The 72,089-nt window shown below is 41.8% G+C and overlaps 1 protein-coding gene across 1 annotated transcript; it reads left to right on the top strand.

Annotated features, from left to right (window-relative positions):
• The first annotated feature begins 24,735 nt into the window (after nt 1-24,735).
• On the top strand, nt 24,736-61,382 carry DPT (dermatopontin). The gene is made up of 4 exons (XM_052653757.1): nt 24,736-25,050; nt 44,045-44,170; nt 55,665-55,772; nt 60,251-61,382. Exons 1-4 carry the CDS (start codon nt 24,746-24,748, stop codon nt 60,315-60,317), a joined length of 606 nt encoding a protein of 201 aa, XP_052509717.1. The 5' UTR covers nt 24,736-24,745; the 3' UTR covers nt 60,318-61,382.
• The last annotated feature ends 10,707 nt before the right edge of the window (nt 61,383-72,089 follow it).

Genomic DNA, 72,089 nt, shown 5'->3' with positions numbered 1-72,089 from the left:
ATAAAGCTGTTTGTACCTTTATGAAAATACTCATATTACTTAACAATTATCCCCAAGTTTCTCCCTTAGGTCTTGTTATATTTTATATGTACACATGTAAAACAACTGTCATATCATAGTTGCTCAATAAATGTTAATGAATCCCTGAATGAACCCAAAATAATTTGGTAAGTTTTTTATTTTATTATTAGATCAACAAGAGGTTATTTGGATTGGCTCTTAAAACAGCCAGAAAAGCTGGTCTATATGTGACCTGATTCATTTTTGGGTAACTAACAGCATCCCAGACTCATCATGTGTTTAATAAGAAGCAGGAAGTGCATTGCTCTCCTGGAACAGCTTAATAAAGTCCTCAGTGTGTGATGCTAAAAGGGAAGATGAGAAAATGAATAAATTAATGCTTGCCAACAGCAGTAAGCTCTGGAGAAAAAAGAAAGTTATGTAATAATATAATGGCTTTGGGTAATTGCCTGCATGGACAGAATTTTTCTCCTTTAGTCACTGAGGGAACTCAGTCTTTTATAATAATCAGGTACACTATCTTCTACAGCTTTTGTGAGAATGAATTAGGCAGGGGACTCAGATTATTCCCATTCTACAGATGTGGATACTGAGGCATGGCATAGGCATAGACTTTCCCTATACCACATACTGATGAAGTGGTGGAAATAATAAAAACAGTTAGTGTCTATCAAGAATCTACTATATCCCCTCACTGTTAGGGCTATTATAAACATTACTGCTAATTTTCACGCCTATCTTGCCAGGTAAATATTAGCAAACTGAGGTTCAGAGGGGTTAAGCGACTTGCCTCAGGTCACATAGTGATTGACAGAATCTGGAGCCAGTCTGATTCCAGAGTCCCTGCACAACATCAAGCCCAAGCATTCTGATCTCTGGCCTAGAAGATTGCATTGTAGGGTAGGGAAATGGTGCCGGCTTTTGAAAGACCTGTGATTAAGTTTCAAGATTTTAGTGAGCAGTGCACAGGACATGGTTAAAGGTGAATTTAGCTTCAGGTGAATGCTGCTGCAAAACCAGGTGTTCCTCGTTTAACGAACATGATTAAATTGCAGTGGAAAGTGGGCTAGAGAGGAAGAGTTTTGGGGACCTGCTCCGGCTCAGGGGAATAAATAGTGCAGGGATCCAACCCTCAGCTAAAGAATGGCCTCTAGCAGGGAATGAACTGTTATCTCTCCCTTGAGCACCCTGCAGAGAGGAGCAGGAGAGAGAAGCTGTAAGTTAGTGTGGTCTCAGTCTCGAGTAGAGTGTGGACTTCACAGCCACAAGGTTTACGTTTAAATCTCGGTTCTGTCATTCTCTAGGGCAGGGGCCCCCAACCTCCAGGATCTAATGCCTGATGGTCTGAGGTGGAGCTGATGTGAAAATAATAGAAATTAAGTGCACAATAATTGTAGTGTGCTTTAATCACCCCAAACCATCCCCGCCCCCACTCCATCCCGGTCAATGGAAAAATTGTCTTCTATGAGACCAGGCTCTGGTGAAAAAGAGACTGGGGACCACTGCTCCAGGGTATGCCTCGGGTCTGTTCCTTCATCTAGCTGAGCCTCTGCTTCCCAATTAGGAGATCAGAGACATTCTGATCATTTCATAGCAATGTGAGGAAGATTATGAGAACTTATGATTAACATGCCAATTGCAGAGGAGGTAGTCTGAGCTTCCAGCCCTGGGATGGCTGTGACTCAGAAAGCCAAGCTGCTTCACTGGGGCATGAAGTAACCCAGGGCAGCCCAGGCCAGCTTGTGGTTACTGGCATCAGCCAGACCTTGCCTTTATTGTTCTGCAGGAAGAAATAGGGTCATGGTTCTGGTTCACTAGCTGGTACGAGGCGGTTTCCACCAGGCTAGTGTAGAAGAATGAGGCAGTGAGTATAGGAACCGCTCAAGGTGAGATTACCTCCCCAGGGAACCAGCACCAGGCAGCCCTGCTCTGCCCAGAAAGCAGCAACCTGCAGGTTTGGATTTAGAGTCTAACAGGTATGAGAAGGGGTGGGAGAGAAATTGCTTCCTTCTCAAGGTCTCTTGCAGGCCTCTGACTTTTCCCTCCATCACACACACCTTTGAGCAGAGTGTGAAAACAACACCCAGCCCTGCCAAATCCCATCCTTGTATTTTGCCTGATGAGCACCAGGCTCTTGGGGGCACACCTTTAGAAGAGTGAGGGCGTTCCAAGTCCGGACTCCATGGAGCCCACAAGGCACCAGGGCCTTGGCATTTATTATTCCTTGGGAGCCTTGAGGTCTCCTGTAATTTGCAGTTAATGTGGTGAACTGTTTCTCACTTGTCGGCAACCTTGACTGAGTGCCTGCTTGCTCCAGAGCACAGCTCACAGACCAGGGCTTAAAGTCCTGGCTTGGAAGCCCATAGCATGTAATGGGAACCTGCACAACGGCTTACTCACAAGAAGGCTTGAAGGTCAATTGGTCCGTCTATAAAATGGGGATAATGTTAATGTAAGCTGTTGCAAATGGATGAATGCTTTGTCAGACACTTTCCCTAATGCCTGGCACTTGTTAGATGCTCCTTAAAAGCAACTGAGACAGTGAATAGTAGAAGAGTTGTATTCTCAGTGTGGTCACACTCAAACAAAAGAGATAACAATAGAATGAAATGTACAGATTCCATGACTAGAAAGAAACATGGGTTGTAGAATACTGGAGAATGACCTTAAAGGCATGTATTTTAGATAGTTGGTCACACTGTCAATGATGAAAGACAGTCAGAGCTAAGAGGGGCTCAGCTTTAGAACTGCATTTTAATGAGAAGGATTTTTAAGTTATCATATGGCTCAGGGGTGTTGGTGATAATTTCATTCATTCCACAAATATTTTTACTGCCTACCATGTGCAAAATTTTTAAAATAAAACAACTGCCATATCCAACCTAGAGTGGCACACATAATTTCTTGTGAACTGATTGGAATTATTTGGGTTGAAACTAAAAAAAGGCAGTTTTCCCTGTGCATTTTCCACTGATTGTTTCACCTTTCCCCTTGCTCCGGTGTCCTCTCCTTGAACACATCTAAGCATAGGAGTCCTTAGTCATCTCTTGGGGTCTCCCTCTTTTCCTGATGTCAATCAGAATTTACCTGTCCTTGCTCATTGTTTTTGGTTTTTCTATGTCCAGTCTCAGCTAATTAATTGAACTGGGAGACCACGTTTCACATCATATTAAAGATACAATCCCATTAAAGTCTTTACCATTCCAGAAATTTTTATAGCATAAACAGCGATGTACTGGGTACTCAACACATTGGCTCAAGAAATCAAATCTAATAGGATTTCAGACACTGCAACAGAAAGATGAGGTACATACAGATATTTTTGCTTCCTATTATGACACTCTTTTTGCCAAATGATGTAAAGAAGAAAGAAATGGAAAACAATGGACTGGATCCTGACTTGGATGTTGGAAATATGTTAATAAATAACACAGCCTGAACAAGTTTTAAGTAAGAGAAAGGATGTGATTTGGAAAGTGCAAACATACCTAATACATTTTTCTCTACCTGGAGATTTTAACCATGTTATGATATTTTCCCTCCATTTTTCACTCTTTTGAAATCTCCTATGCTTGTCACCTCTCACCATTCACCTGATTCATCTCCCATTTGATCTGTTGGATCACTCCTTAAAATGCTGGAGTTCACAAAGCAGATATTTATGATGGAATCTGGGATTGTATTGACACAGTGCTTTTGCAGTCAACCCTTAAGTTTGTTTTCCTAGCATTTTAAAACAAAGGTCACATCAGGGTGGTGCCTTCAGTTAGGCCAATGAGGCCTCACAAGTGAATATTCGGTTCAGTTCAATTCAGTTCAGTCGCCCAGTTGTGTCCAACTCCTTGCAACCCCATGGACTGCAGCACGCTAGACTTCCCTGTCCATCACCAACTCCCGGAGCTTGTTCAAACTCATATCCATCGCATCAGTGATGCCACCCAAACATCTCATCCTCTGTCGTCCCCTTCTCCCACCTTCAATCTTTCCCAGCACCAAGGTCTTTTCAAATGAGTCGGTTCTTCCCATCAGGCGGTCAAAGTATTGGAGTTTCAGCTTCACCATCAGTCCTTCCAATGACTATTCAGGACTGATTTCCTTTAGGAGTGACTGGTTGGATCTCCTTGCAGTCTTATTGAAATGTGATTATTTATTTGTCTTTACAGTCTGGGGTCAATTTTTTTTCCCCTGTGGAAATACCTTTGAAATCATAATTCAAGTAGAAAGTTTGGTTCATTAGGAAAGTTTGATTTCATTTACAAATATACAGAAAGGAAACTAAGGCTTATAATTTGAAGTTGTTCAGTTAAAGTTTGATAATACTATATGGGTTAAACGTCAGGAAATATCATATTTTTACGATTATAATCCGATACTTTCTGGAATGTTGAATTTAAAATTAGTGTCTTTGAAGGCAGAAGCAGTGCCCCTGTGGTTTATCTTCTCTTGGTAGGAATTCATGTTGTTGTTTATTTGCTAAGTCATGTCTGACTCTTTGCAACCCCATGGACTATAGCCTGCCAGGTTCCTCTGCCCATGGGATTTCCTAGGCAAGAATTCTGGAGTGAGTTGCAATTTCATTCTCCAGGAGATCTTCCTGACCTGGGATTGAAGCAGTCTCCTGCATTGGAGACTTTACCACTGAGCCACCTAGGAAGCCTGGTACAAATTCATAGTCATAAAATATTATGAAAGAATCCTTTAGAGCAGGGACTGATGGTCTGTGGTTGGATTCAAGGTGTCCATAATACCCCTGAAAATGTACATTAAAAATCTAATGTATGGATTTTCTTCTAGAAAGAAGGGCTAGTGTTTTCATCAGATTCTCACAGTCTCTGATCTTAAGAATGCTAAGAATCACTGTCTTGAAGATAAACTACCTCAACCCCTTCATTTTACTAGTTGAGAAACTGCTTACTCCCTCCCAAACTTACTCGGTTAAGCAACTTCCTTGATATTCTTTGTAAGAGCAAGACATGCATGCCTTTTACCCAGGCATGGATAAAAGTCTGTGGACTTCCAGGACCATAAGAATTAGAATCATCCCCAGTAACATCCCTGGAGAAGGAAACAGCAACCACTCCAGTATTCATGCCTGGAGAATTCATTCCATGGATAGAGGAGACTGGCGGGCTACAGTCCAGGGGGTCACAAAAGAGTCGGATTAGCGACCTAACACACACTAACACCAGGATCCTCTGGACCTTTCAGGCAAACAATAAATACTAAATTTAGTTTTTTAAAAATATCATCTTCCACCATAATTGCAAATGGCTCATTAACACTAATGAGGAGCTGGAACGTATCAGTGAAACTTTGCATCATGTACTGTTTACTCGCACCCAGTTTGGGTCTCATTTAGCACAGGGGCTGCATATGTGCTGGAATAAACACCCTCTCCCTCCCTTTCACCTGCGCTACATCCTTCTCACGTTTGGTAGCAAGTGTTCCGTCTCCTCTGAAGGAGCCCTGGAGGTGGGGGATGCTATCTGCTTTTGCTTCATGGAAAATTACTGCCGTATCTGGCCCTGATATCTGAAACCTCATACCACAGTTCTCATCCAACAGGTCTGTCAGGAGTGTGGTGTTTGCACAACAGTCTTTAGATAATAACAGAGAAGATAAAATTTCCCAGATAAGGAGGAAGTGTGAGTTGAAACCTGCAGAGGTTTAATTTCCAGCTCTCCTCTCCCCACCTCATCCCTGCCCCTCTCAGAGTTAGTGAGTGCAATGACAAGCACTCTGCATATGCACTGCGAGCTGTCCAGAGCCCATAAATAGTAGCTGTCAGTGATCCACCAATTAATATTTATTCTACTTACCCAATGTGGAAAATACTTTGCCTTTAGCTGAGTGAGCATAAATAAAGTTGAATTGGAAAGGTTAAACTGTCAGTTGAGTGACCTTGATTCCTTTCCCTGGCAAACCTGAGAAAAATCACCCCATTCATAGATCTCGACGCTCTCCACATAACTTGTTTAATAACATTAACTCTAGGAGTTAAGTCCTTTGATTCTAACATATAATTTTGTTTCTCAATGATTTTTCTTGTAAAACAGAATTTTCACTGTGTGTTTGAATCGCTTCTCACTCTTAGCCAATTTCCTGAGCACCCATGTCAGGGTGACGGTTCAATCTGACTTGTTTCTTGCTGTTTTGATTGTTGTCAGGGAGACACAGCACCTCTTTTCCCAGTGATCATGTTTGGCAGAAGGGGTTTTCTAGTTCATCATTTCAGTTCCATCCAATAATGACTTTTGAGCCTTTACTGTGCACCTCCACTGATTGTGAGGAAATCATGGCTGAATTAAGCCATGTGCTTTGTCCTCAAGAAGCACACAACTTTGTGCAGAAGTCTCGTGTAAGCTGCTGGTTTTAATGCATGGCAGCATGACAATTTCATGCTGAAAAGAAATATAGGCAATGTGTTATGGCAACTCAGAGCAATGACAGTCTTAGCTGTGTGATTAGAAAACTCTTCAGGGAAGAGGATGCATGTGAGTTGAGTTTTTTTTTTTTTTTTTTTTTTTGCCTAGTACAGTAATGGGTATCTTTTATTGAGTGCATACTATGAAGTATTTTTTCATTTCATACTCATAACAATTCTATTAAGTGGATACTATCAATATTACCCCTCCATTGCAACTGGACAAACACAAGCATAGAGCTCAAGTAACCAACTGCCAAAGGGAGTTCTTCTTGCTAACTCTAGAATCCCTTCTCTCACCACCCCACCGTACACCAGCTTATTTGAGAAACTTCTCTAACCAGCAGAAGATAGAAGCATTCCAGGCTGTACCTCCACACTTACTGGGTGAACAGCAGAAATGGAGTCTCAGAGGGCAGAACTACAGAGCCTAGAAAAGAGTATGGGAATCGTCCTCAGCTCCTTAATGGTTACTCTAAGCCAGGCTCTGCCTGAGCACCTCACAGACACAATTAGCCTCTCATCCTTATAACGCTCTTGAGAACTAGGTATTATTATCACAATTTTTAAAATTGAGGAGACTCAAAGAGTTAAGTTTGCTTACTTGAGGCATCAAGGATTATTGAAAGGCAGGGATTTGATCTCAAGTCCTGACAACTCCTTTCCAATCTCTTTAATCTATTATGGGAAAAGGAGGCTTCACAAACCTGATCAAAGACTCCTGTGCTTTTAACGATAAGCATACTTTCACCTCCTTCCTCTCTTTCAGAACCTGAACGCAAATAAAAAAAAACAAATATCCTAGTTCCTTTCCCCAAATTGCCTTCCTATTATCATTTGGATTATAAATTGGCAATGAGGAAGAAAGAGAGTAGATTAATTCTCACCATAGACTCCCAAGATATATACTGCTTACTTTATTTTGCAAATGAAAGAACTTGCACCCAGAGAATGAAGAAACTTAGTCATGTGGATGAAAATTCAATTAACTACCAAGAAGAAAGAGAAAGAATTTTATCTGAGCCAAACTGAGGATTAAAACTCAGGAAACAAATTCTCAGAAAGTTCAGAGAACTGTTCTGCTTGCTACAAGTCAAAGGCACAGTCACATACATTTTTGAGACACGGGACCATACATCACAATGACATAGTTATAGTTTACATAAAGTTGATCATGGATATATAGTCCAGATAAATGGGTATGAAGTGAGCAGCAAGTCACCATGACTCCGTTCAGAGTTAGGAAAGACCTCTACTTTTTAAGAAGTTACAGTGCTATGGTCACAAGAAAGAAAAAAAAAAAAGGTCTTTCTGGTTGAGCAGGCACTCCCCTCTTTGAGGAGCTCTGGTTAATGTGTAGATGTACAATACACATTAGAGAGGAAGGAGGAAGCCCAAGCACACAGAGACTTTTAGGTTTAATTTTTTCTTGCCCTGCCTTAAACTATAAATTTATTTCATCAGTTAAAATCAGATAGCAATTATGAAAGGCAGAAGGGATGAATGTATCATTGGTTGATATTTATGGAGATTATCAAGAGGTAAAATGCTTTGTATTCAGATATTTGGGCTTCCCCGGTGGCTCAGTAGTAAAGAATCTGCCTCTCAGTGCAAGAGATGCAAGTTTGATCCCTGGGTTGGGAAGATTCCCTGGAGAAGGAAATGGCAACCTACCCCAGTATTCTTGCCTGGGAAATTCCATGGACAGAGGAGCCTGGCAGGGCTACAGTCCACGGGGTCACACAGAGTCAGACCGAGTGACTGAGAACGCATGTAACAGACTATGAGAGGACAGCTTCTAATCTTTCTCAATAATTTATTCTTTTCCAGAACCAAGAATGTAATAGTGGCTTTGAGGTTTCAGAAACAGAAGCTTTGACAACAAAGAGTATCTTTTCTCAAGAATAAATTTCAGATTTAGAATTACTACATGGTAGAGATGGAAAGGGCTCCTTATTTATTGTAATCCCTTTGGTTCACAAATGAGGAAACTGAGGCTCAGAGAGGTGTGATGACTTATCCAAGGTCCCAGCGAGCATTAATACATGCTTTTGCTTTAATAAATGCACAAGTAAATTATATTCCTGGATGGGATGAAAGTATTGTCAAAACGAATACTTTTTTTAAAATTTTTTCCCAAATTGGGTATAGCATTCATAACTCCACTTCAAGGGTCAAAAGGATTATTTATAAACAATCCAACAAAATCACTCTAGAAATCAGTGAACTTAAGCGCTCAAGTCGTTCAGGGGAATTGTCTATTCCACAGTACAGCCTGCACAGAAAGGTAGAATGGAAGATAGGAGCACATTCCTCCGAACACACAAGGTAGGTTCATGCATTATATCCCACTTTTAGGGCTTCCTGGTGGCTCAGGCCATAAAGAATCTGCCTGTGATGCAAAAGACCCAGCTTGATCCCTGGGTAGGGAAGATCCCCTGGAGGAGGAAATGGCACACACATCCCACTTTTAATGAGTCTGAGTACATTTTAAGAACACACTTTCCTAGGGAAGTGTTCTGGTTCTTACTACTGTCCTGCAACCTGACAGCCAGCCAACAAGCTTATGTTCAGGTAAGCCTATGATGACGCCTTCACTGAAAGGAGCAGTAAAGCCATCCTAATCGTCCCTGACTCAAAGCCTTCCATTTCATCCCTTAAAAACACTTACTGTTTTAGCCGTTCTTCCAACTGCAATAATAATTAACACTTATATAATGTCTCTTATCCCAGGAGCTCTAAGGGATTGGCTAACATTACAGTGCTTAGTTCCTTTCTGATTAGGCATGGGAAAATGTCAGTTCTTGTTGCTCAAGAAAATGACTACTCTTCCCTGTACCCCCCACACAGCCTAATTCATCATTCTCAGGTCAGGAGGGCAGAGTGCCTGCACTGGAAGGGCAGACTGAGACAGAGAGAAAGGGGGGACTTGTGTCAGGAGTGGGATGCTGTTGTAGAGGGGTGTTGCTGTTTACACTGGGCTCTGACTCCATCATGTGAGCAGTGCTGTGGGAGTTCTATTGTTTAGGGAGCCTCACCCTCCAGGCTGCTGTCCTTGGCTCACTGCAGTGTGCGTTAGTACCGTGGTTTCAAACCGTGCACTTCCTGTAAGCCACCTTTCTGATGCCTCGTGAGTGAGTCTGTTTCAGATGCTTAAAACTCATGTGTGTGTGTGGTTCCTAATTAATAGGGCAAGGGTTGCAGAGCATGGTGCTCAGTTCTCAATCACTCAGTCTTGTCCGACTCTTTATGACCCCATGGACTGTAGCCTGCCAGGCTCCTCTGTCTATGGGATTTTCCAGGCAATAATACTGGAGTGGGTTGCCATTTCCTTCCCCAAGGGATCTTCCTGACCCAGGGACCAAACCCGAGTCTTCTGCTTCTCCTGCATTGGTAGGCAGACTCTTTATCACAGCACCACTTGGGAATGGACCACCTCCTTTTTATGCAATCTCACTTGTAGGGTATCCAAGTAGTTTGAGAACACAGATTACTCCTGTGGGGAAACTAGTACTTTATACTCCTTAAGTACTTTTCCATCCTTGTAATAACTGTCTGGTTTTAGAGATAAACACAGGCTGCTTAACACAATAGGGAAAGATGAGATGATGAACTTTGAAGTCAGAATTCTGAATTCAAATCCCAGGTACTTTGCTTTCTGGTTTTGTGACCTTGGGCAATTACTTGTCTTCTTTCTATGAAACTGCTTTCTATAATCCCATGGCAAAGGTTGTTGTGAGGATTAAAGATGATGATAAGAATAAAGAGCTTAGCTTGATGCCCAGCACATCACCATGAGAATGGCAGCTTTTGTTACATCTGTGAAGTGGTTGCTATTGATAAAATTGCTCATAGACTTAAGCCAAGTACCCTTTGTCTTTGTAGAAAAGAATAGGGAATTTTTTTCCTCTGTTATTGTGATCAGGTTTTTGTATTTTTTTTTATTTTAAAGAAGGATTTATGAACTGACAAAAACAATGTTTGCTTTTGGACTCTTTTTTCCTAGTGATTCTTCCCCCGACATGCTGTTTCTTTTTTTTTCCCTTTCTTCTTTCTGATCACTCTAAAGTAAGATATTTACATAGTTATCAGTTTGTTACTGAAGAATTAGGTCTTACTAGAGAATTCTTATTAGCATTTGGTGTTAAAACCAAAATCTCCCTATCCTCTGTAACAGTTAACATCATTTACCTCTTATTACATACCTGTACGTCTTTCAAGTGTTCTATATGTTGACTTATTTAATTCTCACCATACTTGTATGAGGTAGAAACTGTCAATCTCCGCATTTTACAGAGGAAGAAACTGAGGCACAGAAATGTTAATTAATTTGCTCAAGTTAACCATCATGTCTTCCAGGATCTGAAATCAGAGCCTGAAGCCAGGACTAAACTGTCAAGTCTCAACTTGGGAGACGCAGATTTGGGTGAAAGTGTGATGAGGAAAGAGGTGAAACCTGGGCAGGCATGTTCCCTGATGGGCCTGGATTTCTCTGGAATCAAGGAGACAGTATCCCTTGGAGCAATCAAATGGAAGGGACATTTATCCACCCCTTTTTCGCCATGTTCTCATCCCTTTTGATTGAGGTGCCCTTCCCCTCCTCCCTGACAGCTCACTGCCTCTCAACTCTAGGGTTTGTTGTGTGGTCCCTCAGCTCAGCAGCTGCTCAGGAAACTAACGCTGTGACATGGAGTGGCCACACAGAGCAGGTGGGATGCTGTCAGAGTCAGAGAAAGAGGAGAGTGTTTGAAGGAAACTGAAAAGGCTGGCAAGGATTATGTTTCCTTCATGTGCAACTAGAAGGATGAATGTATCACTCCAGTGGTAGGTAGAATCCTCAGCACCCAGATGTAATTTCCTAAAATATAACCTCAAATCTGGTGGCTTAGAACAGAAACTTACTCTCTCACAGTTCTGGAGGCTAGATGTCTGAAATCAAGTCATCAGGAGGACCATGCTCCCTCTGAAGCCTCTAGGTGAGCATCCTTCCTTGCCTCTTCCCAGCTTCTGCAGCTTCTTACAACACTTGGGATTTCTTTGCTGGTAGATGTATCACTTTAATCTCCCCATTCTTCACATCACCCCCTTATCTGTGTCTCTCTGCATTCCCTCCTCTTCATATAAGGACACCAGTCATTGACCCATTGCTGTTTAGTCATTCAGCCTTGTTCAACTCTTTGCAACCCCATGGATTGTAGCCTGCCAGGGCCCTCTGTCCTTGGGATTTCCCAGGCGAGAATGCTGGAGTAGGTTGCCGTTGCCTTCTCCAGGGGATCTTCCTGACACAAGGATCAAACTCAGGTCTCCTGCATTGGCAGGTGGATTTTTTTTTTTTTTTTTTTGCCACTGAGCCATGAGGGAAGCCCATAGGCCCACACAAAATCCAACATGATTTCATTTTGAGATTCTTAACGAATTACACCTACGAAGACTTTTATTCCAAATAAAGTCACATTTTGAGGTTCTGGGTGGACATAGATTTGGGGAAATAATTTAACCCACTACAACAGACCTTAGGAAACCATCAATATTGGTTGTAGTGAAATAAATAGAATAATTATGCCCCTGCCTGAGAGTACAAGAACCACTGAGTGCTCTGTAAAGCTTGGAGTTGAATAATAAAAATCAAAATACCTCAGAATGTACTGATAATTTGGTACACTGAACTTAAAGAGTAAAGTTACTAGGCAGTTATTAAGGATTTTGAACTAAAGTGCATTTTGGGGGGGATGTCCAACTAAAATGAGCTGATATAGCCATGTTGTTACAGAAATGGACACTTCGATATAAAAGCCATTTAGCAAGTGATAGATACATCTGTACACACATACACACATATACAAACAGAGAGAGAATGGGAGAGAGAGCATAGGGTTTACATGCCACTAATTATGGTATTTTGTGGTTTAGAAGGTAAAGAGTCTGCCTGCAATGCAGGAGACCTGGGTTTGATCCCTGGAGAGATCTCCTGGAGGAGGGCATGGCAACTCACTCCAGTATGCTTGCATGGAGAATCTCCATGGACAGAGGAGCCTGGTGGTCTACAGTCAACAGGGCTGCGAAGAGTCAGACACAACTGAGCGGCTAAGTACACCACCTGAAAATGAAGGCCAGGACTTCCTTGCATTTTTGTACAATTGTCTCGTAGTCAATGTCACTGGTGACTTTGGTTTACAAAGGATGGCGCTTTTTGCAAATTCACCTCTTCTCCCCACAAATTTGCCTCATCTTTCCATGAATTAGATTTTTTTCCTGAAGTCATCTCATTTTGGATATTGCCACATGGTATGCTCTTTATTGTTGATTGTTTTCTCTGTCATGTCACTAGCTAGAAGGACATGTTAGTTTAAGTCCTGCTTCAAGGACCCCTGGAAGCATTTCTGAGGGATGGAAAAATGAACTGAGAAAGGAGGAGCAGAGAGTGCCTTTACTTCATTGATGTTGGCCTATTTGAACTCATTTGCAGAAGAAAACATTGATTGAGCATCTAGGATCAGTTCGGCAGTCCCTGGGATGGGTTCTAAGGATGCAGTGGTGAGCACCCAGGCATCTCCCGTACTTTCAGATGGCTCATTTCAGTTGACGGTCACTGGACAGCAGCTGCTTGGATATACTGTGATCATGTCAAGTGATGATAAGTCAGAAAAACCATGCTTTCTCAGCTACTTCTTATTCTAAATTTGATGTCTTACGAGGAAGCAAGCAAGTATTTATAGAGTCAAATGGTTGACAGGTAGCCCATGGACCATTTGGTCCAGTATCCTGTTTTCAGTCAACAAGCATCTGATAAATACTTATTGAATGTTAGGGATGTACCAGGCACAGAAAAAGCAACAGTGGCTAAAATCAGGCACAGAACTTGCCCTGACAGGATGTATAGTCTAGTGGTGGAAGTCAGATGTTATCAAATAATTACACAAATAAATATAAAATTGTGATTGTGGTAACAGCTATGAAAAATGTTTAGGCAGCATTGTGAAGCTGTGAGATTGGGAATTTGAGTCAAGGAGGTCCAGAAAGCTTCCCCAGGAATTAGATTTAATGTGAGATCTAAAAGGGAAATTTGCAGGGGGCAGGGAGGAGGGACCCAGCAAGTTCACTGTGGACTCCCTTTCCAGATCCTTCTGTGGACCTGCAGCAGACTCTGAAGATGGGACAGGAATCTCTCAGGAATCTCCAATTCTTTTGCAAGCTCTCTAGGTGATTTGGATGTGATCCTGAGAGATCCTTCATTTTGGGAGCTTTGAGTTCCACCAAGTTTGAAAGTGGATTATCTGCACTAGCTGAGTGACCTTGGGCAAGTTTCTCTCTCAGCATCAGTCATCTCCTTTGAAAAACTAGGAAGAGTTATCCTTCGAAGTGTACAAAGATGACATTCAATATCATGAGTATAAAAGTGTATGCCACAAGTAGACATACTGATGTAAGTGTACAGGTCTGTGAGATGTCATTTTTCTCTGCTCAGGAAGATCTCTACAAACAAAGACTGCGTGGCCTGGTAGAGGAAGGCTGACCCACACACATCATCAGGACAACTCGAACGACTCCCAGTCTGTTTTCTGGATAAGATTTAACATTGGCTTCCCAAAGGGCACAGGTTGCAAAGGTGGGCCTTTGGATGGAGTGGCGTGAACATCGAGGGTAGAAGACTGGGGGTAGAGTTGGGGCTGGCTTCCCACTGAAGAAGGAACCGTACTGATGCTTCTCAACATCACACAACTGAAGAGAACAATTTTCTTGCACTGAGTAACTAAGAGCCGCAAGTTGCTGGAGACATTTCCAGTGCTGGGGGCAGTTACTGTGGTTCAGAGTTGCCCTTGTATTGAATTCAGCCAGTTATTACTTACATCAGTCAGGTCCTGGTAAGAAAAAGGTACATATTCAAAAGGGATGACTGGAAAGAATAAATGAAAGAATCATGTGCAAATGTGTGAGCAGGATTAAGGGTGAACACCCAGGCAGGCTCCACTAAAAACAACTGAAAAACCGCTCCCCCACCCTACCCCCAGGTCTGAAGGGGCAGGGAAAGAGTGATGTCTAGAACTCTGTCCTGGAAGAGGCAACAGCTGACAGAGGCTGAGGCCTCATGTAAAGAAATCCAGCCGCTGCTTACCAGGACTTAGCAGGGAAATTAACATTTTGACCCTTTTTCTCTCCCTTTCATATTCCCCTGGTGCCTCCCACTGGCCAAGCCTGATCAGGACCCAAGGGCAGGACGGCACATTCATTCAGTGAATTAACCTTCCCAGGGTGCAGTGCTGGAAAGAGAAGTTATCCAAAAGTGAAATGAGAATATCCAGTACGTTACTTACAAAACCATGACTTTTTTTTTTAATACCAGCCTCTCCTCAAGCACTTTCCACATACTGTTTTATTTAATTTCGTATAGATTAAAAGGAAAGTACAGGGCTATGAGTGCATGAATGTGCACACATGTGTGCGTGCACACAGACACTTGCACACAACCCTGCAAAGAGGGCTGAGTGATTTGGGTAGATATTAAAACTGCAGCATTTTATAAAGCTGGGCTAGGAAATAGGAGTCATTAGTGTGCAGTGTGCTTGGCTCCAGGCTGCCTATGGGGAGCGGGAGGGCCGAGTGGGCTCCATGAACACAGGATTACAGGACCAAGCCCTGACCACAGCCCACAAGCCCAGGGGCCAGGGCCACACCAGGTACAGGGCAGAGGAAACTTGTCTTATTCTGCTGCACTCAGTTAGGGAAGAATATGAATCAGACTTGTTCCCAGGGAATGGATATGCCCCTTGGCCTGTGGTTCTAGATTTGGTTATGTATGAACATCACGGTGGTGGGAATGGGGGTGCAGGAGCTCATTAAAAAGACAAATTCCAGAACCCCCTCTCCAGAAACTGCACTCCAGTAGGGCAGATAGGACCCCAGGAATCTGCTTTTGGCACGTTTGGATCCAGGTAGTCTGGGGGGAACTGAAGTTGAGAAATGCCTATGAGTAGTGGGCTTGTGTTTTTAGACTTGGGAGAGACAATAGGCTTCCTAGGTGACCAAGTCCAGTATCAGAAGCCTGGAGAGGTGAAGTGATTGTAGAAAGCCAAAGGAAGTCCAAATGCACGGCTGCAGGAAAGAGAGTAAGAGTGTAAATCTTAGTGAAGGGAGCCAGGAGTGATCAGAAGCAGCAGGCAGATAGTGCTGGAGAACCAACTGGCCGAGATGATGAGAATACTGTCTCGCTGGAGATGAAAGTCACTTTCAGGGCTTGCTAACTGTGCATGAGCTGGATCTTTTGAGATTCCCCAGGATCGGTCACCTTGCTTCCCTACGGGATGCAGACTTCAAGTCTTACCTGAGAAACCTGGCCCAAGCCTGGCCAGGCATGTACACACATGGCAACCTGGCATGTACACACATGGCAACCTGGCATGTACAGGACCCTCAGATTGGAACTGGGAAACATGGGTTGATATTCAGATCCTATCACCCATATGTCTGCAACTTCCAAATCTCCTGAATTCTCATCCCTCACTCTCATTCTTCATTGCCCAACCCTGTCCTCCTGACATCTCTTCCCACAGACTCACTCTCAGTGACCTCTGCCATCCACACTCATCATATGGACTAATGCAGCCCCTAAGGGTGGGGAAACAACAGGCTCCAAGCTTTGTTCATTCCCAAAAGAATTGCACCAGTCATGTGTCTATGCAAGGACACTCGGCTGCCTGCTGAGCCCTCTGCTGCTCATCACACTGATTTGCATAATGATGCCTCCGATCCAGTGTCTTGTGTTTCTCTGGGGTGATAATGACAACCTCCATTTGTGTCAAGCATTAGAATTTACAAAGGCTTTGGCAGACCACAATTTGATGAGATTCTCACAACAATCTCATGGTGGTTATTATCTCTCGTTTAACAGACAATGGAACAGGTTTGTCTAACTCAGTGGTTCTTGGCCAGGGATGAGTTTATCTCCCAGGGAACAGGTAGCGATGTGGAGGCGTTTTTGGTTGTCACATGTTGCAGAGGCAAGATCTACTGACATCTACTCAATAGAGGCCAGGGATGCTGCACAGCACCCCACAACATACAGGGCAGTATCCTCAACAAGAAATCATTTGGCTCAAAGTATCAATAGTTCTAAGGTCGTGAAACTCTGGTCTAGTTTCATTTACTTGCAAAACCAGGATTCTAACCCACTTGTTTAGAGTCCTTGGGCCTCTGCTCTTTTAGGGTCTGGTCTAGTTTCATTTACTTGCAAAACCAGGATTCTAACCCACTTGTTTAGAGTCCTTGAGCCTCTGCTCTTTTAGGGATCTTGTGCCACCGCTTTCAGGTTTTATCACTACCTTGGTTAATATCATCTCCTGATTACGAGAAAAGGATTGATGATTTCATTGAAGTCCCCTTTGTGCCTTGAGCTAGCTATGAAAAATTAGGGCAAATGACTAATGTTTTCTGAACCTAATTTTCCTCAACCATAAAATGGTTATCCTAGATTAACCACTGGAAGATTAACTGGCCTGTCCAATGCGAAGCACATGGTAGAGAATCCAACACACAGTAGATGCACTTTATTCTACTCATCCCAATCTTCTCTCCTTAACTTCGGCTCTTACTCTTTCTCTGCTGCCTCCAATATGAGCATTTTTTTTTAAACATTTTAACTCTCACAGTTAATTTCAAATGGCAAAAAGGTGGGTTCCATCACAGGAAAGCAAAGGATCACACAAAGAGAGACAAGCTTAAGGAAGAGGAGGACAGCCTGGGTGTGCCGGGGCTATTTGGACCTTCCTCAGATAAACTGGGAAGCTGATAACATTCTTTTTGGAGGGAAAATATGAATGGTTCAGCAGACACTCACCAGCTTTCCTGAGAGTAGGTATATAAGGACCCTGTGTGCATAGCCAGGTGCTGCTAGTAGTAAAGAACCTGTCTGCCAGTGCGGGAGACATAAGAGATATGGGTTTGATCTCTGGGTCAGGAAGATCCCCTGGATGAGGGCATGGCAACCCACTCCAGTATTCTTGCCTGGAGAATCTTTTGGACTGAGAAACCTGGCAAGCTACAGTCCGTAGGGTGGCAAAAAGTCAGACATGACTGAAGTGACTTAGCATGCATTTAGCCACAAAGAACTGCATACGTATGAAGTCACTCCAGTCCGTAGAACTCTAGCCAAATCCTCATAATACACAGAAGTTAAAAGGGAATAAAGTAAGCATGCAAAATTGGAATTCTCCAATAATTTTCAGTCCATATTTCAGGTTAAGTATCTGTTCATCTGGGGCTATCACCTTCCTCTATGCACTAGGAAGAGCCATGTCCTCTGCCTTTAATACCTTGTCCATGGAGCCAACAGGTTTTCTCTATTAATAGCAGATTTAGATCAACTCTAGAGTGACACTGTAAATATATGCTGTTCTAACTGACAATGTCCCCTCAAAGCTCAGTTGGTAAAGAATCCACCTGCAATTCACGAGACGCTGGTTTGATTTCTGGGTCGGGAAGATCCACTGGTGAAGGGATAGGCTACCCTCTCCAGTATTCTTGGCTTCCCTTGTGGCTCAGCTGCTAAAAAATTCTGCCTGCAATGCGGGAGGCCAGGGTTTAATCCCTGGGTTGGGAAGATTCCCAGGAGAAGGGAAAGGCTACCCAGTCCAGTATTCTGGCCTAAAGAGTTCCATGGACTGTATAGTCCATGGGGTCACAAAGAGTCAGACTTGACTGAGCAACTTTCACTTTCACTTTCAACTGACAATGTACAACAGGATCTGCTCTAGTCCTAAAAGTCGAAAAGTAATTCACTTGAAGGGAAGTGTTGATTCAAAGGCTAGTGTGGGAGTTCCCCATTGAGATCAGGGCAAACAGTGTATTCAGAATTTCTTAAGAATGAACTATATCTCTGAGGAAGCTGCCAGGAAGGACCAGGTCCAGGCTTAGTCTCACCAGAGTGACTGTGGCTTTCCACAACTTTCAGAAGAACTCAGGCCTAATAGCAAGTATTGGTGAGGATGCAGAGAAATGAAACACTCATACACAGCTGGTAGGAATGCAGAATGGTGGAGTTACTGCATTGGAAAGCAGCCTGGTGGTTCCTCAAAAAGTTAACAATAGTTACCATATAGCCCCCAAACTCCACTCTTAAGTACTCACCCAAGGGAAATTAAAACATATGGCCACACAAAAACTTGTATGTAAATGTTTGTAGCAACAATGTTCATGGCCAAAACCTGAAAACAACTCAAATGTCCATCAGCTTATGATGGGTAAATATCAGTGGAATGTCTATACAGTGGAATATTGTTTGGCAATGAGAATAAATGAAGTGCTGACACATGCTGTAGCATGGAAGAAGCTTGGGGAAAAACATGCTAAGTAAAAGACCATCCATGAAAGAACACATATTGAATGATTCCACTTACATGAAATGTCCAGATTAGACCAATTCATGGACAGAATGTAAACTGGTGGCTACCAAGGGCTAAATGGTTGAGGAAAAGTGGAGAGTGATTGCTAATGGTATAGCATTTTAGAATTTCTCGTTGGATGATAAAAATGTTCCAAAATTTATTGTGGTGATGGTGGTACAACTCTGTGAATATACTCAAAGCCATTGAATTTTGTTCCTTAAATGGTGAAAAGTATGATGTATGAAGTGTATCTCAATAAAGATATTAGAAGAAGAAGGAGGAGGAAAAGAAAGGAGAAGAAACAAAAAAAAAAAAAAGGAAGAATCATCCAATCATTGGAATGCCTATGGGCAGAATCTCTCCAGAACATCTCAAGTCCATTATTACTAGGAAGTCAGAGATCCCAGTGGTTACACTGTGGGCTCTGGCATAAATATGAATGGTTTTAGTCAGATAGGCATTAGCATCACTATATTACTCCTTACCAAGTGACTCCTGAAATTTGGCTACAGTTTTCTGAGATGACTTGTGTGTAGTAGTTCTACAGCATGCATCAGGTCACCTGCAGGGCTTGTAAAATTGAATACTGTTGGGCCCCACCCCAGCGTGTCTGATTCAGTAGGTCTGGAGTATAGCCAGAGAATCAGCCTGCCATGCAGGAGACCCCGGCTCAATTCCTGGGTCGGGAAGATCCACTGGAGAAGGGATAGGCCACTAACTCCAGTATTCCTGGGCTTCTCTTGTGGCTCAGCTGGTAAAGAATCCACCTGCAATGCAGGAGACCTGGGTTGGGAAAATCCGCTAGAGAAGGGAAAGGCTACCCACTTCAGTATTCTAGCCTGGAGAATTCCATGGACTATATAGTTCATGGGGTCACAAAGAGTCAGACACGACTGAATGACTTTCACTTCACAGGGCCAGAGAATTTGAGCTACCAATAATTTTTCAAGTGATGTTGATGTTGCAGGTCCTAGAACCACACTTTGAAAACTATTAATCTAATACTTAGTTTTCAAAGTTCCCCAGGGCCTACTGAGCATACTTTGCCAATAATAGCAGAAATTCATAATGTGAATTAGTGTGCGTGTGTGTTTAATATTTATTTGTTTGGCTGCAGCAGGCCTTAGTTGTGGCAAGTGGTATCTTCTCTCTTCCTTGTAGCATATGGAATCTTTAGTTGTGGTATGTGGGATCTTGTTCTCTGACCAGAGATAGAACTCAGGTCCCCTGCATTGAGAGCATGGAGTCTTAGCCACTGGACCACCAGGGAAGGCACAGTGTGTGTTTTAATATTAATAACCTTATAAATATTTTATTTGGAAATTATTTCTAAATGTTGATGTACTAGTGTAATTGGTAGACTATAGTTTTGTTAAAATGATGAAAGGAATCACAGACTAGGATCAGAAGAAATGGGGATCATGACCTTCCAGCTCTAGGAATTTGAACCAAAAAACTTCCTGACCACAGTTTTCTTACCTGTGGAAATAAAAAATCACAATAATGCCTCACTACTATACAAGGCTGTGAGAAAGATAATATAATAACCTAGTTGAAAATACATGGTGAGCTGTACATGCATTAAACTTATATTCTTTTTTTGCTTTTTAAAAAATTAATTTTATTGGAGTATAGTTGCTTAACAATGTTGTGTTAGTTTCTGCTGTACAGCAAAATGAATCAGTTAAAGATTTCCTTCCCATTTACATCATCACAGAATAGAATTTCCTGTGCTATGCAATAGGTTCTCATTAGTTATCTATTTCATACATAGTAATGTATGTATGTCAATCCCAATCTCCAAACTTACATTCTTTCTAAAAAAATTATATTGGAATATAGCTTCTTTACAATGTTGTATTAGTTTCTCCTATACAGCATGACCTTATTTACAAAGCAGAAATAGAGATACAGACATAGAGAACAAATGTATGGATACCAAGGTGGGGTAGATGGGGATGGGATGAATTGGGAGTTTGGGGTTGATGTATATACACGATTGATACTATGTATAAACTTACATTCTTTCAACTGGTAGTATATAAGCAGTCTGTAGTACAGTCACACCAACAGTATATAGAAATGAACTACTGATATTTAACGACATGGATGGATCTTGAAAACATTTCTAGTGAAAGGAATCAGACAAAAGATAGCATGCTGTATGATTCCATCTATGGAATATCCTAGGAAAGGCAAAACTCCAGTAACAGAAAGTAGTTCAGTGGTTACCAGTGGCTGGATATTGGGAAGGATTTGACTACCAAGGGGTGTAAGGGAGCTTGAGGGTTGATGGAATTATTCTATGTTTTGATTATGGTGCTGGATGAATGACTGTATGCTGAACACAGAAGAGATGAATTTTATTATATGTAAATATTCCTCATCAAAAAGAAAACATGGAAGGGAAAACCACCAAAGGATAAAATGTGACTTTATTCAGATTAAACTCATTATATATTGAAAAGCTAAGCACAGTTTCTAGGTATAGCTGGGCCCAGTTTCAGCAGCTCAGAAGGATGCTTAAGTGTAGAGATAATGCCCAATTTATCTTTCCAGAGGCCCATAGTATATCCATACGTGACCTAAAATTCTGAGTAGCTTGCAAATTCGTATTCCATGCTTATGCGCATGCTCAGTCATTCAGTCCCATCCAAATCTGTGCAGTTCTATGGGCTGTAGCCCTACAGGCTCCTCTGTCCATGGACTTCTCTAGGCAAGAACATTAAAGTGAATTACCATGCCCTCTTCCAGGGAATCTTCCTGATGCAGGGATCGAACCTGTGTCTCTTATGTCTCCTGCATTAGGCGGGCTCTTTACCACTAACACTACCTGGGAAGCCCATTCCATGCTTATACTCAGGGTTAAAAGATATTGGGCTGGGAACTTGAAAGCAGGGTTAGGATGGGAGATTGGGATTGACGTATATAAAACAGATAACTATTCCTAAGTATTTTATTCTTTTTGTTGCAATGAAACAATTCCATTCATCATTGCAACGAAAAGAATAAAATACTTAGGAATATATCTACCTAAAGAAACTAAAGACCTATATATAGAAAATTATAAAACACTGATGAAAGAAATCAAAGAGGACACTAATAGATGGAGAAATATACCATGTTCATGGATTGGGAGAATCAATATAGTGAAAATGAGTATACTACCCAAAGCAATCTACAGATTCAACGCAATCCCTATCAAGCTACCAGCGGTATTTTTCACAGAGCTAGAACAAATAATTTCACAATTTGTATGGAAATACAAAAAACCTCAAATAGCCAAAGCAATCTTGAGAAAGAAGAATGGGACTGGAGGAATCAACCTGCCTGACTTCAGGCTCTACTACAAAGCCACAGTCATCAAGACAGTATGGTATTGGCACAAAGACAGAAATATAGATCAATGAAACAAAATAGAAAGCCCAGAGATAAATCCACACACATATGGACAGCTTATCTTTGACAAAGGAGGCAAGAATATACAATGGATTAATAGACAATCTCTCTAACAAGTGGTTCTGGGAAAACTGGTCAACCATTTGTAAAAGAATGAAACTAGATCACTTTCTAACACCATTCACAAAAATAAAGTCAAAATGGATTAAAGATCTAAACATAAGACCAGAAACTATGAAACTCCTAGAGGAGAACATAGGCAAAACACTCTCTGACATAAATCACAGCAGGATCTTCTATGATCCACCTCCCTGAATACTCAAAATAAAAGCAAAAATAAACAAATGGGATCTAATTAAAATTAAAAGCTTCTGCACAACAAAGGAAAATATAAGCAAGGTGAAAAGACAGCCTTCTGAATGGGAGAAAATAATAGCAAATGAAGCAACTGACAAACAACTAATCTCAAAAATATACAAGCAGCTCAAGTCCAGAAAAATAAACGACCCAATCAAAAAATGGGCCAAAGAACTAAATAGACATTTCTCCAAAGAAGACATACAAATGGCTAACAAACACATGAAAAGATGCTCAACATCACTCATTATCAGAGAAATGCAAATCAAAACCACAATGAGGTATCATTTCACACCAGTCACAATGGCAGCGATCCAAAAGTCTACAAACAATAAATGCTGGAGAGGGTGTGGAGAAAAGGGAACCCTCTTACACTGTTGGTGGGAATGCAAACTAGTACAGCCACTATGGAGAACAGTGTGGAGATTCCTTTAAAAATTGCAAATAGAACTGCCTTATGACCCAGCAATCCCACTGCTGGGCATACCCACCGAGGAAACCAGAATTGAAAGAGACACGTGTACCCCAATGATCATCGCAACACTGTTTCTAATAGCCAGGACATGGAAACAACCTAGATGTCCATCAGCAGATGGGTGGATAAGAAAGCTTTGGTACATATACACAAAGGAGTATTACTCAGCCATTAAAAAGAATACATTTGAATCAGTTCTAATGAGGTGGATGAAACTGGAGCCTATTATACAGAGTGAAGTAAGCCAGAAAGAAAAACACCAATACAGTATACTAACACATCTATATGGAATTTAGAAAGACGGTAATGATAACCCTCTCTGCGAGACAACAAAAGAGACACAGATGTTTAGAATGGACTTTTGGACTCTGTGGGAGAAGGAGAAGATGGGATGATTTGGGAGAATGGCATTGAAAAATGTATACTATCATGTAAGAAATGAATTGCCAGTCTATGTTTGATACAGGATACAGGATGCTTGAGGCTGGTGCACGGGGATGATCCAGAGAGATGATATGGGGTGGGAGGTGGGAGGGGGGTTCAGGATTGGGAACTCATGTACACCTGTGGCTGATTCATGTCAATGTATGGCAAAACCAATACAGTACTGTAAAGAAAAATAAAGTAAAAATAAAAATTAAAAAAATAAAAATGGGAAGATAAAAAAAATAAAACAGATAGCTAACAAGAACCTACTGTGTAGCGCAGGGGTAAAAAGAAGGTATAATCTGTTTGTAGGACATTTATTAAATTAACCTTAAAATGCATTCCAATATACAGTAGGAACAGTCAAAAATTGATTGACTCCACTTATACCTGCTGCTGCTGCTGCTGCTAAGTCACTTCAGTCATGTCCGACTCTGTGTGACCCCTAAAGCAGTCAAATTCATAGAATCAAAAAGTACCTTGTTAGCTTCCAGAGACCAGGGGGTGGGGACTGATATGGGGAGGGGGAATGGGGAGTTAGTGTTTAATGGGAACAGAGTTTCAATTAAGGAAAGTGAAAAATTTGGGAGATGGTTGTTGGTGAGACTTATACAGCAATGTGAATGTACTTGGTGCCACTGAACTGTACAGTTAAATATGGTTAAAATGTATGTTTTATATTAAGGGACTTACCACACACACACACACACACACACACACACACACACACACACACAGAAAAACGTTTAAAAAAGCAGGCATCCAGGCTTATAGAAATCTAAATGATTCTGTTCCTTCATCCTATTATTTTGGTGTTTTGAAATCTCATTCTGTATATTTATGTGGTCCTGGAAGGGTGGTTGGTGGTTTGAAGAATAAATACAGGGGTTTGCTAGTGGTGGGTGAAGTTGGGGGCAGAGAGAGGTGAGGTGCTAAGAGAGGAGGGACAAACACACTGTTTTTATTCTAACACTGTTTCTCAGGAGTGTGAAACCATTTGCTTTTATAATCTAACTGCTAATTTTTTCCTTCTCTGGGAGTTTCTTCCATTTGCATGTTCCTTACATTTTCTTAGAATTCCACCTTAAAACAAACTGAATGTACTTATGGCCAATATTTCCAAGCCGAAAAGTTTTGCTTAAACGATGACACACTGCAGTTGGAGCCTGCTCACCCACATCTGGAAGCCACATGTCAGCAGCAGCTGTATAAAACCAGCAGCCCAGCAGACATAGGGTGACATTTTTTGCCAGAAGCCCAGACGGCATGGACCTCACTCTTCTGTGGGTGCTTCTGCCACTGGTCACCGTGGCCTGGGGGCAGTATGGTGACTATGGGTACTCCTATCATCAGTACCATGACTACAGTGATGATGGGTGGGTGAATCTGAACCGGCAGGGCTTCAGCTACCAGTGTCCCCATGGGCAGGTGGTGGTGGCCGTGAGGAGCATCTTCAACAAGAAGGAAGGTTCCGACAGACAGTGGAACTACGCCTGTATGCCCACACCCCAGAGCCTGGGGGAGCCTACGGAGTGCTGGTGGGAGGAGATCAACAGGGCTGGAAAGGAATGGTAAGAGCCAGTGTGCTGCACACGGCTGGTGATGCAGCAACATACCCCTCTCGCTGGGGGAGGCTTGACCCTCAGGGGATAGAGCTCACTGGAGACTGGGCAAATCCTACCAGGATCCTTTCCATTGCATGCTCCGGGTGTGGCAGGGTCGATGCTGAGCAGACCACATTACAGGACAAAAACCCATGGGGTGGAGGGGTGTCCATGGCAGACGGACTTCTCCGTGGCTCTCAGTTTGGTCCAGGGACTAGTATGGCTTTGTGAAACATTTATTAGTTTGCCAAAAGATAAGTACAGAAACTGAAAGTCTTTGTGAAACTTTGTAGCAATTCAATTTTGCTGTGACATCCAAAAGGCACTTTATTATGGTAATAACTTATTCAGACTATCTTACAAAAAAAGTATTGGTACCCAATAGATTGGGGAAAATAAACAACAGAACCTTCACCACAGTTTGAGAAATATTGATTTAAGGCTACTGAGTGGGGGGAGAGGGGTCAAAGAAATTTAAGCCAAGAGAAGTGAAATGAAATAGCTTTTTGCCATCCCAATTAAATGTGCCCTCTCAGTTTTGAGTACCAAGGTCCTTCTCTGTCTGCATTTAAAATGGATTTCATTGCTGGGAAATAGTTTATTGAAATCCTTTGGGAGAAGTCTTCTCATTGAACTGGGTTTTGCAATGGTTAATGACACAGAAATGGCCTGAGCCTCTGTCTCCACTGTGGCGTGTGACTGTCTCACACTAGTACTTGGTCAGAGCCCATCCCAGAAGCTATGCACTGTGAGGCCAGTTAGTCACAGCAGCCTGCATGGGGGCAAGGCCATGGAGTGGGTTGGGGGAGAGGGTGAAGGCAGACTTAGGGGGAGGCTGGCCTGGGGAGGAGGAAGCCCAGCTGGCTGGTTGCTGCTATGGTAACTGTGCAGAGGAGATTCTACTGAGGGGTCTCCATGGGCATGTGGTGGATTGGGGCTTAGGGGTGGTCAAGCACAAAATTCTGAGTGTCACTCCACCAGCACAGAGATGAAAGGTCAGGAGGAAAAGACTGATGGGTGGAGGAGCCAGGCAATAAAGAGGACTTCTAAGCAATAAAAACAGCTGTCATTGATTGCTTAACCCAACCAAGCACCATGCTGAGTGCTTTAAATCTATAAGTCACTTTATAGGTAGATAAACTGCTGTTTAGAGATCAGGGGTTTCCTCAACTGGAAAACGGTCGATCCAGGATTTGGATCCAGTGAGTCTCAGCTCCAGAGCATAAGTGCTTAGCCATGGTGATGGGCTACTGGAGAGTCTGCTGCCCCACTGCATGGGCTCAGTCTGCATGGGTCAGGGTGGTAGGGACTGGATTCAGGGCAGTTCTTCATCCTGGGGAGGGAGGGCTCTGTAAGATGACAGCAGAAGCTAGTCCTGGAGGGATGGGGTCAGCTTGATTACTGCCAGGACTGAGGGGCTCAGCCAGCCTGCAAAAGGGATGGGGGTAATGGTTCATAGCTGCAGGTGGGAGCCCCTTTATCAGGCCTTATTCATCCATCCCCACTGCCTCCAGCGAGCATATTTAATTATCTAAAACCCTTTCAGACAGATGGCTGACTCAGAGTCCAGCCTTACCTCAATGACAGTCTCCAGTGGCTTCCTGTAGGCAGGCCATTGCCTGGCACAGAGCCTGGGGATGACCTAATTACAACTGTCTGTCTAGTCCTCCAATTTAGGGGACCAGTAGATGGGTGGGGCCCCTTTCTAATGGCCCCTTTTAGAGCCACACAAAATAGCACTCGGATGATTTTTTAAATCCCAAAGGAAGAGCCCTGGACTCTGAATCAGGAGGCCTGAACTTGGATCCTGCTCCTGAAGACAACTTGCCTGGTGACCTTGGACCTTGGGTTCAGCTCTCTAGGCTCCCACCTCATTTGGAAATGAGCAGTTAGACTGCCTAATCTTGTAGGGCTCCAAGGCTCCTAATCTCTGCTTGGCTTTGAAAATACAGCTGGATTGTTTTTTCATTCTGTTGATCTTTGTGTTTATCCCTGCTAGGGAGAGAAGGCAAATTGTGTTTAGTTTCAAACTTGCCAATGTGTGACTTGTTTGTCCCAAACTATTTGAAGAAAAACACAAGAGGGAGTGCAAATTATATGATTTTGTTTGGCCAATGGAAAGCAAATGAGAAGCTGACAGACACAATCTCTCTTCCACCGTCATTCCTCCACATTTTTGATCGTGCAGAGTCAAATAATTTTTTTTTCTTTCCCCCTTTCCACCCTCTGTTGTCTCCGTCTCCTCCTCCATTAATCACAGAGTAAAAAAAAAAAAAAAAAAAAAAATGTACGAATGAAAACCAGTAGGACTCAGCTGCCCCAAGACTGATCCCGATTACCCCAGAGGCATTTTTGTTAGATGATTATTGCTTTTAGTTTAGCCTCCAGTCTCAGTGAAAAAATCAGAAGGAGAGAAATTTTTCATAAACTGGGGGGCAATTATATCTTCCCGTTGACTGTGGGTTCTTAATCTATTCTGGGGGAAGAGTTGATAGTTTTGTACAATATGGCTGCCTTGTATAACTACATTTGCTTGCAAGCTTAGTTTTAAAGGGGATGGGGGAGTCTCAAACACAGATATGACAAAAATACATAGGATCTGCTAAAGACCCTTGTTAATTGGAGCACAGTCTTTAAAAATTGCTTCCGACATGTCTGAGTTGACTTGTAACACGGCTGTTTGCTAGGGCTTCTCTGTTGAAAAATCACTTCTTCAGGTGCCAGATTCTGAAGTGTGCATGCTGGCCCCTACTTACAACTGCTTGGAGGCTTTACCTTGGTCCCATGAGTGGCATTTTGCCATCTCAGAGCATGCCCCAGTTGTTCTCAGGGAATCTTCTCAAACTTGGGTTGACCCAGGCTGTAGGACATGTGGGTCCCATGTGGAACAAAGTGGAGCTAAAATTTGTTAGTGAGGTTGAGCTGGAGTGTGGTGAGAGGAGCTCTGGTTTTAGAATCAGGAAATTTTTATTCACAGCTCCTTTTCCTATCATCTCTGAGCACTGTGGTCTTGGGCATTCAATTTCTCATTCTGGAAAAAAAGTGTAATACCCATATTGCAAGCTGTTAGGGAGAAGTACTGTGATGCTCACAAGCCAAAGTGTAGGAGAACTCTGACACAAATCTAAAACAAATTCCTGGCACATCATGGGCAGTCAACAAAGATTTTGTGAATCTGTAATTTGACCAGGCTGATTAAAGAGGCAAGTCAGCTTTACAAGGAGTCTGAATTCAGAACATTCAGTCTCCTGGCATTTGGTTTTTTCCCAGGTCCTCAAAGAATTCCCAAGAAGACATTTCAAAATGGCAGCTTGTTTTGGAGTTGACTATTTGAATTTAATAATTCACCAAAGATAAGCCACGTGATAGACAAGAGGAAACCACATTACTTCCACCACATTCCAAAATCATGAGCTACTCCAAAAGCATATCTACTATTTAGTGTAAATTTTGGCAGTTTTATACTTGACTAAAAGGTACAGGCTCACATAAGAGCATATGAGTCAGCCTGTTAAGCTGAAGTAGCCATAGATAAAGGTACCACCTCAAAAATAAAAGAAGAAGTTGCAATAGCATACCCAGCACAGAATATGCCATTGCCATCTTTTAAATAAGAACTGTCAGTGAACCAAGAATAATCAGTTACCCAGAGAACTTCCTAAAGATGGTCACAAGAAGTCAGTAGGTCATCCCATCAGTGTTAAGCAATCATGAGGAACTTCATCAGTGCCAGAGGGGAGAAGAGTAGCAGAGTCAAGATTATTACAACCTAAATGAGTGGTGCAAGGAACAGTTAGCCAAAGGACTTCTTATGAGGTGAGGCAGCTGACTGAGAAATGTTCAGTGTGATGAAAATTCAGGAGAACTTCTACTGAGGTACAAAAATGGTTAAATGGTTCTGTCTCAAACCTCCACTCTCAGTCCTTATGTTTTCTCATCAGTAAAATAGGAGCATTGGGATCCCCTGTGGCTCGGATGGTAGAGTCTGCCTGTAAGTGGAACACCTGGGTTCGATCCCACATCAGGAAGATCCCCTGGAGAAGCGAATGGCTACCTACTCCAATATTCTTGCCTGGAGAACCCCAAGGACAGAGGAGCCTGGTGGGCTACAGTCCATAGTGTTGCAAAGAGTTGGACATGACTGAACAACTAACATAACATATGGGGACTAGTATAAGGGACAATGAGGTGTTGAGCCTTATAATCTAATATGCTTTTTATGCTTTGAAGGGCTTCTTTACTTATAGGATATTGATTAATTCTGGGAAGAGGTTTTAAGGGATCTGTTTGAAACTGGATGTGCAGTGGGCTAATTTTCCTGATATCAGTTGGAGATTTTGCCGCAAAGAGGGTGGTAATTGATTCAGTAGAAGCAGATGCTCAGTTGTTTCCAGAATCAGCTCTAGTGCCATCAAGAGCAAAACAAATAAATGTCAAAGAGTCACTTAATTCACCTGGTGGGATGCTTTGATGACTATTGTCAAATTCTAGAATTGTTTCTCCTTTTAGGAAAAAGTCCTGTATATTTCTTTGGCTTTCCTGGTGGTTCAATGTTAAAGAAACCACCTGCCAATGAGGGAGATGCAGGTTCAATCCCTGGGTCAGTAAGATCCCCTGGAGAAGGAAACGGCAACCCACTCCAGTATTCTTGCCTGGAAAATCCCATAGACAGAGATGCCTGGTGGGCTATAGTCCAACAGGTCGCAGAGATTTGGAGATGACTTAGTGACTGAGCATGCACTCTTGCCTGTATACATCTCTAAGAAGTCTTCACCTAATAAATGGAAGGGAAAAGAAACTAAGGGGAAAAGGTATGTGCCTCTTAAAAGGCCTAAGCAAAAGGGAATATATTCAGAGACAGAAATCTCATGAGGTTTATTAGAGATTTCCCACTATTTGAATTGTTTTAGTACTACAAGGCAAGGGCTGATTGAAGTAGTGCAGTTGAGTACCCGGAACATGGCTCCAGTGTCAGTTAGAACTGGAAGAGTTTCACCCTCAACCTGGACAAATTTTCTTCAAGTCATTTAAGAGGGATGATTGGGATGAGCTCCTTTTGTTCCCAGGAATCCAGTCATTGAGGACTGGGAGGATGTTGGAAAGGTTGATTAAAGGGCTGAAGGCAACTAAAGCCCTTATATTTGTAGCAAATTATTTTCCAATGTCCTGACTTTTTGCAAAAATAGCAGAAAGTTAGGGGAAGGGGTTCACTTAGAGGCCTTCATTTGCTGAAGTTGAAGATTAAGAATTTTGGCAGTCTTCTTTTTAGGTAACTCATCTAAAGTAAGAGAGTGCTGGTTTATTAGGTTAACTAAGTCTGGAGTGGACACAGTTTCCTATTCCATGCTAGTTCTTTTTACTAGAAGGGAGAGGTCCCGGATCAGCCTGTTACTAAACATAGAGTTTAGAGCTACCCAAATGGAATCAACATCTGGAGAAAGATCAGAATTTGCTTTAAAAATAATCTGAAGTCAGTTGTAATAGTCATAAACACATTCACCAAATTTTTGTGTGCCAGCCTGAATTTTGTTCCAATCAACAGGCTTTAGAAAAGCCCTTGTAATAACCCAGTGAATATGTCTAGTGATTGCCTGAGCCTGAACACATAGTAAGTTAGTGTGCTGGTCTCACAGTTGTAATTCTAGAGACCTTTTAGGATTTTTCGTATTAGCTATTTTCATTCGAATTTGGGCGTTGTCTTCACTGACAAGCATATGAACTGACTGATATATGTTGAAGAAACTAGGTTGATAAGTTTGAATGACTAAAGTACTCAGCAAATCTATGAGAATCTTCAGTTACTTTGGGAAGAGGTTTGACTGTGTCTTGCAGTTCAGCTTTAGTCCAGGAAATAGTAGAGATTAAGGGTTGAGCCTCTGGGTCCCCAAAAGGCTTAATTTGAAAGGGACAGTTTCTGATCAGTTCAGAGGAAAAGGGATTGGGAAGACCTTCAGAGAAAAGAGGAAGTCTGGCAAGAGAATCAGTATTGAGGGACTGGGGGTCTCTATAGGAGATATAGGGGCTTCCCCAGGGCTTCAGTGGTAAAGAATCCACCTGCAGTGCAGGTGTCACATGAGATGCAGGATTGATCCTTGGGTCAGGAAGATCCCTGGAGGAGGGCTTGGCAACCCACTCCAGATTCTTGCTTGGAGAATCCCATGGACAAAGGAGCCTGGTGGGCTACAGTCCATGGGGTCACAAAGAGTCAGACACGTCTGAAGTGACTGAGCACACAAACACATACAGGAGGTGTAGACGGCAAGATAGAGGAGAAAGGTGGCACTGAGGGTGGACGCTGAGCAGGGGGTGCTGAAGTAGAGAGACGAGGTGACAGAGGTGGAGGGAGAGACAGAGAGGCCGAGGAAGAAGAACCCGAGGCTTTGGGAGCCATGGTATCTTTCTTTAAACATTTTCCTCGGTTAATCTGAACATTTTACTTTGCAGAGATGCAATTTTAGTCTCCTGATAATATTTGGAAGCCTCAAAATACCATCAGAATAGGCTTTTCACTTAGCTTTGGAAAATTTAGAGCGACGGTTGTCCAATTTGGTTTTGAGAAAAGTATGCTTAGGGATTTCAAAAGTTCCCCCGGAATGGTCATTGGTATTTTAAATTGCCTTTGGTTAGGCCAATCCAATTTAGTTAGACATAAACATGAAGAATAACCTTGGTTTTCAAACATAAAATGGACCAGGATCACTGTAGGGAAGGGGTACCCTCAAAATATTTAAATAACTGGGATCCCATTTTCTCAGAGCTGTTTTTTCTTGAGTAAGAGAATTATTTTCAAACAACTTAGCTCGAATAGCCCACACTGCATGCAGGTCTAGTATCAGCCAGTTCTAAGACAGCAGTCTGGCCCCAAGAGAGACAGGAAGCTACTCAGCATACTTCCAATAAGACAGCCCCACTCTCCTAAAGGAATGGGCTGATGGCCAGCCAGTTCCAGCTGTATCGGTCTGATTTCAAAAATTGAGTCACAGTGCCAAATGAATATTCTCATAGGGGAACAAGGTCTTAACCAGAAAAGATGAAACCTTAAAACACATCCTGAATAAAATCTGGAAAGCTTCAAAATGCAACGAGGGTGAAACTCAGATCCAGGAGAAAGATTTGCTTAAAAACCTCAGGGTCAGTTAGAAAAGCAGTGAGCATCAACAAATTAAGTCTGGGTACCACAACTGTTTGCTTACAAGCCTCAAAGTGATCAAGGATCTTCACTGGATCCCCCAATGGAACACCAAAATGTTGACTTAAAATAAATAGACTGCCAGTTACATCTCCAGAAAACAACGCTTTTGGTTGGGATGAGCAAACGATTACAATTTGGGGTCTACAACCATGGTGAGGCATGTGCAAGTCCCTGTGAAATGGAGAGAACGCTTTTGCAGGGGTGAAAGGAGTTGGGAGGGCTACAGTAAGCATAAAGTCCATGGTTTTTCATTGGTTCCTTTGTGACAAACTCATTGGCTGAGCAGCATCACAGGGTATGAGAGCTCCCCCTTCTGGTCCATCTCCTGACTCTATTTAATTGAGATTTCTATTTAATTTTTTAACAGTAGGAACTCAGTTTTTCACAGTGTAATTATAATTGAGACCAAGGTCCTGTCTAGTAAAGAGCAGTCCTTCCTGATTCATTATGCTGGTCATTAAGTACACACTGTGCTCACCTGGAGTTTTCTCAGATCACCTCCTCTACACCAATGTCTTTCACCCTCTACTTACCAATCTGCTTTATGTTTCTTGTGGTGCACTTGTCATTACCTGGTTTGTATTTTTATAGTTTGTTCCCTTCAAAATATAAGCTTCATGAATGTATGGAGTCTGTCTCATTCACCACTGTATAGACTATTTTTCAGCACTAGAATAATACTGGCACATTGTGGGACCCACTAAATATGTAATGAAATATCAAATAAGATTGGTTAGGGACAATAAACTGCAGAAAATTCTAAAAGAGACGGGAGTACCAGACCACCTGACCTGCCTCTTGAGAAACCTATATGCAGGTCAGGAACCAACAGTTAGAACTGGACATGGAACAACAGACTGGTTCCAAATAGGAAAAGGAGTACATCAAGGCTGTATATTGTCACCCTGCTTATTTAACTTATATGCAGAGTACATCATGAGAAATGCTGGGCTGGAAGAAGCACAAGCTGGAATCAAGATTGCTGGGAGAAATGTCAATCACCTCAGATATGCAGATGACACCACCCTTTTGGCAGAAAGTGAAGAGGAACTAAAAAGCCTCTTGATGAAAGTGAAAGTGAAGAGTGGAAAAGTTGGCTTAAAGCTCAACATTCAGAAAACGAAGATCATGGCATCTGGTCCCATCACTTCATGGGAAATAGATGGGGAAACGGTGGAAAAAAGTGTCAGACTTTATTTTTTTGGGCTCTAAAATCACTGCAGATGGTGATTACAGCCATTAAATTAAAAGACACTTACTCCTTGGAAGGAAAGTTATGACCAACCTAGATAGCATATTGAAAAGCAGAGACATTACTTTGCCAACAAAGGTCTGTCCAGTCAAGGCTATGTTTTTTCCAGTAGTCATATATGGATGTGAGAGTGGGACTGTGAAGAAAGCTGAACGCTGAAAAATTGATGCTTTTGAACTGTGGTGTTGGAGAAGACTCTTGAGAGTCCCTTGGACTGCAAGGAGATCCAACCAGTCCATTCTGAAGAAGATCAGCCCTGGGATTTCTTTGGAGGGAATGATGCTGAAGCTGAAGCTCCTGTACTTTGGCCATCTCATGTGAAGAGTTGACACATTGGAAAAGACTCTGATGCTGAGAGGGATTGGGGGCAGGAGGAGAAGGGGCCAACAGAGGATGAGATGACTGGATGGCATCACTGACTCGATGGACATGAGTCTGAGTGAACTCTGGGAGTTGGTGATGGACAGGGAGGCCTGGCGTGCTGCGATTCATGGGGTCGTAAAGAGTTGGACATGACTGAGCGACTGAACTGAACTGAACTGAACTGAGGGACTTCTTTAACAGTCAGTGGTTAAGTATCTACCTTCCAATGCTGGGGGTGTGGATTTAATCCCTAGTTGGGAGCTAAGATCTCACATGCCTCATGGTCAAAAAACCAGAACATAAACAGCAAGAGCAATATTGTAACAAATTCAATAAAGACTTTAAAACAGTTCACAGTAAAACAAACAAACAAAAAAAAAACTTAAAAAAAGACTAGTTAGTTCATTGAGCAGCCCAAATCCCAGCCAATGTCCTCAGTGCCCTCGACAAAGAAGCTTGCAGATCTTCCTGCACAGGAAACCACTTTGGTTACAGTTTTAAATTATTTTATTTTATTTTATATTGTAGTAAAGCTGATTTACAATGTGTTAGGTTCAGCTGTATAGCAAAGTGATTCAATTACATATATATATATATATATATATATATATATATATATATATACACACACACATTCTTTCTCATTTTTTTCCCCATATAGGTGATTACAGGATAGTGAGTAGAGGTCCCTGTGCTATAGAGTAGATCCTTCTTGATTATCTATTTTATTATAGTAGTGTACATATGTTAACCACTAATTCACCCCCTCTCCCCACTACATATATACAATGGAATACTACTCAGCCATGAAAAAGAATGAACTTATGCCCTTTGCTGGAACATGGAGGAACCTAGAGATTATCATACTAAGTAAAGTAAGTCAGACAGAGAAAGACAAATAACATATGATATCACTGATATGTGTAATCTAAAAAGTGATACAAATGAACTTCTTTACAAAACAGAAACAAACTCATAGACTTCAAAAACAAGGGTGAGAGTGAAGCAATTGAAAAGCAATGAAATAGGTATGAAGTATAAGTGCTATTGCCCTAATTTTAATTGATATGGTGCTGTATAATTTATAGAATATTCCTCATTCATTTGCCTATTTATTCACTACCAAATACTTATTATCACAAACTTTGCCAGACTCCAGGAATATGAAGATGAATAACATACAGTCTATGCCCCTGAGTTACTCGTGGTCTAATCTTATTTGAGCTTCACAATAATACTGCAAGGCAAAATTACTATTGGTTGGTCAAAAAGTTCATTCAATTTTTTCCATAAGATGTCTCTGGTAGTTCTTAGTTGTTTTTAACTTCACTTGAAACAGTTTTTGTTAGGCTGTATTGTAACAGCTATCATATCAGTGTGGATTTTTAAAAAACATATCAAAATTGATAAATTTTTGTTCAGCCATTTTAATATTGAAGATGAAAGAAGTGAAGCAACATTTCTGGCATATTATGCTTTATGATTTCATGAAAGGCAAGAAAAAGCAGCTGAAATGGAAATAAAAATAATTTGTGCAGTGTATGGAGAAGGTGCTGTGACTGATCGAACATGTCAAAAGTGATTTGTGAAGTTTTGTGCTGAAGATTTCTCATAGGACATTGCTCCATGGTCAAGGGGACTAGTTGAACTTGATAGTGATCAAACTGAGACATTAGTTGAGAACAATCAATGCTATATCATGTGGGAAATAATCGACATACTCAAAATATCCAAATTAAGTGTTGAGAATCATTTGAATAACCAGCTTGGTTATGTTAATTGCTTTGATGTTCCATGGAAGTTAAACAGAAAAAAAAAAAAAAACCTTCTTGACAATATTTCCTCATACGATTCTCTACTTAGGCATAACTAAACCATTCCATTTTAAAAACAGTTATGGGAGATGAAAAGTGGGTACTGTACAATAATGCATAACAGAAGAGATAATGAGCAATTAAAATGAAAAACCACCAACCTCACCAAAACCAAGTCTTCATCCAAAGAAGTTGATGATGTATATATGGTGAGGTTAGAAGGGAGTCCTCTACTATGAGCTCCTTTTGGAAAAATACATGACTAATTTCAACAAGTACTGCTGCCAATTAGACCAACTGAAAGCATCACTTGACAGAAAGTGTCTGGACTTAGTCAACAGAAAACCCATAATCTTCTATCAGGATACTGAAAGACTGCATGTTTCTTTGATGATCAGGCAAAAGCTGTTACAGTCTGGCTGGAAAGTTCTGATTCATTCCCATATGCACCAGACATTGTACCTTCAGATTTCTATTTACTTCAGTCTTTACAAAATTCTCCTAATGGAAGAATTTTCAATTCCCTGGAAGACTGTAGAAGGCACCTAGAACAATTCTTGGCCCAGATGTAGTTTCTCCTTCCATTTAATTGCAAATATTTATGATAACAGTAATAGTAACAACCACTACCTTTTCTGTCTTTTCATAACATATTTTGTATCAGGCTCTGGGGTAGACACTTGACATATAACATTTCTTTAATCTTCATGCAATACTATCAGACTTGAAGTTGTCATCCCCATTTTGTGGCTGTGCTGTGCTGTGCTTAGTTAGTTACTCAGTCATGTCTGACTCTTTGCAACTCCATGGACTCCAGCCCACCAGGCTTTTCTGTTCATGGGGGTCCTCCAGGTAAGAATACTGAAGTGTTGTCATGCCCTCTCCAGGGGATCTTCCCAACTCAGGAATCAAATCCAGGTCTTCTGCATTGCAGGTACATTCTTTACTATCTGAGCTACCAGGGAATCCCCCATTTTTGTGGAGGTAGGCATAAACATCAGCAGAAAGAACAAGATGGGACATGGAGTCATTCTGTTGGGGCTTGAGAGAAATATCCAAAGCTTGTAAAGCTCCTTTGAATAGGTAAACTTGCCCCCAAACTGATTTGTCTTTGTCCCTTGCCATTTCATTGCCCCACCATCCCCAGCCAGTTTATTGTTTCTCATCTTTGTCTTTAGTACCAATCTATTTCTTCCTTCCAACATCTGTATCATCGTGATGTCCCTTACCAGTACAGTTGTCTGGAAAGCATTCCGGACCAAGTACAGCACTTGTAATAGAGTAGGTTCTAATGAATACTTGTTGACTTAACAAATATTCTGAAAGTCTGTGGAGCATGTTATATATGTCTGATAGCAACTCAAAGAATATTCTGGGGAAAAGAGAATTAACAGGAGTCCAAGCTAGCACCCCATTCCAGTACCCTTGCCTGGAATCCCATGGACGGAGGAGCCTGGAAGGCTGCAGTCCACGGGGTCGCTGAGGGTCAGACATGACTGAGCAACTTCACTTTCACGCGTTGGATAAGAAAATGGCAACCCACTCCAGTGTTCTTGCCTGGAGAATCCCAGGGACGGGGGAGCCTGGTGGGCTGCCATCTATGGGGTCACACAGAGTTGGACACTACTGAAGTGACTTAGCAGCAAGCTTTACTCTAAAGGAATGAGTCTCGACAAGGGTGCCCACTCTCACCACTGCTATTTAACACAGTTTTGGAAGTTTTGGCCACAGCAATCAGAGCAGAAAAAGAAATAAACGGAATCCAAATTGGAAAAGAAGAAGTAAAATTCTCATTGTTTGCAGATGACATGATCTTCTTCATAGAAAACCCTAAAGACTCCACCAGAAAATTACTAGAGCTAATCAGTGAATATGGTAAAGTTGTAGGATATAAAATCAATACACAGAAATCCGTTGCATTCCTATTCACTAATAATGAGAAAATAGAAATTAAAGAAACAATTCCATTCACCATTGCAACGAAAAGAATAAAATACTTAGGAATATATCTACCTAAAGAAACTAAAGACCTATATATAGAAAACTATAAAGCACTGGTGAAAGAAATCAAAGAGGACACTAATAGATGGAGAAATATACCATGTTCACGGATTGGGAGAATCAATATAGTGAAAATGAGTATACTACCCAAAGCAATCTACAGATTCAATGCAATCCCTATCAAGCTACCAATGGTATTTTTCACAGAGCTAGAATAAATAATTTCACAATTTGTATGGAAATACAAAAAACCTTGAATAGTCAAAGCAATCTTGAGAAAGAAGAATGGAACTGGAGGAATCAACCTGCCTGACTTGAGGCTCTACTACAAAGCCACAGTCATTAAGACAGTATGGTACTGGCACAAAGATAGAAATATAGATCAGTGGAACAAAATAGAAAGCCCAGAGACAAATCCACACACTTATCTTTGACAAAGGAGGCAAGAATATACAATGGATTAAAGACAATCTCTTTAACAAGTGGTTCTGGGAAAACAGCTCAACTACTTGTTAAAAAATGAAACTAGGACACTTTCTAACACCATACACAAAAATTAACTCAAAATGGATTAAAAATCTAAATGTAAGACCAGAAACTATAAAACTCCTAGAGGAGAAGACAGGCAAAACACTCTCCGACATAAATCACAGCAGGAACCTCTATGACCCACCTCCAAGAATATTGGAAATAAGGCAAAAATAAACAAATGGGATCTAATTAAAATTAAAAGCTTCTGCACAACAAAGAAAACTATAAGCAAGGTGAAAAGACAGCCTCCGGAATGGGAGAAAATAATAACAAATGAAGCAATTGACAAAGAATTAACCTCAAAAATATACAAGCAACTTCTGCAGCTCAATTCCAGAAAAATAAACGACCCAATCAAAAAATGGGCCAAAGAACTAAATAGACATTTCTCCAAAGAAGACATACAAATGGCTAACAAACACATGAAAATATGCTAAACATCACTCATTATCAGAGAAAGGCAAATCAAAATCACAGTGAGGTACCATTTCACGCCAGTCAGAATGGCTGCTATCCAAAAGTCTACAAGCAATAAATGCTAGAGAGGGTGTGGAGAAAAGGGAACCTTCTTACATTGTTGGTGGGAATGCAAACTAGTACAGCCACTGTGAAGAATAGTGTGGAGATTCCTTTAAAAATTGCAAATAGAACTGCCTTATGACCCAGCAATCCCACTGCTGGACATACACACTGAGGAAACTGGAATTGAAAGAGACACGTGTACCCCAGTGTTCATCGCAGCACTGTTTATAAGAGCCAGGACATGGAAGCAACCTAGATGTCCATCAGTAGACGAATGGATAAGAAAGCTGTGGTACATATGCACAATGGAGTATTACTCAGCCATTAAAAAGAATACATTTGAATCAGTTCTAATGAGGTGGATGAAACTGGAGCCTATTATACAGAGTGAAGTAAGCCAGAAGGAAAAACACCAATACAGTATACTAACGCATTTTTATGGGATTTAGGAAGATGGTAACGATAACCCTGTATGCGAGACAGCAAAACAGACACAGATGTATAGAACAGTCTTTTGGACTCTGTGGGAGAGAGCGAGGGTGGGATGATTTGGGAGAATCGCATTGAAGCATGTATATTATCATATGTGAAACGACTTGCCAGTCCAGGTTTGATGCATGATACAGGATGCTTGGGGTTGGTGCACTGGGATGATGCAGAGGGATGGGATGGGGAAGGAGGTGGGAGGGGGGTTCAGGATGGGGAACACATGTACACCTGTGGCAGATTCATGTCAATGTATGGCAAAACCAATACAATATTGTAAAGTAATTAGCCTCCAATTAAAACAAATAAATTTATATTAAAATATTTTTTAAGAAGAAAAAAAAAATCCGTGCAAAATGCATGTTTGTTTGTGTTCATGTAAGCTCAATTTTCACAAGATACATTATCTAAAATGAAAAATAAATAAATAAAAGAATGATTCTCCCTTGGTGAAATTTAAACCCTTATCACCTGGGTTGGGAGAGCAATGTTGGGGAGTAAGAGGTTGAGCCACGTGGTCTTCTAGTCACAGGAGTGGCAGCCAGCCTGGATGATGGGAAAAATTGTTTTTATTCCATCTTTGTCGTGGAGTTGGAGACTGGCTAGCAGACCTGGAAATACAGTTTGTGGAGCTGGAAGAAGAGATGAGCACAACCGGCCCATCCATTTGATGGGATTCTGAAAGCTCTTCACCAAGTTGATGCTGCTTTCCTTACTCAACCCAATGTCACCTCCAACTTGCTAAGAGTCTGGGTTTTCTGTGAGTCTGGACTGAGACCAGCAGAGACTGGAAAGAGAGACTAAAACTTCACAGAGATGTTCACCAGAAAAACCAGACATGTGCACAGCTTCCCATCCTGGCCACTGTCACTGAGCCTGACCAATGGCCCTGGACCCAGGGAAGGACACCACAGCAGGGGGAAAGCCTGATTGGAGAATGGACCAGAAAGCAGAGGGACAATCATGGAACAACTTCTTGGGCTCCCTGAGAGTTCCTGAACAGGAGCTTTGGCCTCAGAAAAATCTGAGTTTGGATCCTTGCTCCTTCTGTTTCTTTCTTGGCCAAGAGCTTTTCAGGTGTTATTTCACTTGATTCTCACAGTGACCTAGGTGAGGCTCCACATGGAACGTGAAGGTCACAGCTAGGACCAGAACTCAACGCCTGCCAATCCCTCAACAGGGACTCTTTCCCCTGAGTCCTGTTGCTTTCACATTTTGCTACTGGGGATACAGAAGAAAGTTTTCCCAGGCTGACGGCCCAGAGAAAAGAGAAATCACTTTCAGAAAGGCCGTTTTCTCAGAAAATGTCCATGACCATTGTTGTCAGAGGAGGAACAACTGCCTGGTGATTTTCCTTCTAGAAAGTTTCCTGCATCAGGTGGAGCAGGGCTCACAGTGCTCGAGTTTGTGAATCTGAGCCTCCAGCCTTCAAAGGGTTGATGAGAAAGAATGTCTTTTCAAAGGGAGAGGAGAGAGTTCATAGGCAAGGAACCCCAGGGCCCTCAGACTATGAGGAAATGTTCTCATGGAACCTGTGCCTAGGGCTTAGCTGGGTCCTATTATCCTTTACCAGGAAAGCTGCAGTCTTGGGCCCATCTTCTTTTCTGCAGACCATACAAGAACAACAGTCATGCACTGGGCAGTGAAGCAGAGCCTCAGGGATGTCTTTTCCACAACTTAAAAAAAAAATTGAATTTGAATCACTTTAGTAATGCACGCTTTGTCCAACTCCCCCTCCCTCCCGTCCTGTTGATAAGCTGCCTTCATTCCCCTTCTCACCTGCCTGGCTCCTGTGTTTGGAATCCTGCAGTTTGTGGACAAATCTTTAGGTGGATCTTATTAAGTACTTTTTGAAAAGGTGATTGAAAGGGAGAAGAGTGGAGGAGAGGAATGCCCAAAACTAGATTCATTTTGCACCCTCATCCTGGAGTAGGCTCTGTTCTTGAAGAATGTAGAAGTGGGAAGATGTATCGCTCACCTGCATTTCTAAGAACTGCTTGCAGAGAGTTTCAAGGTCCCTCCTGGATTTGAATGATGGACTCTTACAAGTGCATTCTGGGGGACTTCCCTGATGGTCCAGTGTTGAGTCCATCTTGCAGTGTAGGCAATGAAGGTTTAATCTCTGATTGGGGACCTGGCATCCCACATGCTGTAGGACAATGGAACTAGCACATCTCAACTGGAGAGAGTTGTATATGAAAGTGAAAGTGTTAGTCTCGATCAGTTCTGTCCGACTGTTTGCAACCCCATGGACTGTAGCCCTCCAGGCTCCCCTGTCCATGGGGTATTCTTCAGGCAATCATACTGGTGTGGGTAATCATTCCCTTCTCCAGGGAATCTTCCTGACCCTCCTGAGTGATTAAACCCGCATCTCCTCTTTTGCAGGTAGATTCTTTACTATCTGAGACACAGAGTTGTGTATGCATTGCTTCATTTTGTCTTTATAATAACCTTAATAAGTACATACTGTTAGTATACCCATTTTACAGATGAGAAAACTGAGACCTTTAGAGGGTATGAAGCCTATTAAAGGTGATACAGTCAGGAATGGTTGGAGTAGCAGTCCAGAAACATAGCCTATGCTCTTAACTACCCTCCTATACTGTTTCTACATGAGTGTGAAAATGTCCCCTTACAAAAATCCGATTCTAGAAGGAATAATTTCATCACATTGGCTACACACACTGCCAAGCTCCGGTACAGGCTCACTCTACCAAAATGTGAAAGCAGTGGGACAGAAACTGGGGGAGGTGAGCTCTGTTTGGTTAACTAGCTTTCATCATACGTCCTTGGGCCCTGGGCGTGTAGTGTCCAAATAATCTTCACAAGGCAGTGTTATTTTAGGTGGCATTTGAGAGAGTGACACACACACACTTCCCATATAGGACTGTGGGGTCAGCTGCTTGGCTGGCAGCCAGCAGAGAATTCATGGAACTTGGATGGGCTTCAGAACTGGTACTGAAACCATTCAGCTTATCTTGTTGAATTTATTTTTGTTTATGGGAACTTACCATCATGGGAATGCATCCCTGTGACAGTCTGAGTGCCCAGGACAAACCAAGACAGTGGAACAACAGTTCCAGGAAAGCCTGGTTCAGTTCTGAAAGGGCAGATTTAGAGGGATGTAAACTTTTAGCGATGGAGAAAGATCACAGAGAGTACCAGTTTGATGCACCATCACTCTTTGGACACATATGAGCTTTGTTTATAACTCTTAGAGCTTTCTATTGAAGTTGCATCTCACTAGCAAGGCTAGAATAAGGATAGGATAAACCATTGTGGAAAATCAGCCCCCAAGGCTACCCTTCAGGCCTTAGTCATCCATTCCAACTGTATGGCTTCCTGGAATGTACCAGGTGCTTTCCAAAGCTGAGATGTGAGCAATGGTAGAGCAAAGAAGGCTAGGTCATCAATGGGCATAGGTCTCAATGTACATCTTAACTTGCATTAGTTATATCTTATAGCTGAGCTTTCTAAGGTTTGTCTGTCACAACTTCTTGCAAGTCCTGGGAACAGGGACTTCGAGCCAATTTGCCTGTTGACTGAGTACCAAGCCCATTTCTTGATTTTTGTTTCAACTCAGGAGCACAGAGATTGATACAGAATAGTGAGGAGGTACAAGTTTGTTGGACGAATGGATAAATAAATACATTTGAATACGTGCTCAGTTGTTAAGTCATGGCCAACTCTTTTGAGACCCTATGGAGTATAGCCCACAAGCTCCTCTGTTCTTGGGATTCTCCAGGCAAGAATGCTAGAATGGGATGCCATTTCCTTCTCCAGGGGATCTTCCTGACCCAGGGATCGAACCCAGGTCTCCTGCCTTGTAAGTGGGTTCTTTACCTTCTGAACCACCTGGGAAGTCCCTATTTGAATCTGATCAAACTAGTTATTAAATATATTTCATGTCTGGTCAGAAAGCATCTTTTTTTCCATCATTCATTATTCATTTATTCATTCATGCATATATATATATATATGATCCAGAAGATCATTTCCAATAATTAAAAAGAACAAAATGAAGTTCGGTCACTGATGGTTTTATAGTCTGTGTGTCAGCAAGGTCTCTCTCACCTATCAGCACTGGGTACTTAATTCTTACTTTATCTATTATATTTTCTGGAAACTTATCTTTACTTGGAAAGCATGGATATATTCCAACAACTGCCAGGTAGTGACACAGAGACAAATTCCGGCTCTGCTTCCACACAAGAGGGAACAGGATCAATGTCCAGGTGGGTAAAAATGCAGAAAAACAGAGTTAGCTAAGATTCACTTTGGAAGAGCTTTTGAAAGCTTTCAAGGTATCCCCGGTGGCTCAGGGGTAGAGAATCTGCCTGCTCTTAAGCAGAAGAAATGTTTATTTGAAGTTCATCAATCCATTGTGTTTTTCCTTGTCTTCATTTTATTTCAATTCAGACAAAGTGAATTATATTATCTTTCATTTTAAATGGCATGAATAATACAATCTTGCATTTGTAAAAATTCTAGATGCCTCTGTATCCATCCATTTATGCATTCTTCCATCTAACAGCATATTCTCAGAGGTCTAACAAGAGCAGAGTTTCCCAATTTTCCTCCAGTTGAAAGATTTCGAATCATTTGAATTTTAACGGTGAGTATATGTCATTCCTACCAATAAAACAAAGTCCTTATTATTTGCATAAATAGAATAAATTGTAAGGAATCTAGGTCATTGAAAGAGTGACTTGGCTTAGTAACTGGGTGTTAAGATCTTGGGGAGGGGGTGAATTTGTGCACCATTGTGTTAGTTTATTTGGAGTTTTCTCTTCTCTTCAGGTACCAGACATGCTCCAACAATGGACTGGTGGCAGGGTTCCAGAGCCGCTACTTCGAGTCAGTGCTGGATCGAGAGTGGCAATTTTACTGCTGTCGCTACAGCAAGAGATGCCCATATTCCTGCTGGTGAGCCTGGCAGCCACACGCAATCCCTTAAGGCTACTGGGGTTGAAGGGGAGCTTGGGGGAGTGTGCTTTGGTCCACGTTTCTAGTTTCAGACAAGCATCTTCCATCACAAACAAGTTTTAAATATAGTAGCTAGCCTATAGAAGGGAATGGATAGATGAAAGAAAAGGCCAGAGTAGTATTCACACTGGGAGGGACCTTACAGGTCATCAACTCAGTGTTCCTATATCCCTCTTTTGATAGAAAAACAAGCAAACAGAGCAATAGAGCAAAAACGTGACTTGCCCCAGACCAGCCAGCTTATTTCATAGTGGTTCACCTCTAAGCTGAAGTTTACAGACTCCTGTTTCAGTGCTCTTTTCTATCTCTATCATGATAACTTCTCATCACATCCAAGGACACTGGGCATATCTGGGACCCTAAGTTTTCTTGCAGGACTTCTTTTGAAGATCCAGCCTTTCTCCAGGTCAGAGTGCCAAACATAGTATATAATCATAGACTTAAAAAGGACCTAGCCTTTGAGTTGACTAGGAGAATATATATATATATATATAAATTCTGATAACTTGCATTGCATGCTGACAACACAACTTGTCCCAAGTTCTTCAGTCTGGAAACAAGTCAGACATTTTTACTTAGAACAAAAGAATAAGTGTCAACATTTGAAGGTTGACTCACTCAAGTGACATATCTCTCCACAGTGTGAAATGATGCTTGGAAAAACAGCCTTGTGGGTCACGCTTATTCTCTGTAACCAAACAGCTCCACAGATGCTCAAGTAGGGCATAGTGTCTCTAGGGATAGGCAGCATTTTTCTGTTTGAAGCAGTGATGAATGGTAAATTCAGAGCTCAAAGTCACCTGATAGCAGTAGCTCTCTGATGGGGCAGGGACTTCAGCCAGCTGTCCAAAATGTCTCCACGCTGTTGTTGTTGTTGCTCACTCAGTTGTGTCTGACTCTTTACGACCCCATGAACTGCAACATGCCAGCCTCCTCTGTCTTCCACTGTCTCCCGGAGTTTGCTCAAATTCATGTGCACTGAGTCAGTGATGTTATCTAACCATCTCATTCTCTGTCGTCACCTTCTCCTCTTGCCTTCAATCATCAGGGTCTTTTCCAATGAGTTAGCTCTTAGCATCAGGCAGTGAAGTATTGCAGCTTCAGCTTCAGCATCAGTCTTTCCAATTAATATTCAGTGTTGATTTCCTTTAGGACTGATTTATTTGGTCTCCTTGCAGTCCAAGGAACTCTCAAGAGTCTCTCTCCAGCACCTCAGTTTGGAAGCATCAATTCTTTAGCGCTCAGCCTTCTTTAAGGTCCAACTCTCACATCCATGCATGACTGCTGGGAAATCCTTAGCTTTGACTTTACAGAACTTTGTCAGCAAACTGATGTTTCTGCTTTTTAATATGCTGTACAGACTTGTCATAGCTTTCCCTCCAAGGAACAAGCTTTTTTTTTTTTTTTTTTAATTTCATGGCTACAGTCACCATCCACAGTGATTCTAGAGCCCAAGAAAGTAAAATCTGTCATTGCTGCCACTTTTTCCCCATCTATTTGCCATGAAGTGATGGGACCAGATGCCTCCATAAAGCTGGTCTTACTCCACCATGGTTGGTGAACAGACATGGCTAGGGTGTAGGTTATAACTGTGAAAGTTCCTGAATCCAAGACCTAAAGGGTCTTACATTCGGAGTAGAGAAGCAGGAGCCCACAGTTTCTAAGAGGCTAAGAATTTAATGAGCATGGAGCCGTGTATGTGGGAACAAAGTCTCGAGATCAAAGGCTGACAGAGATGAGCAACTTTTCTTAAGTTACCCAAGACATTAAAATCTCTGGTAACAAAATTTATCCTTGGCCGTGGTCTGCAATGGTCTGCTCATCCTCTCCCACCACCCCACTCTCCCCATTCCTCATCCTATTCCGTCACCCAAACCTGACACTGATAGTTGGTAGAATCAAACTGTGGAGAGAAAGAGAAGAATGGAGGAGAGAATTCCTTTGAAAGACACAGAAAGTCCACTTTGAAGTGGTCCCGCTAAGAAAGGCTTCACTTGACTGGACCTCTTCCTGGTTGTGTGGTGGTGGAGCTGAGAACTACTATGGTTGTCAAGGAAATAGTACTTTTGCAAAGGGACACTTGGAACAGCACAATGAGACTGCACGAGGCACTGTGGTATGCAGGGCATGACTCACTGTCCCGCCGGCACGTCTAGACATTTTAGTGGCATCTTTAAGTTTCCTGAGTCATGACATTCTATGTTTTTCTAAATTGCATGAAACCTCTAGGGCACGAATTAGGTCTTATTTCTCTGGCATCTCAGCATATTGCTTGGCACAAAGTAGGCAATAAATTTTTCAAATGAATAGTTGAGCATCACAGGCCCCTTGGAACAGTAACAGGGAGGAAACCTGACATTGATATGAGGAGGTTTTATAGTGGAAAAAAGTCTTCCTTCAAGTGCATTATTTTATCCGATCCTTTTAATAGCCCGTTGAGCGAGAACTGTTTTCCCACACCTTCCCACAGTGAAAGCTCCTGATAACCCTCTTCCTCGAAACCTTCCCTCACATCACTTTAACTAACTTGAATCACCTCCCAGGGAACTGGGCATATGTGGGTGGAAACATTTTTCTCTTCCCACTTGGAAGGCTGTTCTATAGCACTGAGCCTGACACTGAGAAGTGAGCATCTATCCTCTCTGAGCTTGCAAGCTTTTAGGGATTCAGGAATAGCACCCTGTGCACAGGAGAAAAAAGTAAATCATCCAAGCAACTCCCACGTAAGTGCGGGATTTATTTGTTTGCTGGGGACCAAGGCGCCGCTCCCATTTCAGTCTCTGCAGTTTCTCACGAGATATTATAGCATCAGTGAAGTCTGGTAAGAAAGCAAATTCCTGACAGAAGCAGACATGGCAGCACTCACGAGTCCCCACTGGGACTGGATACAAATGTAAATGTTGTTACACAGATTTATTTATGTGTGAGACTATGCATTCTTAGTCCATTCATCTGCAAACCACAAACACGTGTCACTGAGGAAGCCACAACCTTTCAGAGACTGAATAATTCCCCTCTCCACGCAGCTCCAGCGGCTGCTTGCCATGCACCAGGCTGTCCCCCATCAGCACGCTGAGGCTGTCCAGGCTAGACTGTGTCCCAGGGACCAACAGTTTTGAATTGAGCATGTGTTTCCTTTCCTAAATGTTTCTTTTCCAGATTTATGGCCTTTCCTCAGGTTCACTGCATAATATGTTTTGACAAAAAAAAAAAAAAAAAAAAAAGCCCTTCCTCAGAATCAGCATAGATAACCTGTGAGTTTCCCTTCAGCCTTGAGTTTCTATAATGAATTTCTACTGAGTTCCTATGTGAATCTCAGATACTGCATTCTATTCTCCACTATCTGGTCTCTCCCTCCATTATGCTGAGGTCATAAGCCAGAGATTTTTTTTTTTAATTCCTAGATAGTTCTGGCTAACGACTACAACAAAACCAGCTCATCTGAATAGTCTTCTTTTCCTACCCAAAGCACTCCATCAAAGCTTATCTTTAACTACTTTAACTGCTTTAATACAAGACGGATAATGTTTGCATTCCCATTTCCCACATGACAAGGGAACAAGGGACAAGGATGACCTCATAGGCATCTCCATGTGGCATCTGCCCCCCCCCCCCCCCACCCCTACTCTGATGCCTACTACAGCACTACTCCCAGAAGCCTGGTGGGAAGGGAAGCTTCTATGATGCTTCCTCTGAGCAGGTTGGAAGCTGTTATTAAAGAGATGGAGACACCCACATTTTGGGAAAGTAAGACTGGATGTTACATTTTTAAGCAGCTTGCCATGAGTTTAGATGCTTCTGGGCCTTAGATCAACCATCCCCTGGCACTGCATGAAGCACAAAGCACTCATTTTAGGGGTCAATGGGCCCTTTGAGCTTCAGCAAAATCAATCATACCTGTCATCAGTTGGGGTGGCATGGCTGTTGTAATCATTGTGCCATATATCTAATTTAGAAATGTATTTGCTGCCTGCATGTCAATGCTTCCTCCCTTCCTATGCTCAACCTTCAAGAGTAGAAATTTCAGAGATGTGGCTGGTTGTCTAGTAAGTACTGGGTAACATAAGACCAGGTCCTACTTGCTGCTTAGAACAAAGTAAACCTTGCAATTCCAAATTTGTGGCTCTATACTTTCTTGTCTGCTCTCTTTTATTGTATTCTAGAAATAATCATTCATTCCTCTATTCATTAATTCACTTAATCAGACTGAATGTAAATGGATATAAGTACAGTTCATAGACTTTGATTTAGTTCCTAACGATGATGATAATTTTTATTTATTTCATTTATTAATCTACTCTGTTAGCTCATTTACTTCTGATGCACAGAAATCATGATCTATAGCCCAGATGACAGAACCAGGGTGCAGAAGTTGTGACTTGTTCAAAGTTCTGAATTCAATTCCAACAGGTCTATCTGCCTCCAGGTCCCACATGCTTTGCACAGTACTGAGTCCTCTGAATCTCGATGAGAAAATAAGACCTGGACAGATGGAGTATTAGGTAACAATACAGTGGGCATCTCAGTGAAAATAGAGAAGTGGTTATTTTAGCTGGAGGGGAGACACTGCAGGTGGAGTTGTCCCCACCAACTGCAGGATCAAGGCAACCATGACGCAGTGTGGCCAGTGAAAACTAACATGAGTCAACACAAATGTGCTTACTAACCAGCACTGGGCTTGCAATGGTGAGCTGGAAATTCATTTCCAAGAGAGCAATTTGGAAAATACTTAGGGACTTTCCTATTCTAATTTAAAACCACAGATATCTCTAGAACTGTGTTTCCCCTGTTGTGATACATACTTGAACACTTTGATATATAGTGCTCCAAAATGCCACAAGAGGACACACATGGCCATATTGAATTCTTTCTCCTACCCCCAGAGTTCAGGGCCTCTCTGCAGAGAAGGGCACTTTGGTGACTCCAGAGTCATTTAGTCCCACTTGAACTCTTCCCCCAGCTCTTTGCAGAAGCCAGTTGACTCTGAGGTTGCTTTCTTTTATGCATAACTGCAATTGGGTTTTACTTTTCTCATTTTTGCAAAATTAATTCAAATAGGTTCAGATATAGCACCTGTTGGGGATGCCAGGCCACTGGCAAATTCAGTTCAGTTCAGTTCAGTCACTCAGTCATGTCCGACTCTTTGCGACCCCATGAATCGCAGCATGCCAGGCCTCCCTGCCCATCACCAACTCCCAGAGTTCCCTCAGACTCACGTCCATTGAGTCAGTGATGCTATCCAGCCATCTCATCCTCTGTCGTCCCCTTCTTCTCCTGCCCCCAATTCCTCCCAGCATCAAAGTCTTTTCCAATGAGTCAACTCTTCTCATGAGGTGGCCAAAGTACTGGAGTTTCAGCTTTAGCATCATTCTCACCTAAAATTTTCTCATTCTTTGTAACTTACCTGGCAAAGCATTTATTAAGCAAGAGGATTGATCACAAGCAGATTCTGTTTATTTAAGACACTTTTCAGTGATTTGCCTGTCAGAAAGGGGTGTCCTTTTTGACTGGTTGTAGAATGTAGGTCAATCTCAATATATCCCAAGTCTACAAATGTTGAATTTTTCCACGTCCACAGCTGAACTAGATTATAAAAGTGTATATGCTTGTCATATACTAATGACCCCTCAAGGAGCTCACTGTACTGATCACCATTGTGAAACAAGATGCTATACAATATTCTGTTTTTTAATCAAAAGCTAAATATGTGGTGTTGACAAGTAATAGGACTTTAGAATGTTGTTGTTTAGTCACTAAGTTGTGTTAGAATCTTTTGTGAACCCATGGACTATAGTCTGGGAGGCTCCTCTGTCTATTTGATTTCCCAGGTAAGAATACTGAAGTGGGTTGCCATTTCCTTCTCCAAGGGATCCTCCTGACCAATGGGTAAAACCAATGTCTCCTGCACCGCAGGCAGATTTTTAACCACTGAGTCACCTGCAAGGCCCAGAACATTAGAATAGGGTATTTTAAACAAGGTGTTAATTGAGAAGCAGAAAAGTGACATGTTAGTTGCTCAGTCATGTCCGACTCTTTGCAACCCCATGGACTATAGCCCACCAAGCTCCTCTGTCCATGGAATTCTCCAGGCAAGAATATTGGAGTGGGTTTCTGTTTCCTTCTCCAGGGGATCTTCTTGACCCTGGGATTGAACCTGGGTCATCTGCATTGCAGGCAGACTCTTTACCATCTGAGTCACCAGGGAATTCTGGGAAGCATAGAAAATAGAAGTAAGACAGAATTAGAGGTTGGATTGACCAGAAGAAGCTTCTCTAAAATGTTGTTTGAGGATGGGCTGAGTGCTAAAGAAAGGGATGGGAAACACTGTTTACTCTTGTTTTGAAAAATGCTAATGTATGGCTTCCTTAGGTACCCCCTTCTGGTTTGTTAACTTGTAGATTCTGGGTTTTCTCCCTGTTTTTAGGATAGGACATCTGTGGTGTGTGCTTCTCTGGTATCCCACAAAGTGGGATAAGGTTGAGGATGTGATACTAACTGATGCTGGGCCATAGGGCATGGCCCCATTTATTCTTGTGCAAACCAGTGAGGTACACAGCCTAAAAGTGGAGCCTCTAGGATGACCCCCAAAGAATCCAGTTGTCCTACTTGCTGACAGGTCAGACATGTAACAAATAGATGCTGGTGCTACAAGGGCTGACCTTGTGTTCAAGCCTCAGTAATCAATAATAAATGGCGTCCTGAACGGCTCAGTGGTAAAGAATCTGCCTGCAATGCAGGACGTGAGGGTGCAATCCCTGGGTTGGGAATATACTCTGGAGAAGGAAATGGAAACTCATTCCAGTATTCTTGTCTGGGAAATCCCATGGACGGAACCTGGTGGGCTACAGTGTATGGGGTTGCAAGAGTCAGACATGACTTAGCAACTAAACAAAACACATCAATAGTAAAGGTGAGGTTTGATAAAATCTATACTGAATCACTTTCTGTTGAGAAAGAGTCAAAACCCTTTCCTTTAACTATTAAAAATCGCATAAGTTCTCAAGCAAACCTCCAACAATAGGTAAATTGTCCTCTTTAAATTCTATCTCTACTCTCCTTTTTAAAATGAATGTGATGACATATATCTGAGTAAGCTCTGTGACATGTCCTATTCTCATAGAAAAGGAGAATGCTATCTGTCAGCTGTGGCTCAGTTTGTAGTAACATACTGGACAGCAATCATTTATTGATTCTAGCTGAATCCATTGATAGTTTTAGAGCTTTAATAATCTTAGATGAGAAAATCCTATATCTGTTTCAAAAATCTCCTCCATTTGCATGGGCCTTCTTCAATTCATAACCAAGACGTTACTTAATTTCTTTCCATTTTCTTCAAACTTATCTAATACAAGAAATTGTACAAGTGGTTCTATGTTATCAAGTTCTCACTTAGTTTTGAAACAACGTTCTGGTCCTGTCCCCTTGCCTACAGTTCAGTTCACTCACTCAGTCGTGTCCAACTCTTGGTGACCCTGTGGACTGCAGCACACCAGGCTTCCTTGTTGGTCACCAACTCCCAAAACTTGCTCAAACTCATGTCCAATGAGTCGGTGATGCCATACTCTTGCTACAGATGGCACTAAAAATAGTTTAAAGTGAGAAAGTATGCGCCAGGAGCCACTCATCCAAAAGTGATAGGGGAAACACACACAGAGGGACAATTAACTCTTTGTAAAGGGATATATAAGGATCCTGATAGAAGAGCTTCAGTAGTAGATTCATTTCAGTAAATTGCATAAAAACATCCATATAATCAAAGCTATGGTTTTTCCAGTGGTCATGTATGGATTGTCAGAGTTAGTCCATAAAGAAAACTGAGCACCGAACAATTGATACTTTTGAATTGTGGTCCTGGATAAGACTCTTGAGAGTCCCTTGGACTGAAAGCCAATCACCCAATCAATCTGAAAGGAAATCAACCCTGAATATTCATTGGAAGGACTGATGCTGAAGATGAAGTCCCAATACTTTGGCCACCTAATGTGAAGAGCTAAGTCATTGGAAAAGACCCTGAAGCTGGGAAAGATTGAGGGCAAAAGGAAGAGGAGGCAGCAGAGGATGAGATGGTTAGACAGCATCATTGACTCAATGGACATGAGTTTGAGCAAACTCGGGGAGAGAGTGGAGGACAGGGAAGCCAGGCATGCTGGAGTCCATGGGGTCACAAAGAGCCAGACACAACTTAGTGACTGAACAACAGCAATGTTACTGATAGAACTTTCCCTTCTTCTTGCAAGGGAAAGCCTGTTTGATTGTTTTAATTGGTCTGGAAATATATGGCAGTGCTCAGTATGAAGTGTACTTTGCCAGAAAACTGCCTGCAGTGACCTGGTAATCCACAAGGAATCTGGAACCACGCTGAACTCCTCCCCTTCTGCCCTCAGGAAGCCCATCACCAGAGTTTATGAAACCCTGATCTTGTGCTTCTTTGTAGTCTCTTTTAATTTCCTGATAAGTCCTTATGCCCTTGTCCCCATGTCTTGTTCTGAACGTTTAAATTCAATTTTTTCCTTCTGAGGAGTTATTACTAGGGCTTTCACTTATTGGAATATTTTGTGTGTGCATGACATCCTCAGAAATGAAATGGAGGCACATTTATCTTCTTCTAAAATTCAGAATCCAGACTGTATTGAAGCAGCAGTTCCCTCTATGAGTGGTGTTTGGGAGGTTTATTGATTGGAGTTCTTTCTTCCTCTGTATTTTTACTTTCATAAAGTAGAAGTAATTTTTACCAAAACCCAAACTCTTGCCTTACCCTCTTAATCAAAGATTCTGTAAAATAATCTACACTTCACCTCATGATTTTATAACAAAAACAAAATAACATGAAAATCCCCAATATCAAGTAAAAACAAAAAGCTGGCTGGGACCAAGAGGGAAATATACAAATAAGCATGTATGACACCTTCCTGAGGGTATTCTAGAAATTTACTCAACAGCAGTCCCCCACAGAGAAACCTCAGAGTCAGACTCTCAGTTGAACAGGATACTTTTGGTCTGGTCACTACCAAAAATGAAGCCATAGGAACTGCTAGTTGAAAAAAGCAATGGATAACTTTTGTCCCCCTTTGAAGCTTAAAATGTCATTCTTTAAAAAATGCAAGCCTCTCTTTCCCATTTCATTCCAAATGTTAACTATCAAAATAATTTGAAAGTAGATCAGTAAAAACTCAAAAAAATAACAGTCTAGCATAATGATTTCCAATAGTTCTGGGAACTGGATTTAGCTTAATGTAGTGCTGCCTTGGGGCTTTCCTGGTGGTTCAGATGGTAAAGAATCTGCCTATAAAACAGGAGACCCAGTTTCAATCCCTGGATCAGAAAGATCCCCTGGAGATGGGAACAGCAACCCACTCCAGTATCTTTGCCTGGAGAATTCCATGGGCAGAGGATCCTGGTGGGCTATAGTCCATGGAGTCACAAAGAGTCAGACATGACTGAGTGACTCCCATACGCTATTACCTTAGGTAGATTTCTGCCTCAGCACATCTTAAAATGTGTGGCAATTAACTTTTATATATTGTATCTAAAGAGTGCTCTAAAAATTCTGGAAAATATTTTGTGCTCTCTGATGTAAGAAAAAATACATTCTACTCCATCTCTTTTAATCCTAATTTTCTTTATCAACATATCCCTCCTCCTTTGGATAAACTTGAATCCAGCACTTGTTGGAATCCTCAGGGATCACAAACTAACAGAATCCAAATGAAAACCTATTAGGGCCATTTATGAATCATTTAATGTTTTCATTAGGAAGAGAAAGTCCTTGTTCTGAGTCTCCTGGGAAGCACAAAATAGGGTTCTGCCTTAGCCTGTTTCCTTCCATAAATACTAAGCAGAAACACATGAAACCCACTCTAGATAGGGCTTGGCGTTCTGATAGAGCATAATTATGTCTTGAGAAGAGAAGAATCAGAGAAGAAGAACAAGTGCATAATGTGGGAAAACAAATGGTTATAAACAAAGAGAGTGAAGTTTTAGGTTCCGGTTTGGGCTTCCCTGGTGGCTCAGAGGGTAAAGCGTCTGCCTGCAATGCGGGAGACCTGGGTTCGATCCCTGGGTTGGGAAGATCCTCTGGAGAAGGAAATGGCAACCCACTCCGGTATCCTTGCCTGGAAAATCCCATGGACAGAGAAACCTGGTAGGCTATAGTCCATGGGGTCTCAAAGAGTTGGAGATGACTGAGCAACTTCAGCTTCAATAACTCAGGTTATCTTGTGTTAACTTGTTGCATCAAAGCTTGAGAATCTTCCAAGAGACCTTCCAGTTTATGAATCTGGCTTTTTAAGATTTCATGACAATCCCTGTAGTATTAAGTCTACATAGAGGGAGATCTTTATATCATCAACATACAATGACTTATGACCCCAAATCAGATTAAATTACTGACACTATTTGTTTCCCAAGCAGTTTGAGGGTGCAGATAAAGACTTTGGGGAACACATATCATACCAAAAGGACTATTTTGATCCTGAAGATCCCCAGTGGTGAAGCATTATAAGAGCCAGGAAATTCTAGATTTATTCCAGAGTGGACCACAATGAGCCTACTCAGGGAGAGGCCAGGGCTTGACTTAATAATGGAGGAGAAAGAAGGCAATGTGGAGGAGGAAGACACAAAATTTCTCCTAACAATTCAACTCCTACCACGTGTCATACTTATTTGTGTTAGCCCAAATGACAAACCTATAAGGTAACTTTCATTCCTCTATAGACCAGGAAACCGAGATTAAATGACTCTCTCAAGGCTCTTTATTTATTCAACAAATACTTACTATGTACCAGAAACTGTTTTAGGTGCCAAAGAAACAATGGCAGACTAGGTAAAAACTACTTTTATACAGCTCATATTTTATTTTAATATTTTTCAAATACAGTAAAAAAAAAAGTGCATATTATTAGATTATACAAATAACATATGAATACATGCACACATATATATTTGAAACAAAGTTTTTATCTACATACACAATAACTTATCTTTAGTATGTACACCAGAACTTATCTTTAGTATGTACAATGCAATCTCTGATATTTTCTATTCAATCTCTTCTTCTTTCTTAAAGCTCAGCTGGTCCTAACCAATTAAATTGATTTCATGATCTGCTAGTAAGTTACAACCCACATTTTGAAAGCCTGGTTCTGGTTGACTTGATTGGATTGAACTAATACTGATATTAGTCAATGTTTCCTCAAGGCCTGAGGAGCTTGCTATATCTTTTTTAGTGTCTAGTTTAGTGGCAAGAAGGAACGTGAGACGTGAGAAAACTGTCCATCTTTTTGCAGCCTGGAATGGTGTAGCAGAGGCCATCCAGCTCTGATTTGGGTCTCCCATAATGTTGAAACTGTATCTCTTCTCTGTAGCATGTCTCCTGTTTGCTCCCAGCAGCAGTAGTTTTATCTTTTCCCTCTAACCTTTTGTTCTTCCCACATAGGCTGACAACAGAATATCCAGGCCACTATGGTGAGGAGATGGACATGATTTCCTACAATTATGATTATTATATGCGAGGGGCAACAACCACTTTCTCTGCAGTGGAAAGGTGAGCCTTCCCCATGGGCAAGGTTAGAGTGGTCAGGGACCAGCTCCCTGCAAGGGTCGTATCAGCAGGATTTTTGATCTGGGGTTTTCCCTATTTTAGTTTTCTACTTGGTCTAGGTTAACTAAAATATTGACAGGACAATGGAAAACAATGGGAATTAAACCTACTTCATGGAGCAGCTCACCCTTGGAGATGAGGATGGGTTCCAGATTGCTCAGAGCAGGAGATGCTTAAGTTGGTATTCCATGATGGTTTATGCTCTTCCTTTTACTCAGTCTCAAAAAGCATTTTTTTCCTACCAAACATGTTAGAGAGGACAAAAGTGATTAAAAGAGTGCCCACTGTCGAAATGAATCCTCTCCAATACCGCTTCTCTATATGGTCCTCACTTGGGGCTGTGGGAAGGGAGAGAAAAGAGAGAGAGACGGGACTGGAGAGGAGAAACACACAAACCTCACCAACTATATTTAGAAACAAAAAGGGAGAACTTCAGAGAAAGACAGTACTAATTTTTTTAATCCCCGTTCTCTCACAATCAGTTCCCAATTTTATCACAAATACATCAAAGCAAAACAATAAGAGGAAAATAAAAATTCTTCTCCCTGCTAATAAAGAAAGAGATATGAATAAATTCAGGTGTTAAAACGTTGATTTGACCTACTTATATTTAGGTGATCATTACTTTACATAGCAAACGAATTCCTGAAAAGTTACCAATAACTGTTTAGCAAATAGAACAAAACCTAACTCATTAATTCATTAAATAATAGAATGACAAATTTGGGTGGGACATTTTTGTGTATATTTATGTTTTTAAGTGCAATGATATCATACCTAATTAGAGTTAACTTATTTAATATGACCTTTAATTTTAAAAAAAAAAATTAAACAAAGAAACAAACATGAAGGAAATCTGAAAAGATGCAATACAGGTTTCAGGCTCCATGAACAAAATCCCTTGCATTTATTCACAGAAAACCCCCTCAATTCTCACACATTAATTGTTTGCATTTTACATACCTTTTTATCTAGCTTAGTTATTATTTTCTAGAAGGGGCAAATTAAAAAATAAACTACAGTGAGCTATATCCTCATACCAGTCAGAATGGCCATCATCAAAAAGTCTACAAACAATAAATTCTGGAGAGGGTGTGGAGAAAAGGGAACCCTTTTACACTGTTGGTGGGAATGTAAATTGATACAGCCACTGTGGAAGATGGTCTGAAGATTCTTTAAAAAGCTAGGAATAAAATCATCATATAATCCAGCAATCCCACTCCTAGGCATAGGCCCTGAGGAAACCAAAATTGAAAAAGACACATGTATCCCACTGTTCATAGCAGCACTATTTACAATAGCTAGAACATGGAAGCAACCTAGATGTCCATCAACAAATGGATGGATAAAGAAGCTGTGGTATATATATATACAAAGCAATATTATTCAGCCATAAAAAGGAACACATTTGAGTCAGTTCTAATGAGGTAGATGAACCTAGAGCCTATTACAGAGAGTGAAGTAAGAAAAAGATAAATATTGTTTACTAATGCATATATATGGAATCTAGAAAAATTGTACTGATGAATTTATTTGCAGGGTAGCAATGAAATGGCAATCCACTCCAGTACTATTGCCTGGAAAATCCCATGGACAGAGGAGCCTGGTAGGCTACAGTTCATGGGGTCGCAAAGAGTCGGACATGACTGAGTGACTTCACTTTCACTTTCGCTTTCAATGGAGAAACAGACACAGAGAATAGACTTATGGAGGGAGAGGGTGAGATGTGTGGAGTGAATAACATGGAAACATATATTAGCATATGTAAACTAGATAGCCAATGGGAATTTCCTGTATGACTCAGGAAACCCAAACAGGGGCTCTGTAACAATCTAGAGTGGTGGGATGGGGAGGGAGATGAGAGGGAGGTTCAAGAGGGAGGGGACATATGTATACCTATGGCTGATCCATGTTGATATTTGACAGAAAACAACAAAATTATGTAAAGCTATTAATCCTTCAATTAAAAAAAATTTTTTTTAATAAATAGGGAAGATATTACTTCTCACCAGTTAAAATAAAACAGCTGAATGATGTACACACAAAAAACTATATTTAAGAAAAAGAAAAGGAAAGACCTAAGAACTCAAAGCCCAGAAGGGCAACACTGGACAACAGTATAGAAGGTGCTCAATATTCCTAATGATGTTTCCAAGTCAATGAGAAAATTAGTTCGGCGTTTTCTGTTTAAGGAGACAGGAAGGAATACAGTAAAGAGAGTACACCATCCAAAATTTCCTCAAAATAAATGTATTTTGACAGTTAAAATGTCCAGTGGCTATTGACTTGGGCATTTTCAGTTATGTAGTTTAACCTAAAATCTTGGAAAACTGAGCTACTATATCATGCATTTGTTTACAATTAATATACCCATGCAATTTTGCCACAGTCACTAACAATCAGTGGTGTGAAGATCCACAACTTGGATTTCTCCCGCTCTGCTGAAAGATGCTGAGGTGATCACCTTCAAGAAATATTTTCAGTGTAAGACTCATTGGGCAGGAGCTTTTCCTCCACAGGCAGCTCATAGTGGTTTTCTCCTGGAATGGAGTTGCCCAGCTGGGGCACAGATAGCTCTTTGTTGCAGGAGCCTTTCCTATGCATTCCAGATGTTCAGCAGCATCTGGACCACTCCACACTAGATGACGATAGCAACCTCACCTCCCCCAGAGTTGTGACAACAACAACAATAAAAAACCCTGAGGAGCAAAACTGCCTCTTCTTGAGAACCACCATCCACGAGGGAAATCAGAGACTAAGCCTGATTCGAATAACTTGGTTCTTTTACAACCAAGTCTAAATTTTGCTTAGCATCAATTAAAGCCTTTTGAAAGAGCAGTGTGAATGCCTGGCTCAAGATCTTATTTAGCTATGTCTGTTGGCATAGAGATAAATCAGACTTGTCTACAATAATGAAATTTATTTCATAAACTCACATGCCACTGATTTCCTAACCTCCATCTAAAACAAGCCATGTTCTCTGTTAACAACTGAAAGAACAAATACTAATAAATAATTGATTACCCAGGCTCTTGAAAACTTTTTATACTTGGGGATCCTATGCCCATTACTCTAAACAACCTGGAGCAGCACACTCAAATTACAAAGCCTGCCTTCCTGTGTGAGCAGTCTGTTCCATAGCTGTTGGCAAGAGTTACCTTCCCAGAACTCGAGAATGGTCAGTCCCACCTTCCAGATTTGCAGCTTGATGAAGATCTTAGCAGTGTTGGTGTCTAAGAAAAATTGATCTGGGAAGAGGCCTTTCAGACTGAAGAGGAAGAAGACTATTCTAAGGTTAAATGACCCTACTGTGCTTGGGAAGCATTTTTGTGGTTATACATAGAATGACTTTTTTGCCCTTCATTAAGACTTTGCAAAAGATATGACAGCTGTGTTCTCAATGGAGTTATGGGTGTCAAGTTATGGAGTCATTGTGGTATCAGATACAGAGCAAGATTTGAGTTCCACAAACTTGGAACTTGAAATTGTCACCTAATTATGTTAATAAAGTTCATGTTTCTCTGAGTCCACTTCTCCACCTAAACAATGACATATTGTGAGGATTAAATGAGAAAATATGTAAAGCATCTAGTGCAATGCTGGACATATTGGAGGACTCAGCAAACAGTGGTTACAGTTGTCATTACCATCACTGCTATCATTGTTAAATGATATCAGACCAGAAGAGTGCTATGCAGAGTAGGCTTTCAATATATTTTTGTTAAATAGGTGAACAAAAGACTTGGGCTAGTCCTTAGCAAAGAATGTTCCTTGAAATGCATCCACACTATATTTTTCAAAACTATAGCAATTCTATGTTTTCTCATACCTATGCCTGACCATCTAAACAACTTTGCAATTCAGTTTCTGTTATGCAAAAATAACAGGCACTTTCCTTTTCATATTCAGGCTTTTAGAGTTGCTTTCTCTCTGTCCATTTCCCTGTAATAGTGTTTTCTGAAGAGGGTACAGCACAGAGCTCAGCACATTGTACGTTTTCAGAAAAAGAAAGAATGAGCAGATGGACAGCCCATGTAAGAGACGATTCTTTACAATGAAATGAAGAAAATGTTAAATAAATGCTTTTATCCCAAGCTGTTAACCTGTATGTCCAAGAAGGTGCTTTTGAGACTGAGCAGTGATCAGCTGATCACTGGTGATAAACAGGACCTAAACACACTGGCAACCTAGTTAGTCCCCTCCAAGATGCACCTTGAACTGGGTGAAGAGGTGTCCAGCAGTCCTGACCTCACAGACAATTACCAATAGGTTTTCTAGAGACTTCTTAGAGATGTTTCCTGAGAGGAAAGTGAGATTAGGTGTCCATTAAGTTCCTAAATTCTCCAAAGATTGCTCACTGCTTTATTCTTCCTAAGGTGTCTTTTCTCACTGACATCAGCTCTCTGACTCTCTCCCTACAGGGATCGCCAGTGGAAATTCATAATGTGCCGGATGACTGACTATGACTGTGAATTTGCAAATGTTTAAACCTGCAACCTACCAATCTGAGTGAAGGGAAGAGGTCAGGGAGGCCTGAGGACTCCACAGATGTTAACATCAGCAGGGACTCCAAAGTGGTTTCTGTTGCTCTCTTTTCTTCTGCTCAAGCTGGTTGGTAGCTGTAATACCAGTTTTCTGGGCCTTCTGACTAGTATCACGCTTACAATAAAATCCCTAATTTCTCACTTTCAACATGTTCCATAGAAACCCTTTTGTATGAGTGACAATGGCTCTGTTGCACACCATATATTCTGTGTGCACATGCACAGCCTGAAAACAAGCCTAGTTGCTTGAGCACCTGTCTCAGCCTTGCTGTTGCTTTTACTACCCAGTGAGCTGCCTGGTGCTGAGCAGTACCTGTGAGGAGGTTCAGTAGTGGAATGAAGGGGCAGAAATTGAAGAAGGGAACCAGGAATGCTCTCTGGAGCTCTGTCTGTTTGAAGGAAACCTAGAATCTTCACAGAGAACAGACCTTCTGCCTTAGGGCGACCTGCTTCCACTCTCCCACTCCACGTAAGCCATGCTTGCCTAGAAGTTCAAGTGCAGAGCTCTGTGCTCCAGGAGGGAGGAGACTGGGAGGTGAAATGGGGAGGTGAAATTGTTTGGGCCTGAAAGACTGAGGACTGGAAGAATTTCCTAAACTGGAAGAAGATTGTTAGCATGCCCAGTAATGAAAATGAGCACAGGAATCAGAGAAACCTGTGAGAATCAGTCTCAAGTAAGACAAAAACAAGGAGGATGAGAGAGGTCAGAGAATGGGACTCAAGTTAGGAACCTGGAGGAAAACTGAAAAAGGAGTTTCACTAGCCAGCACCTGGAAAAACTGGCATATGCCCTACTGTGAGCTACTGGCAAACTCATGTTGATTGGTTTCCATTTTCTGGATGGGAAAGGCTGCCCTGGGGGATCTACTTCTTTTCAACGTATAGTTTAGGGGTGTCTTTTGCAGAGGTGGCACTATATTTCCTCCTCCTGTGATGTCCCCATCCCCAGCCCTTTGTACTCTCTTTATCATAAAAAGAATAAAAATATTAACTTTCACTATGTTGCAAATGTTAAGGGTCATTTTTTGCTCTCTGTGCTAAGCCACTTCAATCATGTCCGACTCTTGGCTCTCCTATGGATTATAGCCCTCCAGGCTCCTCTGTCCATGGGATTCTCCAGGTAAGAATACGGCAGTGAGTTGCCCTTTCCTTCTCCATTTTGCTCTCTACTCCTCCCCTTTCTGATTATTCAGAAAATATAGCTTCTCACTGTGATTTGTGCCAAGCACCATGCGGGGCACCAGGAATCCAATACTGATAATGACAGAGTATGAGAAATCCAATAAATAAAGCATAAGGTGCTAAGTGCTCTCATTAAGGATTGGATAAAGGGTGGAATCACATTTCTTTGCCTTTGAATCTAGCCTGATTTGTCCTCAGCATCCTACGGATCTCCTCATGCCAATGTGTCACATGATTTTTGACCACAGGGAGCCTCTACTGTCTTTATCCACACAGTTTGCCTTTTCTTTTCAGATCTGTGCCATACTTCCCTTCTCTTCTCTCTCAAGAGACCCAGGCAGGCAGGCAAATCCACAGGGATCACCTACCTTGTTAGGCAACCCATCCAGGTGGCCAAGACAGTGAATCTCAGCCAGTGAAGCTGGCATTTCCCAGTGAGACCTCGGTATTAGGAAGAGAAAGGCAGAGCTAAGGATGTCCACCTTTGACTTAACGTTGAGGCCCCTTTTCACCTTATGTTTCTGCTTTATTTCTTCCATTTCACTGTTTCCATGTCTCTGGCAATTTTCATTTACACCAAGCTTCCCTGTGGTTTTTTTTTTTTTTTTTTTTCCACAAAGGGCACCATTAATATTTTAGCAATTACAGCTTTGGGTCAGGATGGCAGCCAGGAAATAGACTTAGCTGGGTGTGTGGAGCACAGCTGGAAGAGAGACAAGCAATGCAGACTGGCTGGCTTAGCAGCCATGAAGGAAACCACAGGCTGGGGAGGAGGTGGGGGAGCAGGGCACCAGCGAGCTGGAGGCTCGGGTTGGAGAGGTACAAGTGGGATGAGCAGTCCAGGAGACTGCCAGACAGCACGAGTCAAGGAAAAAAAATAAAACAGCAATCCAATGTGTCTGTGCCAAGTAGAATAAATGGAGAGAAGAACTAAGAGGAAAGCTATTTTTGCATATAGGCCAAGGACAATAACAGGAAGGTCATCATCAAGTTGGTTCAAATCTGAATTTATACTTTTAATTTTTTTGGTCAACCTCAATCAGAAGAAGCTAAGTGCCAGACTGAGGCTTCACCCAGGAACTTCTGACTGTGATCTCCCTCTGTGCTCTCATTACTCCAATCTTTCTAGTAACCTGCACACAACCTTGGACAAACCACCTCCCCCCTCTATGAGGAAGTTATCTAGGTGACATTGTGGTTTCTTGCAACCCCAGAAATCCTGTGAATGATGAACAATCTGTCCCAGATTGTTTACAAATTCCTAAGGCATTTTCTTTCAGAGAAGAAGCCTGGGATGGGATTTGAAAACCTAGGTCCTTCCCCTGGCTCTGACAACAAGTGGCTGTGTAATATTAGACAGATCCCCAAGCCTGCTCTTTCCTCATCTGCCTGGTATGAGCAGGAGTCCCTTTTCCAGTAACTTCACAAGAGGGTGGTCACAAAAAAATGGGAAGAAAAGAGGTTTGATTCCTGCCTCACAGGGCCTACAGTCTGACAGGGAGAGATGAGAAAACAGACAATGAAGACACACGTGCAGGAACATTTCCTGAGGAAGCCAAGCCCATGGTTGGCCCTGAAAGACCCGTTGAACTTGTCAAGTGAGTGCAAGAGGGCTCTGGATTCCAACAGTCAGGGCACAAATCCTTTTCCATCACTTATCAGTTGCATGACCAAGGCTCAATCACCTACTTTCCCTAACACTCTATTTCCTTACCAGTAAAGACAATAATTGGAGATGGAACTGGCAACCCACTCCAGTGTCCTGGGAAATCCCATGGATAGAGAAGCGTAATACAGCCCATGGGGTCACAAAAAAGTTGGACACTACTTAGAAACTAAACAACACAACAAAACCTTTTTTTCTTTGGAATCTTAACCCTATAATTAAAGTCACTAAAATCCACCTGCAAAGCGGAAGATGTGAGTTCAGTCTCTGAGCCAGGAAGATCCCCTGGAGAATGAAATGGCAACCCACTCCAGTATTCTTGGCTAGAAAATCCCATGGACAGAGGAGCTTAGTGGGCTACAGTCCATATGGTCACAAGGAGTTGGACATGGCTTAGTGACTAAACAACAACAAAGACAATAGTAGTACCCATATTGTGGGGTTCTTGTAAGGATTAAATAAGATCTCATAGTGTCTTGCACTAATAAGGACCCAATAAATGTAAGAGAAATAGAATATTATTAGCATACTTTAGAAATAATGTTCCTTGTGTAAACTGGATATTGGAATAGATGAAGAATAGGAAAATTCATAGAAGAGGTGAGATCAGTTTTGCTATCATTCACTTATTTATTCATTTATTCACATTCAGTCACTCAACCAATAAATTATTAAAGGCTTATTATGTATCAGCCACTTCACAAGGCAGAGTTCCTGCATTCCAGAGGATTATAAACTAAGGGAGTCAAACAAGCAAGCAAATCATTACAGTCCAGGTTGGTGAAACAAGAATAGGTACCGTTGCAACAGAGAGCGGTGAGAGGTTAGGGTGGGAAAAGCGAAAGTGGTGTTTCAGGCAATGGAAACAACATCATGGAAGGCATTAAAGGATGTAAAGGCTTAGGAAAGTTTCCCCAGAAAACAATGATGCCACCAAAGTGTCTGGGAGGCACAGTACAGAGTCACAAATACCCTAAGGATGTACAGGTAGCTCACATCAGCACCATAAAGCATTCCACTGTGTGTGCATATTAATAATTACAGTTATGGTATCTGGAACTCAGATTGCAGCTGAGGCCACCTAGAAATCTAGGGAGAGGGAATTTATCAAATCCTCTCTCTGCTCCATGCACCCAGATGCACAATGCCGTGGCCTGGGGAGTTTTCTCTCCATCCTGGGTGTTCATCCATATGTATTATCTTTATAGGTCAACTGCTTCGACCCAGACTAGAAACTCAGCATTTTTTTAGTTCCTACAGAGGAATGTATTCTCATAAAAGCATTAATGAATGTACAAACTCAAACTAAAAAAGCAAAAAACAAAAATTTAGACATTTTGGTTGAGGCAGTCTGAACGCAGGTTTGAAAAGAACTTTCAAACACAGAGCATTTCAGAAGGAAGTAAGTTTATTAAGAACAAAGAGCATAAATAATGTGACCACTGTGAATGCGTTAGACTGACTTCCTGACAGACCAGGGGAAGCTGACAGTTTTCATGGATAAGTAGCCAATTTTTATAGCCTCAAGACAAAGAAAATTACTGCTGGAAGGTTGGCATTAGGTGATGGTGGGAGCACTATAGGGAATTTACGGGAGTGGACATCTTTGCCTAATTTGGAGTCAGGAGGCTTGTTAGTGATGATCAGGAGGCTTTTGGTGGTGGTTGTAAAGGGATTCAGTTAGCTTCAGAGGTGTCCTTGGTTCTAGGCTCTACTTCAGTGGCCTTGGGGCCGGACTCAATAATTTCCTTCTTCCATGTTTATTTATTGTTCATCATGTAGTCAGGGGTTTTCCCTCTTTCTAGCTGGTCCCTTGTCTAGCTTCCAACCTACTTGGTTCTCTCCTTACACTTCCAGGTTCTTCTCCCGCTCTTAGTGAAGGAAATTGTCGCTCAGTACAGCCTGCATCCAAACAGGTATGCACATCAGGTGGCCAACACAAGCAAAGGCCACGGAGTCTACAGCGTCTACTCTTACAAAGAAAATCAAAGAAAAGGAAAAAAAAAAAGATCTTACAAAGACCCAGTCCATTTTGACTATACCTTCTGTTCAGTTTTGTGAAATTAAGCCACTGTGTTAAGAAGTACTACCAGAGCCTGGTTACCATTCTGGGAGCCAGAGACAGGAAGGTAAGTGAAATCTTTTGCAAAGTGGGGTCTGGATCTAACTGGGGTGTCTATCCATTACCAATGCACAGGGCTTAGCCGTGCGGCCTGTGAGATCTTAGTTCTCCAACCGGGTACCAAACCTGCGTCCCCTGTATTGTGAGATAGAGTCTTAACCACTGGACCCTAGGGAGGTCCTTACCTATGTATTTTAAAACCTATTTATTAGGTTCCTCTGTGCCTTCTTAAGCACTGGAAATGTATCATTTGTAACCTTCTTTTCCTCTTCCCAATACCCCCTGAAGAAGCCCAGTTATCCATGTGAATGAATATCCGTATCAGTGAAAACTGCTGAAGAGAAACATCTTTTAAAAAATGCAAATTATTATATCCTCTGAATTCTCTGAATGGTAGCATTACTGTTTCTTTCTTTCTTTTTTTAATACTTCTCTGCCTTTCCTGACGTTAAAAGACAATTACCATTGATTGTGTTTATAATTTTTTTTAAAGTAATTTTAATCTTATGGGACAAGAACAGTAACCAGCTGGTAAACAGTTCAGCCCTAGGACTCTGCTCCCTCTGAAAGGTGAGCATATGGTGACTTCATGGAAAGAGAGAGATTATAAAACCAGACTCTTTCATCTAACAGTCTGCCTAGTGGGTTATAATTTAATAGGCAGAATTACCTGCTCTTTCCAACGTCTCTCACCATCCCCAGAGACAATGGAACAGATGTTCTTTCTGTCATATGGCCAATGAGAAACAAATATTTAAAACTCCTCCACTCATTGAAGTGCCCTTGCTCTTGCTTGCCCTTCAGGACCAAGCACGGGACTCAGGTTCCCCAGAAAATTTGCAGTGTTTGCTAAGACTGGTTCAGTGTCCCTTCCTGGTTCCTCAGTAATCCAGTCTTTGTTTGCATTCCCCTAAGGGAAGAGGTCCTGACTTGTTTGTTTGTAGGTTTCTAGTGCTTGACAGGATGTTTTTACATATAGTGGGCATCCAAGACTTATGCTTTAAAATTAATCTGGATTTCCAGCTGGTTTTCAGTTTTTATTGGGAAGACCCATCACAGCTCTGGGGCTTCCCTGGTGGCTTAGTAGTAAAGAACCTGCCTGACAATACAGGAGACATGGGTTTCATCCCTGAGTCAGGAAGATCCCCTGGAGAAAGGAATAGCAACCCACTCCAGTGTTCTTGCTGGGAAATCCCATGGAAAGAGGTGCCTGGAGGGCTACAGTCTTTGGGGTCGCAAAAGAGTCAGATGCCACTTAGCGACTAAAACAACAAAATCAAAGCTTTAAGGAATCAATAATTAGAAACGTGTAAAAGCACTTTGAAAATTGCATAGCTGTATTAAGAAGCATGGTATTTTGATAATGCGTGGTTTAGAAGGGAGTTAATGCCCTCTCCCCCTAGAGGAGGGCATGTCAATGCACTCCAGTATTCTTGCCTGAGAGAGCCCATGGATAGAGGAGTCTGGCAGGCTACCATCCACGGGGTTGCAAAGAGTCAGACACGACTGAATCAATTCAGCATTCACACACACAATGCCATTTCCCGCTTTCTCTTCAACATCATTAGGTAATCATTAATTTCATCCTTGTAAGAGCTACTCACTAATGATGAATGAGTTGGAAAGCATACCAGTCAGTCACAATTGTTACTTACATGTTCAGAAAGTGTGTCACCATACTAAAAACCAGAATGTGAATTTTAGTGTTTTTATGACCTTTTCAACTATATTGAAATCAACGTCTGAGCAACAAGTACAGGACTTGTTGCTGTTGTTCAGTTGCTAAGTCATATCCAACTCCATGTGACCCCAAGAGCTACAGCCCACCAGGCTCCTCTGTCCATGGGATTCTCCAGGCAAGAATAAGTGAGTTGGTTGCCAGTTCCTTCTTTAGGGGACCTTCCCAACCCAGAGATAGAACCCAAGTCTCCTGCACTGGCAGGTGGGTTCTTTACCACTGACCCACCAGGGAGGTACAGGACTAGGCATTTGTTAAACATGAGGGAGAGCCTAGGTAACTAACCCTTGAAGAGACTGAGGGGCTGAGGGCAAAGGGGCACAGGTTGGTAAATTGGTATAGCTCTGTATGAATTTGGATGCATTTGAGTCTTATAATAGCATGAGTCCCAGGGAATAGGAGGGCAGTGATTTTTGTTTGACGTATCCCCTATACAGCAAACATTTGATAAGTAAATACAAGTAGAGCCCTAAGACAAACAATAACACAGATTAAAATTTTGAGAATATAGACTTTATGACCCTTGTGTTTCGGTGTTATTCCCACAAAGAGTTGACTTGTGAGACCAGCTGGTGATCAGCTGGGCTGAAGCAGTGAAGCCAGTATCTGAGAGTCAGGGTTTCCTGTTCATGAGGTTGCCTGACAGGCATCCATAGACCATGCCTGTGTGCTGCATCTTCCCTCTTTGGGACTGGTATATTTCAGCTGACCTGAGTGTCTCCTAGGTCTCTTTTGTTGGCAGACTCAAAGCTGAGCTCATTAGCCATTACCCCTTGGAAAGATGTCTTTGGAAATCAAACATGCTCTGAGTCATACCTGCCTGTCCCCTACCGAGACAGTATAATGTCACTGAGAGTACAATGTCATGCAAATTAGTTCTGCCCATGGCTTCCAGGAGAAAGGCGCCAAACACCTCTCACAGTGTAAAACAGCACAGCTCATGCTGGAGAAGGACTTCACAGAAATTCCGAGCCAAGGCAAGCTTAATTCTCTACATGCAGAAGTAAGCCTTGATAAAAAAACCTTTGCAGAGGTATAGAAAAAAAAAAAATGGAAAGATGTGGATGAGTGGATTGTTGGTGGTGGGGGCATCAGACTCAGCCCTTCCCAGAATAACACCATTGCTTGTTCCAAATTTATAATCCCACGCATCTGGGCTTTTGTACATTTAATGTCGACTGTTACTTCAACAAGGTATCATTAATCACTTACTGTGTTCCTGGAACACACTGAAGGAAGTCACAAAACCTAAAACATATTTCTTTCCTCAGGAAGAATTTTGTTCTAGTTAGGGAGCCAAGGCCTAAAATCCAGGAAAGTTAGAAATCAAAAGAAAGCTGTTGACAATCAAGGGCCTTGTGAGTGACAATCAAAGGCACAGTGAGTGACATACTGTGCAGGAAGATCACTATGCGCCTGATAGGAATAGAATCAGATAGCTATACAGGCAGTGAGAGAAGTCCCAGTAGGGGATTGCCGATAGGGAGGTAAACCCAGGAAACTTGGAGAGACTACTGTGAGTTAATGAGCACTCAACAAAGCTTTTGGAATGTCATGGAAGGAACCAGTCTTACTTAACTATAAAGCCATAAATAAAAGCATGCGATATGCCCAGGCCATTAGGGGCTAGAAAAAGGTCACCACCCTTCTACTGATTTGAATAAGCACTGTGAGAATCCTAGTTGACCTCATAGGGTCAGACACTCTCCTGCTTGATCTAAAGGAGGAGCTAGTGATGTAAGCCTGACATCTTCTTGAATAAGGTGGTCTTTCCCCCTCCCCCACTTTCCTTTGATTATAAAATCACAGCCCACTTAAGCCTTGGGGGCAGAGCTCCATCGTCTGCCCACTTGCATCTCTTACAAGCATCCTATATTAAAAAATCTACTTCTCGACTATCACTTTGCCTCTGGGTGAATTCATTCTGTGCTGAGACACAAAGAACCTGAGCCTCAGTAAATCTACATGCCAGATGACTCACGCTAATGAAAAGATGCGGGTTGAAGTCCCAGTTCATGTTTCGGCCTGGTTTGAGTCCCGGCACGCGGGTTCAAGTCCCTGTCTGAGGTAAACAGTTTCAGGCTGGTGAAACAGAAGACATCAGAACGAGTGAAAGAAGAGTAAGAGTCATTTCAGTAGTGGAGACTGCCTGGGCAGACCTGCGGAAGCGAGGCGCTTCTCAAGGCGCTGAGGGAAACCATGCGTGCAATTCTTACGTCTTACTAACGGAAGACTGGAGCCCACTGAAGTCAATGACTTGCTCAAGGACACCCCGCGAGTAAGTGGCACAGTCAGACCTAGAATTCAAGGCTCTGGGCTATTAGCTCGGTGCTGTATGCTCCCAGGTCCCTGCACAGTGGTTTAGTGAGGTAACATGAAAGGGAGATTCAGGCCCTTGAACTCTGTGCTCTACCAGGCTTTCCCATTTAACACTTGCAGCTACCCTACATAGGCTTTCTTATCGCCATTTTATAGCTCAGTTCACAAGTTTCTGAAATACAAGGCTACTTGCCCAAGGCCACACAGCTAGTGAGAGCGGGCTTCGGATGCAAGTCTGGCTGTTTGTGAAGCCCAGCTGCTCTCTGCTATGTCAACCTGGAGCCAAGGGTTTCCACTGAACGTTTTTAAACCGCTTCTTATTATTCCATAGCTAAACGTCTTACAATAGAAAAGACTTACAGCTTTATTCCAACATTTTACATATCACCTTTAGAGAGAGGTACATTGTAAGGTAAGTGAGAGAACATGGTTGGAGGTTTAAAAGTCAGATGGGTGGCCTGAAAATCATAACCTTACTCCTCAGCTTTTTCATATTACTTTAGACCTTAGCCATCCCAATAAAATCAGGAACAGATTCAACATCTCCTGTAGTTACAATACCTCTGTGTTGTCTGCCTTCTGTATTGACTCCTACATCACAAACCCTCAATTCCATAAATTCAATCTAACCCAGCTAGGCAGAATTACTCTTTGACAGCTGAGACATTCTCATCTTTTCTTTGTTCCCAGCCTCCATAATTGTTTCTGTTTCATACAGAGTCTCAGACTCATTTCTCTTTGCTGCACGTGCCCTGGGAAGATTTCTGCCGAGAGAATCATCATCATGCTTAATAAGCACTACTATTCTCTTCAGTTGATTAAACCCCAGGATACCCAATCTGTTAGCAGAAATGTGTTGGGCTGATGTCAAAACTCTAGCTCACTTCATCTCCTGAGGCTCTTCTCCAACATTGTCTTGAAGGATGAAGGTTACCTGCATCATAAATCAAATTTATCACTGGTATTTGGTCATCACAACCAATTCAATAGACATATAAATTATTTTTTATTATCTTTAATTCCCAATGAAGGAATTTGGACACCTAATCTCAGGGAGTAAAATAGTGTGCCCCAGTTTCATCAGATATTATAAAGATCTCATTTCTAAAAGAAAAGTAGAAAATAAGCAAATTTATAGGTAGTGGCATTTTTGAGGTCCTTCCACATGAAGTCAGTCATCATTAAGGATGCTGCGGCCTTTGACTTTATGTGAAGCTTTGATCCACACAGGCCTCCATGAATTCACAGTTGATCTTCATGTACTGAAGTAACCAAGTCTTTGCTTTATCTGTGTCTCTAAATAGAGGTATCAAATCATGATTATGATAACAATTATTTTTATATGTTTTCTGAGCCAGGTACCTTACTTGACCCTTAAATGAGCCTCATTTGAAAACTCATAGTAAGTCGACTTACAAGGTGGCTCTCATTAATCTCATTTTACAAATGAGAAAAATGACTCATAGATATTGAGTTAGTTTTTCAAGACCGCACACTCTACTCACCAGACCTGGCTGAGGCCAGTGCATGTGTGTTTGTTCCAATGTAGACTGAGCTATGCTACCTTCTGTAGGCAATGCCGTGGATGGCTAATCTCATCCTTTCTCACCCCATCTGAGGCCTCAGCCAGTGTGAGCACCAAATCAACACAACAAACGAAACTATGAAGGCAGTCAGTCTCCGCCTGATACACATGGTCCTTTATTGTATTCCCAACACCTAGTGGAGTACCTAGTACATTGTTGGAGGGCAAAATATATTTGTTGAATGATTGAACGACTGACTCTGTTGAATATTCTTTGCTGAAGGACTACGCGGCAGCCCCTTTATATTTTCTCTCCCATACTTTTTTAAAAAAAATATAAATGTATTTATTTTAATTGGAGGCTAATTACTTTACAATATTGTATTGGTTTTGCCATACATCAACATGAATCTGCCACGGGTGTACACGTGTTCCCCATCCTGAACCCCCCTCGCACCTCCCTCCCCATACCATCCCTCTCGGTCATCCCAGTGCACCAGCCCCGAGCATCCTGTATCCTGCATCGAACCTGGACTGGCGATTCATTTCACATATGATATTATACGTGTTTCAATGCCATTCTCCCATACTCTTTATTCATACTCTTCCAATCATATTCTCTAGCTATTCCTTTCATTCTTACATCCCCACACCTTTATACTGGAGGGCTTCCCTTGTAGCTCAGTCGGTAAAGAATCCACCTGCCCATGCAGGAGACCCAGGTTCGATCCCTAGGTTGGGAAGATCCCCTGGTGAAGGAAATGGCAACCCACTCCATTTCCTTTCCAAGTATCCTTGCCTGGAATATCTCATGGACAGAGGAACCTGGTGGATTGCAGTCCATGGGGTCACAAAGAGTCGGGCACGACTGAGTGACTAACACACACACACACAGGCTCTTAGAACTTCTATCCCAAAGCTTAAAAAAAGAAAAAAAAAAGTAAAAGAAAATAAAGAGCCATACATCTTCCATTGTTTTCATGGATTCATGCTCTACCTCCTTGCTTTAAGTAAATCCTAGTTTTCCCTGCATTTCTCTAGTGGGGACCAGGCATTCTCATATGCTCCAAGTACTATGGAATCATCAGAGCAGTTATAATTTTCATTTCCTGAGCAATTCTTGGATTTGATCTATTTTATTTAATCTCAAAATATTACTTTTTA

The sequence above is a fragment of the Budorcas taxicolor genome, chromosome 16 (genome assembly GCF_023091745.1).
Source record: "Budorcas taxicolor isolate Tak-1 chromosome 16, Takin1.1, whole genome shotgun sequence".
NCBI lineage: Eukaryota > Metazoa > Chordata > Mammalia > Artiodactyla > Bovidae > Budorcas > Budorcas taxicolor.
Note: the sequence above shows the minus strand (reverse complement) of the source record. Positions and strands in the feature narration are given on the sequence as shown.

Excerpts from the sequence above, each read along its gene's own strand:
- DPT (XM_052653757.1), top strand. The coding sequence starts at position 24,746 with ATGGACCTCACTCTTCTGTGGGTGCTTCTGCCACTGGTCACCGTGGCC. Across the intron at positions 44,171-55,664 it reads AGATGCCCATATTCCTGCTG|GCTGACAACAGAATATCCAG; the intron begins GTGAGCCTGGCA and ends CTTCCCACATAG. Across the intron at positions 55,773-60,250 it reads ACTTTCTCTGCAGTGGAAAG|GGATCGCCAGTGGAAATTCA; the intron begins GTGAGCCTTCCC and ends CTCTCCCTACAG.